Source organism: Protomyctophum parallelum, assembly GCF_964188405.1.
Source record: "Protomyctophum parallelum genome assembly, chromosome: 1".
Lineage (NCBI taxonomy): Eukaryota > Metazoa > Chordata > Actinopteri > Myctophiformes > Myctophidae > Protomyctophum > Protomyctophum parallelum.
In genome coordinates this window covers 27865934-27938022 of record NC_139697.1, presented here as the reverse complement: position 1 = coordinate 27938022, position 72089 = coordinate 27865934, and the positions used below count along the sequence as shown (strand labels likewise).

The 72089-nt window shown below is 42.4% G+C and overlaps 1 protein-coding gene across 1 annotated transcript; it reads left to right on the top strand.

The window, feature by feature from the left end:
* Nucleotides 1-17938: 17938 nt before the first annotated feature.
* dtnbp1b (dystrobrevin binding protein 1b) lies at nt 17939-68372 on the top strand (the record flags this gene model as incomplete). Its single annotated transcript, XM_083774504.1, has 4 exons — nt 17939-18010; nt 60942-61109; nt 66932-67075; nt 68062-68372. The coding sequence occupies exons 1-4, from the start codon at nt 17962-17964 to the stop codon at nt 68370-68372; spliced, it is 672 nt and encodes a 223-aa protein (XP_083630630.1). The 5' UTR covers nt 17939-17961.
* Nucleotides 68373-72089: the final 3717 nt, after the last annotated feature.

Sequence of the window (72089 nt, the reverse complement as noted above, 5' to 3'; positions counted from 1 at the left end):
AAAAAATAAAATAAATGAATAAATAAATAATATATAATAATAATAATAATAATAATGCATCCTGCATGGCCTTCCTAAAAACTATTCTCTCAGGCTGCCTGAAAAAGTTACTATGTTCTATAACAAAACCATTTGTATGCTTTCCAGTTTCCACCCATAGTCATGAGCTTAAACTATTAAATAAGAAATCTTCTTTGGCTATGATGAATTAACAAGGCTTGTAAACAAGTGTAATGCTTTCTTGAGTCGTCCACTCACAGTTGACAGTTGTTTTGTATTGAGTTGTGCTTGAAATGTACTGTAGTTCTGCAAACCGTTAATAAATACTTCAATCAGTCAATCAATCAATCAGCCAGATTTGGTGACTTTGGTGTCACACAACACAATGGAGTTGATGAGTGTCTGAAAATAGCACTTATGTTTATTTAATCATAGCCTAAATAAAGCCTACAGTGTTTCCAGTCCACAAAATCCCCACATTCCCACAAGGCAGAGGAAGAAATGCCACTTCTAATCAGCCTCATGGTGGCACTATAACAGGCCAATTCATGTTATCACTTGTAACTGCACCGATATGTGTACAACTTTGTGTATGCGCAATACTCAACATTATGAATACACCAGATTATGGCAAAAAAATATATATATAAGTCCTATACTACTTGTATTACTCCTACACATTTGTGACCAGATTTGACTGAGAGCCTGCCATTGCGCAAACTCCAGCTTTTCACCTTTTCACCTGAGAAAAACTATTTTTTTTTCCAAAATGAGTTAATAGCACAGGCAATCTCTTCACATACTAGAGCATGTCTGAAATAAGTGTCCGAGCTAAAATCGACATGTAAATATGAAATAAATGCTTGTAGCCTACATGTAGCTAGGTGTAATGTTAAGAGTCCACAGAAGTGAACCTTTCAAGCCTGTTTTCTCAACTCGCTGTTTTCTGCAAGACATTACTCTATAAGCCATCTCCAAAACTGGTGGGTCAAACTGAACAACCAATATGTCAATTTGAAGCTATGATTCCCTGCTTTCATATGACATGAAACGTCAAATTTGTCACATTTTGTCCAAACATCACAAACGCTATTATCCTGGTGGAGACCTGTGCCCCGATGGGCACTTTTTCTAGTTATTAATATTATTATTGATATTATTGATATTATTATTTGTGTAAACACAAACATTGAAGACAAAAGTGTGTAAACACAAACATAAAAGACAACATTGAGGATGCAAATTGTGATTGGCCAGAATGAGCATATGTTATGTATGATGACGTATGATGATAAGAGCGCCCCTCACTTCACACAGGTGGGATTTATTCATTCATTCATATTATTTCTATTGTGCTATATTATCATTATATATTATTGTGGAATAAAGTTTTGAACCAAGCAAAATGGCGCAATCCCCATATAGGATGTTATTGTGTACTGTACTCTACGATACTTATGCTGCTCATTATGCTCCCAGCTGTAGCAGGCATTCAAACTATCTTTAAATGCCAACTTTTCTATTAATAGATTCCCTTCTGAAAGCCCTTACAAGTGACCCCAAACACCCCCCCTCCCCGACACGTGCGCACACGCACGCACGCACGCACGCAGCCACGCACAAAATCTATCAAAGCTTTGTGAGCACATCAAAGACAGTTTTGTACATATCATCACTTGCAAGTTTAAAGGAACAATAGATGGGGTGTTCTCCATGGATGCTTGTGAAACAGCTTTGAAAGAGATAAATAGAATAGAGAGAAGATAAGTCCCGACCGTCATTGTGTTTAACAACCATCAGAGCAGGCCTGTTCTTGATGTGGCCAATATGTCTGTCTAACCAACAACGTGGTCGTGCAGCTGGATCTCTCTTTCTCTCTCTCTCTCTCTCTCTGAATGTCTCAACACGTGCATTGCCAAGTGTACATGATGCGCGGCGCCACTTATTTACCATACAGTACACTACAGCTGTTGGCCAAATTCTAGAATACAAGCAAAGAAGCAAGAAGCAGAACAGATTAGCTGGGGGGGAGGGAGTGTGATAATAAAGGGAATTGAGTTTTTAATGAGCCCAATGCTTTTCTGATTATGTTTCTGAGGGGGACTGATCACTTGTGCTCATAGAGAATGGCTCTAATCTAATGTATCCATCTCTCAGTCCTGCGGGCTTCCACATGAATATTTATCCATCTCACAGTCCTGCGGGCTTCCAGTCCTGCGGGCTTCCACATGAATATTTTGTGAATATTTCTGCGAAGAATCCCTTGAGTGAAGTTTCAAAACACAGCTGTTGTGATTGTCTAAAATGCGGTTTCAATGTAATTTGGTTTTCTCATCAATTCATTTTTTTTTTAGAAAGCAGAGAGGCAGAACTACGGGCAGAGAGATGGTGAAAGACGGTTCTGGTTCTCAATGAGGGGTTCGGGGACCCCCAAGGGTCCCCATGGGGGTTTTCAGGTGGTCCTCAGCTAAATAACTGATGGCTATAGGAACCAAATACACCCTTCCATAACTCAGAGAGTATACATGTACAAGGTGCACACGATACAATTTGTACTCCAAGGGATTAAACTGGGGGTCCTTGAATTAAAAAAGGTCAAGAAGAGTCACTGCAGTAAAAGTCAGATAGAGCCTGGCCAGATGCAGAGTGGAATAGTAAGAGAGTGGTGACACTAGCGTTGACTCCCACTGTAACAATGGAATGCGGAAGTGCTCATTCTATCTCAATGGGATAATTCCAATGTTTGGAACTATAGCCCATAGCACCCCGCTTTGCGGCGAGATCAAAGCGTGTCGCTACTCTCTTACTAGAGAGTACTCTGGCCAGATGTCAAGGTGACATGTTACTATGATGCTAATCGGCAGAGGATCGCTGAGTCGCAGATGACACACAGATGTTTCATAATACTACATGTCTCCCAGTGACAGAGGAGCTGTCAGAACAACAGTGGTGCTGAATGCAGTGTGCAAATTTTGATTTTAGTCGTGGTCTCTTGAATAATTTTCATTTAGTTTTAGTCACCTGGAATGTTTTAGTGTTTTTTAGTCTAGTGTTTGTCGACTAAATATCATAAGATTTTTGTCGACTAAATCTACAGTTGATTTAGTCGACTAAAATGTATTTTGGCGGGCCTTGCTGCCGTCGTAATGACTGTTTTCCACTTGCTGAAAATATCTACAAGCCCACAACGCATCTCAGTGCGACGCGTTGAGAGCTTGTAGATCGGCTATTTTCAGTATGCAACTAATTGTAAAATGACTTATACTGGATCTCTTGTCCACTAGTCCCTTCCTAAAAAAATTGTCTAGTTTTTATTTGTTGACGAAATTGTCAGTATATTTAGTCTTAGTTTTAGTCATCATAGCTTAGTTTGTATTTCGTCAAAAAAGGTAGACGACGAACATTTTTCGTCTTCGTTTTAGTCGACAAAATCAACAGTGTGTCACTGAAGATGAACCACTATTTTGGGCATGATGCCATTACTGTAGGCAGATGTGGGAAAAGTACTCAAATTATTTACTTACCGGTAAGTAAAAGTATCAATACTGAAATGTATAACTACTCCGTTACAAGTAGAAGTCCGGAATTCAAAATGTACTTAGGTAAAAGTACAAAAGTATCGGCATCAAAATGTACTTAAAGTACCAAAAGTAGAAAGAACTCACTATGCAGAATGTCTCTTTTCAAGTTTTCAAATGTATTAAAATAATTAAAGCAAAGCAAATTTACAAGCTCACAAAGCGTCGCATCGCGAGACATTGTGAGCTCATACTGTAGATCGGTTATTTTCAAATGGCCGAAATGTATATAGGGCTGAAGTGGTTAATGTATGTTTTGTAATAATGATCAAAATCTACAAAGAAACTAGTAACTAAAGTTGTCGAATAAATGTAGTGGAGTAAAAGTACAATATTTGCCGCTGAAATGTAGTAGAAGTAAAAGTATACTGAAAGTTTTGACATAGCCTAGGCCTAGGTCTATACTCAAGTACAAATTCCTCAACATTGTACTTAAGTAAATGTACTTACCGTAGTTACAGTACTTTCCACCACTGACTGGGTGATGAAATGATTCAGGATGTAAAATGTTTCTAAAATAGCTCAAATACAAGTTCACGTACAGTAGCGTACAGTAGACACATTGTGAGCTTGTAGATCGGCAGAGTTTGCATAGAGTCACCGTTCTATGACTACTGTATAAAAGCTAGTGCTTTTATATTGTACTAACACTATAAAAGCTAGTTCTAGTACACTTACAGTATTACACGCTTCTGGAAAGATGCTATAGGCCTACTGTTAATTGCTGTTTTGTTGGCTTTTTTTATTAGAACTCACTGGGCTTTTTTTTTAATTCCTTGATTTACTCCGTGCGAGGAAATACATTCATTTTTTATCAGCATATACAGACAATATTTTGGAATAAAGTCCATGCTTTATAATATTATGGAAAAGTTCATCAACATGAGGAAAGACGAAAAAGCAAAGTGAAGGAGATGGATTCGGGTTTCAGAACTCGTGTGTGTACATATTTCCTGCCACTAGATGTAGCTATATTCTGCATACATCTTTTCAGCAACTCAGTGGGTTTGGGATAATTTCCAGAGGAGAATAATCTGAACGAATCTCTCCCCCAAAACCTTTATTACTCCTTTCAGCTTCAGCTTCACCCACCTGATGATTGCTACTCAGAGGCTCAGAGGGAGCTGTTAGGGGTTAAGTAACCATGGAGGCGTTTTTAGGGGTTAAGTGAGCACATATGATGTGCAGCCTGTGTAGCTAGTTCAGGCAGACAACTCCAGAGCGTGCCTATCTGATCAGATGACGAGTCACATGCACTCTTTGCCTGATCAGAGCAATTTAAACTTCTCTGCCTACCTGCTCATTCCTTCCTGGTTTCCCTCTTCCTGTGCGGATAACCTGCTGCTTTTGCAAATCTAATTCCTCACTAGCATCCACCTGTCTTCTCTAATTCTCTGTAATTCCATTTGGCTTATAAATGAACTAAAATGTTCATACCACAGGGAATGAAAGAATAGAGACAGCCCTAACACCAAACTATGCTTCATATATCTATGCTCAATTATGCTCAATAAAAAAATAATTCTAAGAGTTGTCTAGTGTAACTAACCTCTGCACAAAGACGACTTGAAACCTATGTACACGGCTGCCATCTTGCCAGCAAGGTGCTAACTAGGTGCAACTTATTCCCACCCATCCAAACAGAAAAGTCCTATCTAATTGTATTAAATAACGTCAAACTCACCAACATTGCAGCTGTACGAAACACTTTAATTATCGTCTCACTATCTGCAAAGTGTTTGTTTCATAAAACTCCACCGTAGACTACTAGCTACTTCCTCAAGAAATCTATATTTAATTCAATCCAAGAGTTGTTTGACTGAAATTGCATTGTGTAAGAATGAGATCCGAATCAGATCATGGGTTGTTATTGATTGTCAAGGTCACCCTGCCTATGACCTTGTCTTTAGGCCTAAGAGATGAATGTGTTCTGCTAGCTGACTGTTAATACAATTGCTCAAAACTAATAATGTCCACTTTAATAACAACAATGATGACTCTAAATAGATACTGTACCCGAAGCCATGTGTTGTACATCCGACCCCATCTCTGGCCTCAGCTTACCCTCTTTCTCTATATCATTTAATAATATTAATAATTATTTAAGTAATAACTGACAAGACAAGACGAGGTCTAATAAGGGTGTGGCCTGTCTGTCACTGTTGGTCATCTGTGACGTATCTGTGATGAACGACTCCATTTGGGTAAAGGTTTCAGGCTGATCCGACCAGCACTGACTTTCTAAAATTCTAACATTAAAGTGAATTATATGTCAAAGGAATAATTTACTTGAATTTAAAACATAATAAACTTTAAGTGTCATGTCATGCTCTATACCTGCATGCTACTAACCTGACGCAGTAACAGCTGATTGATGTCTCGGTGGCGGGCGGTGACAACGACACTTTGTCACTAAGACATGAATCAGGCTTAAGAGCCAATGGTAAATGGAACGCCTGCACTCCGCTAGTCTCTCTCAGAGCCATCTAATAGAAGAGTTACGATATTGAGGGGGCGGAAACCGAGCACTCGAGCGCTGTTCATGCAGCCTGAACTGAGACAAGCTGGAGTTGGAAATACATTGTTTTCAACGAGGGCGGCACAAATAAGAGCTATTTTAAGCATGTGTGCAACATGACAACTGTTTTAAAGTATTGTACAGTAACAACCAAAGTCTCTTTAATGTTTATGTTGTACTGTCTATTACTACAAAACAATCTAAAATAAAGAGATGTAAGATCATTAAAGCTGGGCTGTTGCCTGAGTCCAATGCATTTCTGCCAACTTCCGGTCCAGTACTTGTCCCAGTTGGTTGTCCCCATCCTCAATAGGATGGGGACAACGCCATTGGACTGAAGTCCCATTAAGTGAACGCAGTTTGCGTAACTCTGTCTATATCTAAGGCTCTGGTCTCTCTGATTTCTCTCCTGCTGCATTTTGATAGTGTTTTGTAAAGCACTAGCCTATGTAACTCTACTTGGAAAAGCACTATACAAATGAAAAATAAACAAACTGAAAAACTTTTCATCTATAATAAATTATGAAATCGATGGAATTTTAGATTTGACTAAATTGATTAGTCAATTAACCACACAATATACATTGCCGTGCAACAGTGCAGCCAGAAAGAATCCCCACAAAAAGCTGATAATCTCAAAGCTCGCTAATTTAAAAAGATAAAATGTTCTCAGAACATTTTAACTTAAAAACGAATCTTTTTTAAATTTATTTGCTTCCCTAAAATTGACATGTTATATTAATTGATTATAGTTAAATTAACTGTTGAAGCCCTACAGTATATTGGTTACGTTCAGCATAAAGACAAAGGAAAGGATGCGGCACATTCATTATGCATGAGCAATTATGTCACCATCGCCCTACATGACAACAGTCACAGACCTTAGCATGTCACTATCGCCCTACGTAACAACAGTCACAGACCTTAGCATCCATTCCATTATGTCACCATCGCCCTACGTAACAACAGTCACAGACCTTAGCATCCATTCCAAACTTAACCCATTTTGGTGTTTTAAGCATTATGTTATACTTTAGCTATTGAAAAATAGCAGATCTACAAGCTCATAGAGCGGCAGTAATCGTGAAAATGTGCCTCAAATCTTTGAATATATCTATTCTATATTGGAGAAGTTGTACCCAACACATGGCAAGAAACCCAAAGCCACAACAGCTACGTCGCTATTGCAACATCCACAACACCATCTTACACACTACACCCACACACACTCACACGGCAGTGACGTCACACACTTACCTTCGCAGTGTTGCAACGCTATCTCCTCCTATCGCGCCCAACGCCAACACTCAACACCACCCGCCAAACACTGGTCATTGCAGTGCCACCAAAGATGCCTCCCGTCCACACTCACGGCGGCAATGCATTTGTTTACTACAAACATTATCGCCCCAAGCACCCACACCCCCGGAACACTGTTGCCCTTTCACCACGCTAAATTCGCCAGGTCTATGCAAGTGAGCACAAATTACATGTGAGAAAATGCATTCACAAGCCCACAAATGCCATTCAAATGCCATTCAACACACACTACGACTCGCTTACAATTGGCCAACCTGGCAACTACTACCCCGTCTTTTAAGCCACTCCCCTGTGCTGCTCTGATAGTCTCCCTGACAGTCCTGTCCGCAGGAGAATAAAACAAGGAAGGAGAGGAATCTTCGCCTCACGATTTTGCTTATTCCTTCTAAATCACTGTATATAAAATATCGCTTACTCAGCTAATCTCTTAGTTACGTCAACATTGTTCTTCCACAGAACTTGGTTTGTTCCAAACTATTACAATTACACCGTTCTAATTCGCCATTTCGCCTGCCGAGTACTTTTCATTGCGCACACACACACGCACACTCACACACACACACACACACACACAGGAATAGCCGTGCAGCCTATACACGGCGCCAGCGAGACAGGACGTTATAATCTTGAGTTTCATTAAATAACTGTCTTTCTCCGCACGCGCACGTGCGCACAAAACATTATTCAACTGAAATGCGTAACGCCAATATTGGGCTAATATAGGTAATATGCTACCAATATGTGGGTAGCCTACAGCCAGGGATTTACCCACGGAATGAATATATATATATATTTAATCATCTATACCAGGGCTGCCCACACTTTTTTTTACCTCAGAGCTACTTTCAAAACGACCAGCAAAATAAAACTATCATCCCATTGGTTTTTATTTTTGGTATTTGACTTTGCTACTGATGATTGTACGCAACAACAAGTATTGCATTGTGTTTGAGCTGACAGGCCCTTTTTGATGTCAATCAATCAAGTCATCTCAGGTCATCTCAAGCGGCAGATGCAAAAATCATTTTTTATATTAAAATTATATATATTTTTAGGGCCATGTCATGTGGTCTACCTGCAAAGCCTTTGTGATCTATACTGGTAGATCCTGATCTACCTTTTGGGCACCGCTTAACGTCAGATCAGCCGTTTTGTCGGTCAGCGCCAAAAATGCTCCCCGACAGCATAATCGGAGCAAATACCGGGCAGTGTGTATGAGCCATAAAGTGTTGACTACACTACACTAATAAGGACACATAATAATAACTAATAACCCATCCGTTACTACATGTGGAGTCAACTCCCGCAATTTCCTTCTTCCCATAGTGCGCGGCAAGGTCACTCTGGGATGAGCGGCCGCGAAATTCTAGTATAATATATACAGAGTTTCAGTTTTTAACTCAAATCTTTGCTTCTGCGGAGGGTCCCTGGAACAACATATTTTCAGAAGGGGGTCGGCGGCATATTACATATATTGTTTTGGGGTCCTTGACATGAAATATTGAGCACCACTGATATACAGTAGAAACATGAGGTTTTTCAGATTTCTTTTTAAAAATGTATTTATTTTTACATCAGGCCTAAATGGGTTAAGCGTAACCGTTAATCTCTGAATTTCCACATGTCAATCAGGTTTAATTGGCCCCTGTACCGCCCAGAGATCTCATTTTAAATAACAGCAGAAGCCAGACAGACGTGACATCTATTCTAACCTCACTCAGCCGATTAATTGTGCCTTCACAAACACTTCTCATCAATCTAAATAATAAACTTATACTGATATGTGAAGAGTAATAATGAGAAGAAGCGTAATACAACAATAACAGATCGTATGGATGGAAGTGTGATATTTTGGGTGTGTAAGCCAAGGGCTATAGGTGCCGGTGGTGATGTTAATTTGTAGTTAATGACTAGCAAGTCTTATGTTCATGCCCGATATGGTGAGTATGGGTTGTTTGAGTTGTAAAAAACAGCTATATTACAAATGTCAAGCTTGTACATATAGGCTACAGGGGTTACTCAGTACTTTTGCAAATAAGGCTTCAGTGGTTTTGAAACTAGACTATACATACTGTAGTAGCTATGTTATTCTTACGTTTTAAAAAACATCCTATAAACAGCTTGCGTACCGCAGACTTTTCCACCTTTTGAGACGCCCACCATCTCATTTCCATTGGAAATGATGAAGGTTTCTGCGACATGATGGAAGCCATGCTGCCATGTTTGTTAACGATTCCTCAGTTCGTGTGTTAATCTGAATCCGGTCAACACAGTAACAGATGGGCACCGCGGGTGGAATTGAAGACGCCCCGTTTGTGTGCTGCCTGTCGTGTGACTTGTGTCTGTGAGTGTGCATGAATCCATGGGTGTGCTGTCTGTGCACGTAGGTGTGAGTGTGTTAATACTTTACGCTCGCTAACGTAGGCTGTTGGTGTAAATAATATTGTTTCAGTTTTCCTGGTCACATAAAGGTTGAAAAAGTGTCTTTTCCTGACATTGTAGGACAGGTTCTCAACGTGAGGTTCTGGGACCATCAGGCATTCAAACCATGGACCCCTTAGTAATCTGTAATTTGTAGTGTACAAGTGGAACCGATTGGTCCTTTCCATTTGTACACTTTAGTCAAATGAACACTGAGGATTTTACAGTGTACAGTATATACTGGTTTCACAGAGAATGATAGAAGGAATGATTATCAAATAGGGGTCCGTGACCAAATGCATATCATAACAGGTTTCCTTGAAATGAAAAAGGTTGAGAATTACGTGACACTCATAGAAATGTCTGCTCACAGACATCACAGCTGATGGACAACACAAAGGTGCGTGCGTGCAGCGTGTGTGAATATTTAAAATATTATTAAAATATATTTTGGAATATTAGCAAGTCAGCTCGTGTGCACGTAATTTCTTAACATTCTCTCTTAAAAAGAACCTAAGATGAAAGTTCTCTGTACCCCAGGACTAACAGGACTAATGTTTCTACTCCCTCATCGTATTTCTCCATAGTCCCTTCCTTTCCCCTACGCCCTACATTCCACCCATCTTTACCAGGATGTCTAGACCTCAAACACTTGCCACCCCTCAAGACATTCTCCATTGAAAAGTTTATTTGATGACTGCGTTTGTTAGTAATAAGATACTGAGGGGTTCTTCTAAACCGCCACAGAGCAGCTCTGTGTTTGTGGTGATGTCAAAGAATGACGGAACACAATACAAAGGGGAAGTAAAGAGAGGACCGCCTGAAGCACAGAGTTGCCTGGCAACAGCCTCCCACTTTCCCTGTGAGTTGGCCTTCATCAGGTTGCATTGCAGAGAGTCAGCCACAAAAGTTGGCTTTCACACACTGTCGTCAGACAGGAGCCCCAAAAACAGACAGAGAGGGTAAGAAGAAAATTGATTGATTGATAGTAGATTGATACTTGAACCCTAATATCACAATTCATGGCATGTCAAAATAGGTGTAAAGAAGGAAAATGATATGCACAGCACATCCCAGTTTCAGAATACGGTGCTGGACCCTAAAAGTGACTAAATGAAGAAAAAAGTGGAATTTCCAGCACACAATATAATACCTCACCAGTCATAAAATAAACTTCTCGATGGAGAATGTCTTGAGGGGTGGCAAGTGTTTGAGGTCTAGACATCCTGGTAAAGATGGGTGTAACCACGTAGGGGAAAGGAAGGGACTATGGAGAAATACAATGAGGGAGTAGAAACATTAGCCTGCTCCCGGGGGACAGAGGAGCTTCATCTTAGACTCTGAAATCACACACACACACACACACACACACACACACACACACACACACACACACACACACACACACACACACACACACACACACACACACACACACACACACACACACACACACACACACACACACACACACACACACACACACACACACACACACACACACACACACACACACACACACACACACACACACACACCACACACACACACACACACGTGTGTATAATTAGTTGACTGACCCCCATGGGTCTATACTAGGCTATCTAATGCTATTTTCTCATTATATTTGTGAATAAAGAAGGCTATTAGTACTCTATATGTGTATGAGCAATTATCATGTGGTATTCATCCCTTGTATTATCCAACTGGCCTATCAGCTGCTGCTGAAGCAGCCGTGCAATGATGAATGAACGCCATGATGACCGACAACAGTCAAAGGACAAATTAAAGAAAAAGCAGAGGCATGATTGGTCCTGGTCTCCAGCATGTACAGTACATTACATACTGTATGTGTAGCTGTGGCTACATCAAGGGAGTCAGTTTCCAGTCAAAGTGTCCTTGAGCAAGACACTGAACCCCGAATTGCTCCTGATGTGCAGGTTGGTGCCTTGCATGGTTTCCGCTGCCATTGGTGTATGAATGTGTGAATGGGTGAATGTAATGCACAATCTATATGTAAAGCGCCTTGGATAAATATATAAATGCACCATTTACGATTTATTCTTCCCAAAAGGACTTTCAAACTAGATAGACCATGGCCTGGTCAGCCTGCAATGACATGTACTGTACAAGATCTGGTCATCCCAGCTTAGTATAGTATAGTAAATGTTCAAAGTAAAAATATTTAGGACGACCGTTGAGCCGATTCTAGTTCTACTCTATGGAAACGGTTGGATGGCACTTACAGTACACCCGCCTTCTAATGAGAATCTGTCTTGGAGGAGCCACCCATCGACTAATCTAATATACAGCAACCTTCCCCGTGTTTCTTCACTAGTCCGATACAGAAGAACACAGTTTGCCGGCCACTGCTACAGAGCTGACAATGAGGTTATATCTTCCCTTCTTCTCTGGAGTCCTGCCTCAAAGCAGACCAGAGGTAGAAAACCGTCGTTCCCTGATGTCATTGCTATAGGGACACATGCATCAGTAAGCAGGAACTGGGGATGGCAATGAAGGACCAGAAAGTCTGGCATGGCATTGTGAAATCCATGATCTCGACCGCGGCCGAAAAATGATGATGAGTGAGTGAGGCGGGTGCGTGAGGTGAATGGAGACCACCCAACTCTGGCATACAGAGTGACATGCATGCAAATCAGATCCCCATAGTACATTAATGGAAGGAAAATACTAGCTTCCACCCGTTTTTTCCTTAGCGGAAGCTGCTTTATCAATTATAAATTAGGTTTGTGCAGAGCTTGTAGACTAGAGTGCCATTTGATCAGAATGTTCAACAAATGTTCGCCCCCCAGACTAAACCAGGCATGGAGGATAGCAGAGTGGTGTAGAAGTTGCAGAGTGGGAGATTAGTTTCAGGGTAGCTTAGTACGTGATTTCATGCTTATGAAGCCGTTACAATGTCTTTGTATGAAATGTTTTGCCTTTGACTTTCTGAGACATCTACTCTACAGTACACTGGGTGAAACTTGTCTTCATTGTATTCACTATACTTGTGACCTGAAGTTGTCACATATCTAAAGTGAAACATTTTGACCTTCCATACGACAGCAGCTACAAAAGAAAACAGGAATGATATAACAAAAAATTGCAATGTAATTTTTGTATATCCCACTTGCACAACAGAATTCAATGTCAAAACTCAAAACCAAGACAAAAAGGCAAAAACTGACTTGGACTTTCCCCAAGATTAGTTATTTTAAGTGACTCAGCTAGTAGCATATGCCAATGAGAGAAGCATTACCACAAGGTCGCCCATGTGTCTAGGGTCCAATTCCCCATCATACGTATGGTAGCACAACAGTCTGGACTCACTGACGGAGATGGATGCTATCCATCTCGCATCAGTAAATGAGAAAATATGAAAAGTTAGCCCCCTGGGAAATTTGCTTGCCTCTCCCTCCCCATAATTTATTGTCAAGCACATCAGAGAGTGATTCTCTGTAAGCACTGCACATAATATCTACTGTCTACTCTATAAAACGCCTCATCCTGTCTCCTTTTTAAGATTCCCCTAGCAGTGAAGAAAAGTGATGCGGTTGCATTTCATTTTTTTAACTATTTAGACTGGTGGGGTGCTTTGAGGAACACTCCTGTCCCACTGCTGATGCACTTACTAGCAGTGTTGTTTTCGTCGACTAATACTAAGACGAAAAATGTTCGTCGACTACCTTTTTTCACTGGCGAAAACTAAATGGAAACTACATGAAAACTAAGCTATGATGAGTAAAACTGAGACTAAATGTATTGACAATTTTGTCAAAAAAAAAAACTAGACTTAAATGTTACTAAGGGACTAATGGACAAAAGATCCATTAATAAATAAAAGACAAGTCATTTTACACTTGGTTTCATGCTGAAAATATCAGATCTACAAGCTCACAACGCGTCGCAGCGCTAGGCGATTAACTTGTGACAAGAGGAGGACTGGAGACAGGGGTCGCATCGCACTGGCATTTCAGACTCAGAGGCCTCGTACACACATGTCAAACCACGTGACTTCCATTGGAAAAGCATTGAGCCTGAGGCCGCCATGAATCACAGACAGAACAGATCATGTCCGTCCGGCATGTGTGTACGAGTCCAGAGCAGCATGCAGCCTGCCCCGCAGTCCTGCACTGCGCGCAGGCAGTACAGTAGAGAGAACAGTGAACGGTGTGAGACTTGCTTGCTTGCCTTGCTACCGCTGGTTTCCCTCTGGTTTGCGCACCAATGAGCTACTAACCACCAGTTCACTTGCCAAGTTGCCATATGCTTAAATATTTTATAAAATCAATCGGACTATCACAGCTGAAGAAGCGTCAGGTTTTCATCATGTTGCACTGAGTCTCGTTAACCCAGCTGGCTGCGATGAATAAAACCAAATAATTAATCAACGTCACCAAACGATCCATGGTGATATATAACTTAAACTCTACACGTAAAGCAACTTCACTTCAGAGGAAACTAAGGGAGGGAGCTGCAGCAGCTATTCGTGTTTACTCACCAGTCACCACCACCACTGTATGGAATCCATTAGAATGATTGGAAATGGAAGTTATGGAACATTAATAGCCTATTCTAACGTGAGTTACATATTATTTTGATAAATCCGTTGATCTCCGTTCTCACTGAAACACGGCGCCGCTGCACCGCAATTTTTTTCTCTCTTATTTTTCTGTCAGGCTTTTGTCGGGCTTCAGGCTTAACATTATGGTCATTTTTAGGGTCGGGCCGAGCCTCGGGCCGACCCAGTTAGGGTAGGGTCGGGCCATAATTTTTGGGCCAGTTGAGAACTTGAATGTGTATCATGCAGTGTTTGCTCCCTCATCCCTGCAGCTAAAAGCTTTGAAATGCTCCTTTATTGTATTTGGAAGGGCATCCTTCAAGCCTCCAGAGAGCACCCAGCACCATCCATGCATCAACAACTCTCTGAGGTCATCGCCAATGTAAATAATGTATTCAGCTTTCAGCATTATATATATATATATATATATATATATATATATATATAGCTCACAGCCTCACACTAACATAATATGCACAGTAAAGCTGCCTGCCACACATACTGTACATCAATAGTCATGTGACTCCATTTAGAAATATGTATTCTTAGGTGATGCTTCATTGCCCCCCCTGTCACGGTCACAACAATTTGCAGACAATGTAAATCAGTGGTTCCCAAACTTTTTCATGTCAAGTAGTCCCAAATTGATACTAATTAGCCCGCTGACCCCCCCATTTGAAAAGACATACCATGCAGGGACCCCCATAAGAGAAGATGTTGACAGCTCTAGCAGTGATTCTCAACCAGTTTGATTTCTAGGACCCACAGTTTGACATGCATTAGTCTACGGACCTCCATTGAATGACATTTCTGTCTCTGGGACCCCTGATTTATATTGTATAATCAATGTTAATGTAACTCTGAGAGTGTACAAACCATTTTTACACTCTCAGAGTTACAGACCCATAAAGGTCCATTTGGTTACAAACTATGATTTAGCTGGGTACCCCCTGGAACTCCCTCAAGGACCCCACTTTGGGAACCACTGATGTAAACTAAGATATTCTGCTTTTGGAATGACAAAATAAAATGGTAGATAAATATATTCAAATAAATGGTACATTCATTTTGTAATTTATCCAAAGTGCTTCTACGCACTTTATCCAAAGTAATTTATCAAAAATTTACCTAGAAAAGTGCTATATAAATTACTATTATTATTATGTATTATTATTATTATTTCAGTAGATTCAATCATTCAAATGACAACGGCAACCATGAACGGCAACGGCAACCATGAACCAACCATGCACCAACCATAGACAAACCATACACCAACCATACACAAACCATACACCACCCATACACCACCCATGCACCACCCATGCACCACCCATGCACAAACCATACACCACCCATGCACCACCCATGCACCACCCATGCACCACCCATGCACCACCCATACACCACCCATACACCACCCATACACCAACCATGCACCACCCATGCACCAACCATGCACCACCCATGCACCACCCATGCACCAACCATGCACCACCCATGCACCAACCATGCACCACCCATGCACCACCCATGCACCAACCATGCACCACCCATACACCAACCATGCACCAACCATGCACCAACCATACACCACCCATGTACCAACCATGCACCAACATGCACCAACCATACACCACCCATACACCAACCATACACCACCCATACACCACCCATACACCACCCATACACCAACCATACACCAACCATACACCACCCATACACCAACCATACACCACCCATACACCAACCATACACCACCCATACACCACCCATACACCACCCATACACCAACCATACACCACCCATACACCAACCATACACCACCCATACACCAACCATACACCAACCATACACCAACCATACACCACCCATACACCAACCATACACCAACCATGCACCACCCATACACAAACCATACAACACCCATACACCACCCATACACCAACCATGCACCAACCATGCACCAACCATGCACCAACCTAACCATGCACCACATCAACTAGGCACCAATCAGGCCCCAACACGGGAGCGGTTAGAGGATCACTCAAGGACACTTCGACACACATACGGGAGGAGCCGGCGTGTTTGTGTACGTGCATGCATGCGTGTGCATTTAGCACTCTGCTCAGCCGTAGCAGTGCGTGCGTGCGTGCGTGTGTGCGTGCGTGCCTGCCTGCCTGCCTGCGTGTGTACATGCGTGCGTGTGTGTGTGTGTGTGTGTTACTCTAACTCTATCTGGCTTAGCCAAAGAAAACATATTGCCTATCCACCATATAGAGTTTATGGTGACTACAATTCTTGGAACAACAATCAGGCATTACGAACTTCATTTCTATTCACGAATGATAACATACATAGTATGGAATCATTATCGAAATACATTGCACACATTACACCAAACAAATAAAATACATTTACGATGCAAAGAATGCCACTGAGAGGAGCTGAAAAACGAAAGGAGAATGTGTATTTTGGTATTCAAGTGGATTGTCCGAGAGAACGTGGTGGAGCGAGGGATGACAGAATGAAAGGAGAGAACGTGGTGGAGCGAGGGATGAAAGAATGAAAGGATGTGAGTGAAGGAGACAGAGCTGCGACTGTGATGCTCTTCACAGCATTGTATTAATGAGGATTATTGTGTCCTACCCTGAGGCCCTGTGTGCGCGCGCGCATGTGTGCGTGTGTGTGTGCGGTGCGTGCGGTGCGTGCGTGCGTGCACATGTGTCTTTGAATGTTGAGTGCTTGTCTTTTTGACCGTGTTGATTTGATAAGTTAATCTTGAGTATGAGTGCGAGTGTGTCTCTTAATCTTGAGTGTGAGTGAGTGTATATTGTGTCCTTTTATGCGTACCTCATGCATACTGTACCTGTTCAACACGCACGCACGCACACACACACACACACTAACACAATCTTCCAGGCTCCTCACTTCCCTTCCCCCCATGGTCACCCCCCCATCCTCCTCCTTCTCCCTGCTTCATCCTCTCCTCTCGGGTACCCAGTCAAGCCCCCCCCCCCCCCCCCCCTCATCCTACAACAGCCAATGGTACGTTCCAACCCCCCCTCATCTCTCTCTCTCTCTCTCTCTCTCTCTCTCTCTCTCTCTCCCCCACATCCATCCACACTCGACCTGCGAGTGCGGCACAAGCATCCGCGTGTGGAGTGGATGATCTGACGATGCGTCGTGGGCGAACGTCGTCGTGTGCGGGGCATCTTCAATGCGAGCGCAGCATGTGTACAGAGTAGTGAGAGAGAGCGCAGCATGTGTACAGAGTAGTGAGAGAGAGCGCAGCATGTGTACAGAGTAGTGAGAGAGAGTCACAGACAGACAGACAGAGAAAGAGAGAGAGAGAGAGAGAGAGAGAGAGAGAGAGAGAGAGAGAGAGGAGAAGGGGAAAAGGGTGATGTGATGCGTGACAACCAGACATTGCTGTGATCGGACTATAGTGTTTTTAGTTTTTTTTTCTTCTTAATTAGGTATACTACTACGGTAGCTCGTCTCTGCGAGTCACGACCCACCTCGGTTAGCTTGTGAGGAGCTGCTGTTCGGGGTTTCAGATGTCCACCTCCCCACGAGCAACGCACGGAGGAAGCCAGAGGAACTCCGGTAAGTACAGCTGATACAGTCTGACTTTCAGAGAGAGAGAGAGAGAGTGAGAGAGAGAGAGAGAGAGAGAGAGAGAGAGAGAGAGAGAGAAGAGAGAGGGTGTTTAGTTTGTATAGTGTCTTTAGTTCATAATTTGACCTTAAACAGTCAAATCCTAAGCACTATGTAAAAAGTGACCCAAATGAACAGGTCCATGTGGATTCAATTCAGGAGAGGATGTACTGTATGCACTCTGAGATGTGTTAAAGGGGAATTCCACTCATTTTCAACATTTTACTAAGTCATTAATATACCTTAGAGCTGTTGTGTGGAAATAATAATAAAAAAGTTCCCCCATTCTGTGTTTCCTAGAACTGGAGGTCTGACAAAAATCATTAACATAGTGAAACACGTCTTGATGATGTCATCAAGATGTGATTCACCATGTTAATGATTTTTTCATACACATAGTTTAATGTTGTAATGACATAGCAAAATGTTGAAAATGAGTGGAATACCCCTTTAACCAGCCCATACACAGTACTAGAGATCTGTTAACCAGCCTCTACACAGTACTAGAGATGTGTTAACCAGCCCATACACACACATCTTCATATAATAGGTCCTCACTAATAATCATGATAAAATGGCACGTTTTCTTCTACTCGCTCTGTGTCACATAGGAGGGCTGTGGGCAGTTCAGAAACGCACCCAACAGTGATCAATGGAGAATCCAAGCTAATAGAAACTGCAGGCTTTCTAGTCCTGAAAAGTTGCAATGCGAAAATGGAAGCCATCATTCTCACGGTAATAAACCCTGTTAGGGTCCATTTGGTTCCATTTGTACACTCTCAGAGTTACAGACCCATAAGGGTCCATTTGGTTCCAAACAATCATTTCCCTGGGGACCCCCTGGAACTGCCTCAAGGACCCTGGGGGTCCCCGGACCCCGATCCCCACTTTGGGAATCACTGCTCTATGTAATCTGATCTTTATAGTCTGATAAACTATTCTCACGTAAATAAATCTTGTTTAAAAAACAATCTGCCTAACGATGATGTCACTGGTGGTCATGGACGGGTTTCTGAACTGCCCACAGCAGAGTGAGTGTGTGTGTGTGTGTGTGTGTGTGTGTGTGTGTGTGTGTGTGTGTGTCCGTCCAGCTGATGGTCGTTAATGTCAAAGCAATGCTGTTTATGCACTGTCAAATAGGTCTAGGCCTACATCTATTCTAAGGTATAGCACAGGGGTACTCAACTGGCGGACCGAGGTCCACGACCGGACCGCGGACCACCTCTCTGCGGACCCTAGGCAATTTTTTTTTTGCATCAGGTCAGGCCAGCAAAAACAAATCTCTCCTAAGCTCAGGCCAGGCCAGCCACAGTCAATTTCAATTCAATTCAGGCAGTGTTGCTGCAGCACAACTACATTGTGTGTCTTATGTTAATGGAGGGAAGAAGTTAATAATATAAATAACATCAGATGGTACATTTCTCATGTGAAATTGCTGCAAAGGCCCCCAAAATGTCCCCCAAAATTCTGGAGCGCGCTATGCGCGCGCGCAGTGTGATTTGGATTTGGAGTTCCACTCCGGGCCTGCACTCTGCACCCCATTATTGGTTGGTTGGAAGGGGATCTGATTTGTATAAGCTTGCCTTGACCATACTAAACGGGCATAGAGCCCCGCTCTCCGATGGACGCCGCGCATGGGACCGGACCTCGGTCTTATTCAATAAAATATTTGTGGACCTTCATCATTTCTAGTTGAGGACCCCTGGTATAGCATATACCTGTATAGACATATTATTCTGTTCATTACTGTGCGGAAATATACATAAATCTTCGTGTTTGAGCACAAAAAGCATTTTGAGAACCCACAAATTTCCGCGCTTCGCTCGCACACTGTGCGGCCCCCCCACACACAATCATTCTACAGTTGTGGCCCCCGGCCTAATCTAATTGAATACCCCTACTCTACACAGCACTAGAGATGTTAACCAGCCCATACACAGTACTAGAGATGTCATGTCTATACTTGGTCAGCTCCTTTAGGCTATAGTTAGCGAAATTTGTGACCAATCTGTAAAATTTGTTCTTACCATTGGCTCCACAAAATGTGTTCATGAAGGTACGGTACGTGTCTACTTTCACATCTCAATTTCTTCCAAGCCAACTCCCTTGGGAAACTTTGTGACAGCTGCTGAAAGCTGGGGTACCATTAATCTGAGTTCCCAGAAGTTTTATTTTAGGGTACCATTAACAACCTGTATGCAGGCAAAATGTACATGTCATTCTGCTTTAAGTAACATGTGAGGGGTCAAACTATAGGGCGTGTTCATGATTCTGAATCCATTGCAAGCATTTGTGTTGCACAAAAAACCTTGGGCAAAAAACATCCATAGCCACTTTTTCCAAATTGTTTAGCCCAAGAAACCCCCCCAGTTTGACTCTGGATTCTGCAGGCTCCACCGGCAGCTAGGCTCCACTTGTGGCTTGAATGGCCTAGCCTGGTTAATAAGCCAGACCGAATCAGTCTGGCTTATTAGCCAGGCTATGAATGGCCCTCCTAAAGGCCTCACGTGGGTTTTTGGGGCTTCCTCCTCATGGCGGACACAGGCTGGGGCGCTAACCCAAACTGCTCACGCGGGTGCCGTCTACATTCCGGCTGTCAACCATCTCTCAGGTGGTCACCAGACTATTCCCGGTTGTCACATAGTCTATTCCTATGAGTCACTATGAATAGAACAACTAAGAACTAAAAAACATCGCATGGAAAGACCAGGGACGTATCCTCAGTGATGTATCCCAATTAAGGTCATCGGGGTTTCGGGTCTTCCAACATCATACCCCTCACTCGGGTGACCCAGCCGGGGTGATTATGCAGTAGCTACCCTCGATTAAGGAAAACCAGGGAATGGTACCCCAACTTTCAGCAGCTGACAGAAAGTTTCCCAAGGGAGTTGCCTTGTTACAAATGTAGGTGACAGACACCTTTATGAACACATTTCTTGTGAAGAGAGCTAGTGGTAAGAATTTATTTTGCAGATTTTGTTTTCCTGAGCTTGTACAGATCTACTATTTTCACACAATGTTCTCTTATTATGACACACCACCAACACAACAAAATATTAAGGCAAATAGAACCATTAAAACAAACACAGTAAGTACCTTACACTAACAGTAAGGAATTCTGTGTTGAACCCATGACAGATATAGCGCATTATTAGTGATTAGAAAGTGTGTGTGTGTGTGTGTGTGTGTGTGTGTGTGTGTGTGTGTGTGTGTGTGTGTGTGTGTGTGTATGTGCGAGCATGATGAGTATGTGAGCCATGGCTGTCGCAGTAGTCCCATAAAATCCTGTTCATGACAAAACCGTTTAATGGAAAATATGTGTTTGATATATAATTGCACATTGTTATTCAACGTTTGTATCTGTGTGGGAGTAGTTATGTTTTTTCCTTCACTGTGCGTGCGTGCGTGCGTGCGTGCGTGCGTGCGAGAGAGAGATTGGATGATGTGACTCAGGGAAGTGAGCTCAGCACTCTTTCTTTCTACTTTGCCTCCTCTTCATCTACCTTTTATCTCCATCACACACACACACACACACACAGGGACTGATCATAGATCAGATCTGGGGAAATGGGTTCCCTTTTATTGCCTTCATCATTATTGCACCATCCCCCTCTCCTCTCCTCTCCTCTCCTCTCCCCCATCTCTTCTGGCGTGGCCTCCCTCCTATTCCTTCTCTTTCCCTCCTCTCTCCTCTCCTCTCCTCTCCTCTCCTCTCCTCTCCTCTCCTCTCCTCTCCTCTCCTCTCCTCTCCTCTCCTCTCCCCTCCTATTCCTTCTCTTTCCCTCCTCCTCTCCTCTCCTCTCCTCTCCTCTCCTCTCCTCTCCTCTCCTCTCCTCTCCTCTCCTCTCCTCTCCTCTCCTCTCCTCTTCCTTCTCTCTTTCCCTCCTCTCCTCTCCTCTCCTCTCCTCTCCTCTCCTCTCCTCTCCTCTCCTCTCCTCTCCTCTCCTCTCCTCTCCTCTCCTCTCCTCTCCTCTCCTCTCCTCTCCTCTCCTCTCCTCTCCTCTCCTCTCCTATTCCTTCTCTCTTTCCCTCCTCCTATCTCCTCTCCTCTCCTCTCCTCTCCTGGCCTCCTCTCCTCTCCTCTCCTCTCCTCTCCTCTCCTCTCCTCTCCTCTCCTCTCCTCTCCTCTCCTCTCCTCTCCTCTCCTCTCCTCTCCTCTCCTCTCCTCTCCTCTCCTCTCCTATTCCTTCTCTCTTTCCCTCCTCCTATCTCCTCTCCTCCTATCTCCTCTCCTCTCCATCTTCTCTCTGCTCTCCTCTCCCTGACCGCCTCGCATTATATTCATGTTATTTACTGTTCAGGCTGTAAATCGTGTGTGTGTGTGTGTGTGTGTGTGTGTGTGTGTGTGTGTGTGTGCACGTGCTCACACGTGTATGCACATTCAAATCCGAAAATGCTGTGCTGTAATAAATACAGTACATGCATTATACGTTCATGCATATCTGACTCACTGGTTCAGTGTTGCTGTGTGTGTTACTGGTTACTGCATTCCTAGTGGTGTGAGGTCATCATAAGCGCGCACACACACACACACACACACACACACACACACACACACACAGTGTGAGAGAAATTGAAAATGGTACAAATGGATCCTCAAGGGTATAAATGTGGGTCCATTTTTACATGCTCACAGTTAAAGAAAAGGACATGAATCCTGAGGCAAATGTTGTTGTTCATCTTCTATAGTTCTATAATTCTAGAATGGGTGTTATTACATTTAGAACAATTTAGGCATTTAGCAGACACTCTTAATCCAGAGCGATTTACATTAAGCAAGAACAAAAAGCATGGCAATACATCACACAAAGTAGTTATCATGAAACATGCGTAAGCTAAGAACGTAACAGTGGAATCTCCATATAATGAAACTATACATATAAACTATACATATACTATACTATACTATACTATACTATACTATACTATACTATACTATACTATACTATACTATACTATACTATACTATACACTATAAAGTGCATTCCATAGTTTTGGAGCCAGAAGGGAGAAGAGTTTGGGACGTGTGGAGCGAACCACACGAACCATTAGTTGTGCTTAAAGTGACAACAAAGACAGTATAACCAGTATTAATTGTAATAGCATGCAGCTGTGTTGTTGGTGACATCAATGTGTACTAAATGCAGCCTGCTAGAAAACAAACTACAAAATTATAGCCCTAGGCTTTCATCCCCTGTCAACACTGAGGATATCACTGTGAAATAGACATGCATGACATCCCCTTCTGTTATAGTACACAACAGTGGTGGAAAGTAACTAAGTACTTTTACTTAAGTACAATTTGGAGGTATTTGTACTTTACTTGAGTATTTCCAATTTCCAGTACTTTTACTTCTACTCCACTACATATCAGGGCCAAAATTTGTACTTTTACTTCACTACAATTATTTGAAAACTTTAGCCCACCCTATACATTTCGGCCATTTGAAAATAGCTTACAATGCGTCGCAAGGCAACACATTGGGAGCTTGTAGATCTACAATTTTCAATACATTTCGTACACATTTTGAACTTTTGAACAGAAATGAGAAGCATGCACTAATCACAGAGATGAGAAGCATGCACTAATCAGAAATGAGAAGCATGCACTAATCAGAAATGAGAAGCATGCACTAATCACAGAGATGAGAAGCATGCACTAATCACAGAGATGAGAAGCATGCACTAATCAGAAATGAGAAGCATGCACTAATCACAGAGATGAGAAGCATGCACTAATCACAGAGATGAGAAGCATGCACTAATCACATCACAGAAATGAGAAGCATGCACTAATCACAGAGATGAGAAGCATGCACTAATCACATCACAGAAATGAGAAGCATGCACTAATCAGAAATGAGAAGCATGCACTAATCAGAAATGAGAAGCATGCACTAATCACAGAGATGAGAAGCATACACTAATCACAGAGATGAGAAGCATGCACTAATCAGAGATGAGAAGCATGCACTAATCACAGAGATGAGAAGCATGCACTAATCACAGAGATGAGAAGCATGCACTAATCACAGAGATGAGAAGCATGCACTAATCAGAGATGAGAAGCATGCACTAATCACAGAGATGAGAAGCATGCACTAATCAGAGATGAGAAGCATGCACTAATCACAGAGATGAGAAGCATGCACTAATCAGAAATGAGAAGCATGCACTAATCAGAAATGAGAAGCATGCACTAATCACATCACAGAAATGAGAAGCATGCACTAATCAGAAATGAGAAGCATGCACTAATCACAGAGATGAGAAGCATGCACTAATCACAGAGATGAGAAGCATGCACTAATCAGAAATGAGAAGCATGCACTAATCAGAAATGAGAAGCATGCACTAATCAGAAATGAGAAGCATGCACTAATCAGAAATGAGAAGCATGCACTAATCAGAAATGAGAAGCATGCACTAATCAGAAATGAGAAGCATGCACTAATCACAGAGATGAGAAGCATGCACTAATCACAGAGATGAGAAGCATGCACTAATCACAGAGATGAGAAGCATGCACTAATCAGAAATGAGAAGCATGCACTAATCACAGGGATGAGAAGCATGCACTAATCAGAAATGAGAAGCATGCACTAATCACAGAGATGAGAAGCATGCACTAATCACAGAGATGAGAAGCATGCACTAATCAGAAATGAGAAGCATGCACTAATCAGAAATGAGAAGCATGCACTAATCAGAAATGAGAAGCATGCACTAATCAGAAATGAGAAGCATGCACTAATCACAGAGATGAGAAGCATGCACTAATCAGAAATGAGAAGCATGCACTAATCACAGAGATGAGAAGCATGCACTAATCAGAAATGAGAAGCATGCACTAATCACAGAGATGAGAAGCATGCACTAATCAGAAATGAGAAGCATGCACTAATCACAGAGATGAGAAGCATGCACTAATCACAGAGATGAGAAGCATGCACTAATCACAGAGATGAGAAGCATGCACTAATCACAGAGATGAGAAGCATGCACTAATCAGAGATGAGAAGCATGCACTAATCACAGAGATGAGAAGCATGCACTAATCAGAGATGAGAAGCATGCACTAATCAGAGATGAGAATCATGCACTGCACTAATCAGAGATGAGAAGCATGCACGAATCAGAGATGAGAAGCATGCACTAATCATTAATCAAAGACATATTTTGGTAGAAACACAGCGGCGGAGAGTACAGTAGATAATGATATCATTGATTACATCACATTGCATCATCCCATGGCTTTACCTTCTTATTTTCGTACATTTCGTTTGACTAAATCAACTGTACATTTAGTCGACTAAAATCTTATATTTAGTCGAGAAAAACTAGACTAACACTAAAACCTTCCAGGGGACTAAAATGTGACTAAAACTAAATTAAAACAATCCAAGAGACTATGACTAAAACTAAAATCAAAATGTGCTGTCAAAAAACTACAACACGTGCTGTACAGGAGGAAAAGCAGACGGACAGACGAACACAGGGGTGCAAGGAAAAATGTTGTGCTTGGATACACAAACATTTATCATGAACGTAAATACAGTAACAGCGTATACAGAGAAATGCTCTTCTAGACGGCTCACCTCTGCACTTACAGTACATGCCGATGGCTGTTTGAGTCACCAGGTTGAGTATTCTACCATTGTGTGTGCGCGAGTGGGCGCTTGTGCGTGTGCGTGTGTGTGTGTGCATGTGCATGTGCGTGTGTGTCCTCTGCACAGTGAGGAGTAGCAGCATGTACCTGCCACACAGATGGATGTGCTGTGTCATCACTTCCTGCCAAATGATGCATCTCCTCTCCTATAGTCCTCTCCTCTCCTCTCCTTTAATGAGGGTGGGTCTGTGATACAACCAGGGACGTGCACACATAGATATCAAAGGGGGCTTCAGCCCCTGCCCTTTCTGACCACGAATGCAGCGTTTACTATAGTAGCCATACCGGAAGGCAGCGTTCAAGAGAAGTCTCCTGAACGTATCATTTTGCGTTGAACAAATTTGTTTATAAATCCATGTCGTTACACCGCATCTCCACTAGCTAAAGAGTGCTGGGTTGCGGCCCGAAAATAGCTGAACTACAAGCTCTCCAAGTGCCCTCTGAGGGGATTTCAGCCCCTGCCTCTCTAACACTCTCTGCACGTGCCTACCGTCAGCTCCTATAATGTGGACACAGTGTATTTGGTATTAGGCTCCAAGGTTCCCAAAAAAAAGCAATGGTCTCATGAGCATCGTTTTGTTTTTGTGAGAGCAATCTGTAAAGAACGTAAAGAAGAAAGTAATGGGGGGGGGGGGGGGGGGGGGGGGGAATATGGACAATATGTTGGCCTTTTAAAGCAGCTATCTTGAACTTAATTTAAAAATATATATTTTAACCAATCTCTATGGTAGAGAGTAGATTCTGGATTTCAATTCAAATAGAGCAAAAATAGCCGATCTACAAGCTCAAAACTGGTCGCACTGTGACGTGTTTTGAGCTTGTAGATCTGCTAATTTTGCCACGACAGTAATATGCAATGTGGCCCTCTGGAGTGAGTGCATGTGGAAATATAGTGGCTCTCTCCATCGTCAAAGTTGCCCATGCAGGGTAGGTACCCTCACAAAAAACATGCAGTAATCCTGGTCACTAAACTGCCTCCCCTTGGCCAGCCGGGGCCTGATGGAGGGGAAAGGAACTGGTTGGAATAACCTGTTCCTTCCACGTGCTACGTCCAACCAGGGAAACTCCCCCCTGTCAGGTGTAAAGGAGCAACTTGGACACTCAGGCATGAAGGAAGCATGAGTTCAAGTCCGTTGCTCTCCCCTTATCCCCCATATATGGGGACTAGGTTGGTGGAGGGTGTGTAGAGCCCAGGATCACATTAGATGATTGACACAGGGGTGAAAAATGGGTTACAAAATCGTGGGATAAAATCTGCTCTTCTATTGACGGGTAGGACACCTACAGTACTGCTTGACAAGTAGTAGTACTGCCTCAAGCTCATACACATTCCGTCTTGGAAGAGAGATATAAGTTTGGTGTCCCAACCGTGCGAGAGGGCCAGGTCTATGCAGGTCTCGGGTTCTATTATGATAGTAGTTTATTGTCAGTTCACACTGAAATTTGTCTTGTGACCCAGCAGCCAAGTATGCAGAACACATACTGTATACCGGTACACACATGACACATAGCACAAAGAACAAAACAATATTACGTACATAAAGACATGAAGACAAGAGCAATGTCTACCATCTAGATTACGCCATGGCTACTACAACTCAATTTAAGCCTCAACGTCGACTGGTGGACAAAGGCTCTCTTTAGTCTGACCTTATTGTCTGCTGGTACACCATATCTCCTTCCTGAACGTAGCAGTAGCAGTTGTTGCAGCAGTTGTGACTTTAGGGCTATGGGGATATGAAAATGACAGAGTGCCACTTTAACACTGGCTCTCCTGGCGATAACTGAGAGGTTGTGAAAGTGAATGATGTGTCTGTTGCCCCCGAGCTACTCGTACTGAGTCTACGTGCATATTGCCACTGGCTGGAGGGTGGAAAACTTGTATGTCCAAAACTGATATATTATTGTTAATACTTTTCAGTGGTTCAATATGTATACAGAGTGACGCACATAATAATTTTCACTTCAAAATTATTATGCTACTGATTAATCGTGCATCACTAATCATGACGTGTTGCAATGCCACGCCTTGTGAGCTCGTAGAGCGGATGTTTTTTGCTATACTTTTGTGTGACGAAATATAGGGCATAATTAATTTACAGGGGAAAGAAAGTTGAAATAATGGAGGCTTCTGCCCGACCGCAACAACAATATCTCCCATGACTTCAGCCCCCAATTATCTCACTAATGAGGTTATTTAATCATGACCATACAATGTAAACACCAGGTCTCCTCAGACAATGTCTGTGGAGGAAGCGCGTCTTCATTTATTTGATGGTAATCAAACAGGGAGGTCACATTCTCTCCTGGGCCCACGAGGAAGGCTTTGATTGGAGGACAGTAGCAGTCATTATAGCTTTAATGTGGATGATGAAAGAGGCTGCGTTGTCAAAAGCCATTAGACCTGAAGTCTAATAGGCTCTTTACTGTAGATTATTATAGGACTCTGATGTATCTGTGCTCTTGTACACACTCTGCCAGAAGCATACAGTACAACTTCATAAATAAACGCACGCGCGTGCGTGTGTGCACACACCCACATAGACACAATAATGATGTTAATGAACCATCGTGTTCCCTCGACTTCTCATTGTCTCGTTCTCTCTCTTCCTCCTCTCTCCCTCTCTCCCTCTCCCCCCCTCTCTCTCTCTCTCTCTCTCTCTCTCGCTTCCTGTGTTGTTGGGGGGGGGGGGGGGGGGTGTCCACACAGGTGTTGCTGTGAGAGACCGTCTCCTCTGTTCACCTTCACACTGTCCATCGCCCATCTGGGACTCCCACATGACACCTTATAGACCTCCCGTTAGTTTACACTATAAACAGCTGTTCTGGGGAGAGATTGGACCCTTGAGGTTACAAAGACTCAGTGGAGGGAGGAGGATGGAGGAATGTCGCTAGGGAGGGAGGACGATGGAGGGAGTGTGTAAAAGCAAAGGGCAGTGAGAATGGGGAGTAGAAAGTGTTAAAAAAAATCACACCCGTGTGAACCGAGTGGTGCAACTCCCCCCTCTCTCTCCCCCCCCCCCCTCCTCTCTCTCTCTCTCTCTCTCTCTCTCTCTCATTAGCAGGCAACAGTGCAGCACTGCCTCTCTCTCTCTCTCTCTGTTTCTGCATGGCACAACAGCGCCCCTACTGGTACTCATACTGGTGCTCATGGACACCTACATACATAGGTGAACACATAGGTGAACACGGAAATTGCTGGATGTATGAGTGGTTACACCACTCAAAAACTAAATAAATGGTAAACGGTGCATTTATATAGTGCCTCTTATCCAAGGCGCTTTACATAGATGGACACTTCAACACTAACTCTGGGGGTGCCCACAGGAGACAATTACAAGATTGTCTATTTTAATGAAGTCTCAAGATTCAACATTCCATATTGTAACCCTGATCAACACTGCAAATCGTCTTGAGTTAATGTCAGTTGATGGTTTGGGTGAATCTGCACTTTTCTATCTGCAGTTTCTGCACCTGTAACATTTGTGGCCAAATTTGACTGAGGGGCTGTCATTGGATTTTTTGGATTTTTGATTTTCATGTCATATTTTCATATGAGAATCATAGCTTCAAATTGACATATTAGTTGTTCAGTTTGACCCACCAGGTCAATATGGCTTATAGAGTAATGTCTTACAGAGAAACAGCATTTATTTCATATTTACATGTCGATTTCAGCTCTGACACTTATTTCAGACATGCTCTAGTATGTGAAGAGTCTACCTGTGCCATTAACTCATTTTGGATTAAAAGAAATAACGTTTTTCTCGTCTGATGAAAAGCTGGAGGTTGCGCGATGGCAGGTTCTCAGTCAAACCAGGTGATTACACGTGAAGTTATACCACACACATCTTTATTTATTAACTTTCAAAGCAATATAGTTATTGTATACAAAGCGGCATGTTGCAAGCTACAATTCTTGAATTAGCCATTGCTATTATGTTCTGGTGCGCCGTGTAATGCTTTACAGTAGAAAGAAATTGGCCCACAGCTTATAGTATCTCAGTGAGAAATGTAGGTTGTCAGATGATTTTAGACGCCTTCTCAGCTGAGCCGGAGAGGAACGAAACAGGAAGACATTAAATGACAACAAGCCATCATGAATGATTTCACGCACACACAGATTATGCAAACAGGCTAAACGCACACACACACACACACACACACAGCTACTGTACACGTGCACTGCACACTGGCTTGTGCGCACAGCGTGCACAGTGACAGATTTGCACTGGTATTTATGCATCCACACAGACACAAAGTGGCTCGTCGCACGCACGCACACACAGCACACCCGCGCGCACGCACACACACACATACATGTAGAGAGTGAGTGACAGCAAATCTTCTGCTGGGCTCGGAATTGAACCCGGGACACACTGTTAGACATCAAAGCATGTGGTACTGTACTACACAGTGGCGGCCATATATACTGTATATACGTTTCAATTGAAACAGGCCTCGAGCCTCCAGGGGTCTCCCAAAAAAAATACAAAATAGTAGTAGTAGTAGTAGTAGTAATATTGCATTGCATCGCAGCCTTCCAAACAGCCTTGTCAATTATTCGGCCTCACCCTGTACATCCACTTACCACTAGTTGGCAGCAGCTAATAATCACTGCAAGTACTTGACCTGTCATGTCACGTTGACCTGTGTTTGTTTGTAAATGTTCCCACTTCCCAGTGTGTGCATCACTGCACTGGCAGCACTGAGAGTTTCGATTGCATCATTGTATAGCATAATATGCTATCGATTTATGAAAAAAAAATCAAAAACCTGGAAAATGGACTTAAGGTTTCCTCCCGACAGTGACGATATGCTGCCTCCCAGTTATACCTTACAGTAATTTCAAGACAAAGTTAAATTATTGTTTAATTTTCTCACTCTCGCAGCAACTGTTGTTTTAGTCGACTAAAACCAAGACGAAAAATGTTCGTCGACTAACTTTTGTCACTGACGAAAACTAAATGGAAACTAAATGAAACTAAGCTATGATGACTAAAACGAATACTAAATATACTGACAATTTCGTCAAAAAATAAAAACTAGACTAAAATGTTAGGAAGGGACTAATGGACAAGAGATCCAGTATAAGTCATTTTACAATTAGTTGCATGCTGAAAATAGCAGATCTATTGGCTATTTTCAGCAAGTGAAAAAAAACTAGACTAACACTAAAACAGTCCAGGTGACAAATGTGCTGCCAAAAACAACACCCATACTGTGAAACTCGGTATTATACTGTAGATTAGGAAAAATGATAGCAGTATCTGTTTGCTTATGTTTGCTCCATACGGCCATAGTCTTATGTATGTGTTGTTGTACCTTGCTGTTCCAGATAGAACAGAGTTCTAACAAGCTCACAACGCGTCGCGCTGCGACACGTTGAGAGCTTGTAGATCTGCTATTTGGGCCCTCTTATGGGATTTCAGTATGATATGATGAAGAATAAGACATGATGACGTATGTTATGCACGTGATGGAAGAACACCACATGAAGTTCCATGTAATGAAGGGGGTGGGGGTTAACATACAACCGCACTACGGACGCAATGTATTTAGATAAGATATGGTGATAAAGATGTGATGTGAGAGTTAGCATGATAAAGAAGGAGGCCAACATATGGCTTGGAGGTGTGTGTGTGTGTGTGTGTGTGTGTGTGTGTGTGTGTGTGTGTGTGTGTGTGTGTGTGTGTGTGTGTGTGTGTGTGTGTGTGTGTGCGTGCAATCGTGCGTGCGTGCGTGCGGAATCTGTTCTGCATTGTTCTCGTATAGTGATTCTTAGTGAATGCTCTTTGCGATACTCTGTCCTGCGGCAAAAGGTTAAAAGGATAGATTTAACAATTCATGCAGGAGCTAATATAATCTCTTACTGGTGCACCAGAGCAGGAGAGGGAGGGGAGAGAGATATGCACTTAACGAGAAAGTCTCCTCTTTTCAATATAAAATACAATTCTATAAAATCTGTCATACAGTCCATAGCAGGAATTGGAAGTAATGTTTAAGGTAAATAGTTATCATCGCCATGACACTTCCCCAGTGGATTACTTACACGAAGACAGTGATTTATTGTATTACACATTTTCTGAAATTGTACATTTAAATATGCAAATTATGCATTATGTATACTGCTGTGGAAGGTTTATCATAAATTAATTTACTTATATTAACAATTTAATATAGGTATGGTTTTACCCACTGTGTTCTCTCTCTCTCTCCCTCCCTCCCTCCCTCCCTCTCTCCCTCCCTCCCTCCCCCCTCTCTGGAGGACTTCAAAGGATCATATTTGTAGATTCATGGATCCTCCGTCCTGCCTGGCCTCCTGTTAACCTCAGACTACATCATAACACCTGCCATCCAGCTCACTGGGGGCTGTATTATGCCCTCCTGTTAGTTTGGTTACAAATGGGTACATTTACATGTGGGTAAAGGTTTGTTATGTAAAGGTACTCGTTGCTAAATAAAACATTGGCTAAGTTCATGTGCTTGACTCTCAGCTGAAAGGCCTGTTGTCACTCTGCAGACTATTATTATAATTATTATTAGTGTGGTTGCCCAAAGGGCCCCAAAGGGCAACCAGACTATAGTTATTGTCACACGTTTTTATTGTTCTTCTTCGAGTAACCTACCTAACTTGGTTACGTAACCAATATGTTTTACAATCGTTTATAAAGACAAATTCCCTTGCAGGGGCAGGAGACCAAACTATTCAAGCGTTATAGAAATTTTCAAATTATGGAGGGGCCTATGTAAGCGACTGCGGCAACCACACTTTACAACTTTTGTAAATTGCAACTTTTCTTGTTATTATTATTATTATTATAATTATAAACAGGAGTTTGTTATGAGCTGAACGACCAACAGAACAGCTTAAGTAGGCTAATAAAGCACAGCTGCTACACACATGTTTCTCCCAACACCTGCTTGAGTATTTTTTTTTAACTCCAGTTCAGGAAAAAAGGTGCCTAGTAGAGAAACTAATTCATCATTTATTAGTTTCCCCCAAATAAAAGCCCCTCTTGGTTGCACTCCTGTTCTGTTCCAGCTCCTGCCCTGACATGGGTTCAAATGAATGATTGATCAAAGACAGATCCAAACGCAGCATGTGGCAATAACGCTAGAGCTGTAAATCTACGTGGATACTGTAAAGCACATGTTCTTAGTGTACGCTGTACAGAATGTTCATACCCAGGGAGATCCAACAGCGGGTTGTTAACTTAACTTAAAGCTGCAATCCGTACACTCACATGGGACAACAAAGTTCTACCGCTTAAGTTCTACGAGATAGGGTGAGAAGTTCAGTGACACGAGAGAGACTCGGAGTGGAGTCGCTGCATCTTCGCCTGGAAAGGAGCCAGCTTAGGTAGTTTGGGGCATCTGGTTAGGATGCCTCTCGGGCGTCTCCCTAGGGAGGTCCTCGAGGCACGTCCCACTGGGAGGAGACCCCGGGGCAGACCGAGGCGCAGTTGTGAGGAAACACATCAACTCACTGGCCTTGGAACGTCTCGGGATCCCCCAGGAGGAAGTCACTAATGTTGCTCTGGAGAGGGAAGTCTGATACATACATACGCATCAAACGGGGCATACGCAAAGTAACCACATTATACCGCTAATCAATTTACAAATTAAATATACATACAGTATAGGCATTTCCTTTAATCCACCCGACACTGATCGACATATACGTCACCATCGAAAGCCGTCACTCATCCGTATTAATTACAACATTACGTTGCTACTTTTTTACCTCCAAAAACTAGGTACGTAGCAAATAGCTAAACCTAATAATATTTCAAACGTTCTTTCACAGAGAAGCTGAGATTTGACAGTTTGTAGCGGTCGACAGTACTTGCACACTCTGCTTGCGCACTAGTAGGCCATTTATGGCCTACTTGTGTGCAACAAGCAAGTAGGCACTCGACAGAGTGCAGTTCTAGTTATGTCTGTGTCCCTTTTATGCCCATATATGGCATGCCCGAATATGTCTATGCAGATGTCAGAACAGCATTGTGATGTCAGAACAGGCCAGCTGTTATAACTAGGGTTTTCCTTGCTCACTGTAAATTGCTCTGGATTAAGAGTCTGCTAAAATGCCTAAATTGTAAATTCTACATACCATACATATTATATAAATTAACGTTTTATTAATTAAAAGTTCCAGACTGTGGCTTTAAACTATCATGTAAAAATAATTGAGTTAACACTCCATATTTCTTCGTTTTTCTGGCATTAAATGTGCATTTCATATACTAACTATAGTATACGGATGCAGTCAATTAAGACCAGAAGTTACATGTACAGTAAGTATAGCCTACAGTACTGTACCTGGCATTACAATATGTATATATATATATATGACTTTGATATATACATATATTATACACACGGTCATGTCTCACATTCCCATGCAAAATGATTGCTGTACTTGTCAAGCCACCTCCGTCTTTTGAGATTATTTCTATGACTGCCGACTTCAAAAGGAGAAATCCATACAAAAAAAAGCTAAAGTAAAGAGGAATCTTATCCTACTGATGTGTGGGGCATGTTGTGTGTGGGCGTGCATGTGCACGCGTGACGCGTCTTGCAGAATACATCAAAGCACATCTGAATATTCTGAAGGACTGAAATATTTAGGCTTTTCATCCCTGAAAACAAATGCAGCATGAAGCCCCCCCAAAACGGCACATATTATATTGTGTTTCCTTACATTTCAGTCATTGGAGCCTAGCTGGCTTCCACCACACAGAACCAACAGGTTCTATTGTCATGCCCAGACACACTCGGTATTACCATCAGTAGGAAGAGGTACTCAGATCTTTTACGAATAGCAATACCACAACATATGTAGAAATGTTCCGTTACAAGTAAAAGGTCCGTATTCAAAGTGTGACTTGACTAAAAGTACAAAAGTATTGTTATCAAATACTTTTTGAAAATAGCCGATCTACAAGTTTTCACACATTGTGAACTTGGATCTCGGACAGTAAATACAGCTTATATTTTTTATAATAATCTATAACTTTAAAGTAACTTGTTGTAAGTAATGTAGAAGTTTAAAATATATACTGTATATATCTTCTAAATAATCAGGTAAAGTAGGCCTAAATGTACCTCAAAATAGCACAGTATAGCTGAGTAAATGTACTTGGTTCCCCCACTGGCTGCACGTTCCTCTGTCTAGCATTATTACCAGGCCAGCCTCTTCTTCATTAACGCATTTAGACCGGAGGACCATTCTACAAAAGTCTTCTAAATCCTGACAGTTTTCTAAAAAAGCCATGTTTCTATGTCAGTGGTTCTCAAACATTTCCATGTCAAGGACCCCCAGAAATATATGTTGTCCCAGGGACTTTCCAGAAGCAAAGATTTGAGTTAAAAAATGTTCACCCTGAAGGAATATATATGGTTTGCGCCACATTTTCACGATTAAAAAAAAATAGCAGATCTACAAGCTCGTAGCGCAACACTCGGTGCTGCTCTGTGAGCTTGTAGATCTGCTATTTTTCAATAGCTAAAGTATAACGTAATGCTTTAAAACACCAAAAGGGGTTCCCGTCCAGAATGGCTTAAACAAGACATCTCCATTCTATACTGGTAGCACAATGAAGCTCCCAATTAACCTGCTATAGAACACTTCTCCTTTTCCCCCTCCTCTCCTCTCCTCCCACCTTCCTCGCCCTTGTTCAATCTCTGTTAACAGCGCACTGAGGTTTTGACGATGCAAGCATTTTTGATAGTCTCAAGAGGGGTCTGGATATTTTTTATCTGTCTGCAGCAGTACAGCATGACGTCGCTATATGTGCCTACACAGTATTGATGAAGGATTTATCAAGGTAATGAATTGTATCCAGCTTTGCAATCGTTCACTTCCTCAGGTTGCTGAGACCACATTGGCTGTGCTCTGATTATATTAGTCCGCCTATACAGACTCCAATACTAGCAAATCTATCCCTTCCCGGCACACGGGCATAGGAAATGTAATTTTTCATAATTCATTGAGAAGTGTTTAATGCATGTGTAAAATGACTCCATTTAACACATTAGAATGGCAAATGAGGCAGGACTGCAGGCTGCAACGTTTTGATAAGTTAATTATAACGTTTCCATGCATTAGGTTATCATAATTATTATTTTCTTATTTTCTCACCCGCACAAAACTGGATACTCAATGTCTTGCCATTTTACAAACTTCAAATAACTATACAGAACATACATAATTTAACACGTTGAAATAGGTGGATTTGCTCTAAACCAGTTCAAATGAAGTGCATGCATGCTCATTTAAAACTACTTCAAAAAGAAAAGTATGTTTCACCGTCAAACAAGAACATATTTTTGAACCGATCTGAGACGATGGACAGTTTGACAGGATGTGATTGGAGACAAGAAATCCTAAGAAATCATACAACGCTCTACCTCTATCTTCCTCGTTGACAGATGTACTTTGTTTGACAGCCCGCTGTCACGTGACACGTCCTGTCTCTTTCTCAGTAGCCTGGGAAACCCAGACGTTTTCCAGGGATGAAAAAAAAAAGTCCACTTCAATTTGGCATAGAGTAGCGCAAACGTCGATCACTCTCTGCTGATTTCTGATCGTCTGCACCTTTGTTAAATTGACGCACACACCCACTCCTCTCTCTCTCGTGACCGGAACATCCCTAGTATCAATATTTTATCCATATCATGATATTAGACTGGATATTGTCTGTGATTTGGGATATTGTACTATTGTGATATGGTATAGACCAGTGGTAACCAACCTTTTCAAGCCCAAGAGCCCATTTTATTCCCAATTGTAAGCCAAGATCTACCACTAAAACGTGTTAGAAAAAACACTTGTTTTTTTGCTATTTCTGACAGGCTCAATGCATGTGCACACATCCACACAAAGACTAAAGCTTAAATAAGAATAAAAACTTATAGTAAGTTATATTATCAATGTCAAATAATATTAAAGAACCTATAACATAGAATTCAACTTTTTCCATTTCTTTTCTGTTTTTGGAGCTCCCATATGTGTTTTCTATCCCCACAAATAACCAATTTTGAACAATCAGGCTTTCATATCATAGCAGGTGCTTTAATAGAAATTGCTCTCAGGAACAGCTCAACTGATTTTGGCCTCATCGTGATGTCATCAATGTCACCCTACTTTGTATAATTCCTCCTCTTCTTAAGTATTCAGTTCCAAATTTGCATTTCCACTTTGTTTACAATGTCCACCATTGTCGATTTTCCAAGCTGGCATGGAATGGAAACAACCTGGTTTTATCTAGCATCAGTATTATAATGACTCAAATATTAAATAATCTGCATCTGCACCCCCACCACCTCAGGACATTGTGGTACTGCAGCTAAAACTGCTTTCAAAGTCCAGAAAGAAATGACAAGGTCTGGTTATATCAGAGTGGTGATTGAGGCTCAAACCATTAGAAATAACTTTGAGGGACATAGACAATATGATATTAAATATTAAAAGCCATTTTAGAAAGTATGTTATTTGCGCTTTAAGACAAATGTATTAGAAATAAAAAATATTAGGACAAAAATACAAATAAACTTCTTTGTTGAGTTTTGTTTTTAATAAAACAAAATGCAAAGGACATGAATTGCTTTTACAGCACAATATTTTGTTTCTCATTTCAATGAATATTCACATATTTGTAAAGTTTGAACGCCAACTTTTAACCAAACGTGGGAGAAACACTGTGCACGGCTGCACGCACAAATAAAGAGTGCACTCGCGCACGCACATGACGGATTATTATCGATCAAAACAATCCTTAGCGTCGCTTACAAAAGCATGCGTTACAAAATCACCGACCTGGATGGATAAATATCAGTGGTCCATCCATTGTGTGACCTGATTAACGAGCAACGGTAGGCAGCCGAGTAAGTTAACAGCTTAGTAAATTAATAGTCTACCGTAGCTGTGTGTCAGATGTTCTGTCTGAAGCAGTCAAAGCCAAGGAGAATGTTACAATTTAATTCACAATCGAGCATCTTGCCCTGCATCGAATATCACATGATGGAACAGCAGGATAAAAACGGATAGTCTGTCTATCATCCATGCATCCATGAGCTATACGTCAAGCCCTGTCTAGGACCCACTTCCTTAAAAACTGTGGCTTTCTTGTTCAATAGTTAGAATCTTCAACTCTCACTGTGTCATGTTTTGACAGCGGCACTAAACATTTTGACAATTTGTCATAGTGATATTTATCCAGCCAGGTCGGTGATTACTTATCATTCATGCTGTGCAACACGCTAAGGATTGTTTTGATCGATAATAATCCGTCATGTGCGAGTGCCGAGTGCACTCTTTATTTGTGCGTGCAGCCGTGCAGTGTTAAAAGTTGGCGTTCGAACTTTACAAATAATAATATTGAATAATATTCAACGTGTCGGGGACGCTGTCATGCTGCGTTCACTCTGATGCTCTCATTGCTCTGTGTGCTGCCTGCGAGGGGAACAACAGACACACAGCACATGAGCACAGAGTGCTAAAAGGGGGAGGGCCGAGGGCGGTGCGGTGGAAGCAAGGGGAACAGATCTTCAAGCTGAAATGCATCGAGCCTCTACACGTTGTTAGCTTGTAGATCTGCTCTTTTTTTTGCGAACGACATTCTGCTGTGTATTGCTGCCCCAGTCTGACACTTCGGGATCGACTTGAAAGGTTCCCGCGAGCTACTGGTAGCTCGCGAGCCCCTGGTTGGTTACCCCTGGTATAGACTATAGACGTGTTCTATTAAGTATAAATATCGGATCGGGAAAAAAACGGTATCGGCAGATGCTCAAAATCAAATCGGAATCGGATCGGGAGCAAAGAAACGTGATGATTGTAGAGGAAAAAACCTGTTTCACGATTATTACACATTACATATATGGATGTATAGAATTATACAATAATTCTATACATATACACACACACACACACACACACAAAATGTATTAGTTCACGCGCCCATTTACTTTCGCACGGGCGGTCGCGAAAACAAACAAATAATGGGTTTTCTAAATTGTCCTTCGGCTTCGTCAATCCTCAGTTGGACCCAAAATGTCTTCCATGGCTTCCAGCTAATGCTTCATGAGGAATTCAAAGTGGCATGTCTTGTCCCCCCAGCACATGCAGCACAGCATAGACCATGTTATCTAACCACAGCCTGGGTTTCATGCTCAGCTGGGTGGTGAATGCACGTCAGAGACTGTGAACATACAGTATATGTATGGGATGCGTGTGTGATTTCTATACGTTTCCACTTATTATTTCAACCAGCTGGCTCCCCACAGTGTCTGTGTTTCAATCTATATACCGTACCTTGTACTGTACATTGGACCCATTTAGACCTGAGGACGATTCTACAAATTAACACCCCCCCCCCCCCCCCCCCCCCCCGAAGCAAAGATTTGAGTAAAAAATGTTCGCTCTGAAAGAATATAATTCAAAGGTTTGCGCCACATTTTCACAATTTTTAAAAAATAGCAGATCTACAAGCTCGGTGTCGCACTATGAGCTTGTAGATCTGCTATTTTCCAATAGCTAAAGTATAACCGAACGCTTAAAACACCAAAAGGGGTTCCCGTTCTGAATGGGTTAAACCACTTGGACCAGCATCCATATTCTGGGGGGGGGACATTAGCCCAAAATAGCAGATCTACTGTACGTTGTGAGCTTGTGTAACAGCTATTAAGAGATTGGTGGTGATCGTAAGGGAAAAATAAACGTTTTTAATTTTTAACTTTTAACATTCAGTAGATCTTCAGTGGTCTGGCGTTTTCTGGCTCAAACAAGTGCTGTGATTTGCCTGTGGACTGTGATGTAAGAGTCCACAAATACAATATGTGACATTACAATTTACCAGCAGATGTCACTGTTGAGGCCTGTTCATTGCAGCTCAACCAGCCAGTGGCCTTGTGGTTTGAGTGTCCACCCTGAAACTGGGAGGTTGGGGTTTGATCCCCGGCCAGGTCATCCTAAAGACTGTAAAAATATAACCTCGCCTCACCAGGCTTTCCACCACCTCGGAGGAAAGCCTGGTCTCTGTTTCAAAAGTCTGTATGATCCGGTCGGGAGCGAATGATATCGTTACGTCATGTAAAGTCAGGAACAATCATTTTCCCTCAAACCGGAAGAATAACAATAAAAGCTCTCGTAGCCTGTAGCTTTAATTGAGAAAAATCGGTTTGAGGGAAAAGGAAGTTGCCGCCCCGTTGTTCCTGCCTGTCGACTACAAAACAATACTACAACATGACGTAACAATATCATCCGCTCCCGACAGGATCATATACCCTAAATGAAATGGTGCCCAGGGCAGGCTAGTAAAAATGGGAACCAATGCATCCCTGCTTGGCACTCAGCTTCAAAGGTTTAGATTGGGGGGGTCAGAATTATAGTATGATGATGATGATGATGATGATTATAGTATGATGATACACAACCCTCGTTTTTGCGAAATGAACAACTGCAATACGACCAAACAACGTATGGAAACCATAGTTACATGATGGAAAAAGCCAATAAAAACGTTGCCCCAGCTTGCTTTGCTGCCCCCCCCCCCCCCCCTCTCTCTCTCTCACACACACACACGCACACACGCAACTTGCCAGCCCAACTGGTGTGTTGCATCTTAAATTAATAAAGAATGAACACCTGCATGAATTAAATAACAGCTGTAGGCCTACCCTACAGGTCTGTTTCCCTCTTGCCTCGCTTGTCTGGCTGTCATGTCCACGCACACACACACCCACGCACCAAGGCAACAGTACCGTTTGTAGGATACTATATTAATTTTACCCATTCGTGCGTAGTGCACGCCATGTAGCCTAGGTGAAAACTGCTCACTGCTGTGAGTGCTGTGGTGGGTGAGTGATGCCTGCACCGCACGTACGTTAATGAGGCAGTCATCATGGAGAGGATTAATGATTCATAAACATATGGATGTCACTGAACCATTCTGGACGGGAACCCCTCTTGGTGTTCTAAGCATTGTGTTATACTTTAGCTATTGAAAAGATCTACAAGCTCATAGCGCGGCACCGAGTGCTGCGCTACGAGCTTGTAGGTCTGCTTTTTTTTATCCTGAAAATGTGGTGCAAATCTTTGAATATATATTCTTTCAGAGCGAACGTTTTTAACTCAAAACTTGGCTTCTGGGGAGTCCCTGGAACAACATATTTTTACATGGGGGTCGGCTGCCAATTTCATAAAATCTCTGGGGTCCTTGACATGAAATCATTTGAGAACCACTAATATAGAAACATAGGATTTTCAGAAAACTGATACGATACGATACAACTTTATTCTCAGCTTACACTGAAATTTGCTTTGCATCCATGACGTCACCGTTCAAGAAACAGACAAGACATAGACGTACATTACAAAATGGTAGACATTACAGGACCAAAATCACAGAAACAATCAGGAACGAGAACATATCCACTGGTTTAGCGATTTAGGTTTAGAAGCAAGACAGACTGATCTACAAATGAATTCTTTAGTCTGTTTTTCTTAAATGTAGGGACTCTAAACCGCCTCATGGAGGGCAACAGTTGATATTCATCATTTAAAACATGTAAGGGGTCAGAGGAGATGCTCTTCACCAGTCTAAGCATGCTCTTGGTCTGGGCTTCTTTAATCTCAACTGGCCTACCAACAATTTTAGCGCAGATCTTAATTTGGCTATACAGTTTGTTCTTATATACCGTTGATAGGCTGTGCTACAGTACAACATCACAGTTTGAACAACAGACGTATAGAAAAGAGACAAGATCTGACTGCTAGCACCAAACGATCTAATTCGGCGTAGGGAGTACATATGCTGCTGTATCCTCTTACAAATATTGTCAATATGAGATGACCATGATAAGGTGGCGTCTATCATCACCCACAGATATTTGTAAGATGGGACTTGTTCAATAGCTGAACCATGGATTGTCACCGGTGGTGTCTTATCACCGGGAGCAGGACCAAATATAATTTCCTCCGTTTTCTTAGTGTTGATAATCAGATTATATTTGTCACACCATTCTACAAGCCAGTAGAATCATCGGGTCTTCACTGTCAGTCATCAGAGCTATTTGCGTAGAATCATCTGAATATTTCAGAAGAAACTGATTTGGACCCGGTCTTGGCTTGGCAGACAATTGACACATTTTCACACAAGGGAGCTGATAACATCTCCAGATATTTTTTATGAAACCGTCACATTATATGTTTTAATGAAATTGGTACATGAGATTCTGGTAAGCAGAATTTAATTGAGTCCCCTGCCATGAAACATGTCAAATTGTAATTTTCCTGTAAGTCCCCCATTTTTGGGGGACTCCCCAAAATAATTTGGCGACCCCCGGGGGGTCGCGACCCACAGGTGGAAAACCCATATTTGCGCAGTTTTCTAACTTTGCTTCGGAAATCAGTTTGGACAGCTGTGTGTGTGTGTGTGTGTGTGTGTGTGTGTGTGTGTGTGTGTGTGTGTGTGTGTGTGTATGTGTGTGTGTGTGTGTGACTGTGTGTGTATGAGCGCACATGCGCGCGTGCGCTGCTGTCCTAAATAATAATAAATAATTATAATAATATTTTTTAGGGGTTAGGCGTTAGGTCATTGTAAAAGAAACGGCAAAATAATCTAATAAAGGTTAAAAAATAAAAACATTCTCCCCTCCTGGGGTCAAGTTCAAACTATTCCCATGTAGGTGGGTGCTTATCTAGCACAGAACCAGTACTAAAACGTAAGAAAGTTCCATTTTGGTGGAAAAGGGCCTCAGAGTCTAAGCAGACGTACTGCTCACTAAGCATTCAGCTACTGTATGGCTGCCTCTTATTGATCCCACGAGGGACATTCTGTCCCCGGCAGTTACAGCAGTCATAAAGAACAGATAAAAGAGGGGGAAAAAAGGTTTTTAAAAAGATAAAGAGAACATAAACTGAAAGTCATAGCGTGGGCAAGAGTCACATTAGTCAGTTAGTGTTTTACTGTATACGTAGACTGGTGGAGATAGAGTCACATTAGTCAGTTAGTGTTTTACTGTATACGTAGACTGGTGGAGATAGAGTCACATTAGTCAGTTAGTGTTTTACTGTATACATAGACTGGTGGAGATAGAGTCACATTAGTCAGTTAGTGTTTTTCTGTATACGTAGACTGGTGGAGATAGAGTCACATTAGTCAGTTAGTGTTTTTCTGTATACGTAGACTGGTGGAGATAGAGTCACATTAGTCAGTTAGTGTTTTTCTGTATACGTAGACTGGTGGAGATAGAGTCACATTAGTCAGTTAGTGTTTTTCTGTATACGTAGACTGGTGGAGATAGAGTCACATTAGTCAGTTAGTGTTTTTCTGTATACGTAGACTGGTGGAGATAGAGTCACATTAGTCAGTTAGTGTTTTTCTGTATACGTAGACTGGTGGAGATAGAGTCACATTAGTCAGTTAGTGTTTTTCTGTATACGTAGACTGGTGGAGATAGAGTCACATTAGTCAGTTAGTGTTTTACTGTATACGTAGACTGGTGGAGATAGAGTCACATTAGTCAGTTAGTGTTTTTCTGTATACGTAGACTGGTGGAGATAGAGTCACATTAGTCAGTGTAAAATGTAAGGAAGGGACTAGTGGACAAGAGATCCAGTATAAGTTATTTTACACTTGGTGGCATTCTGAAAATAGCAGATCTACTGACAACGCGTCGCAGTGCGACACATTGTGAGCTTGTAGATCTGCTATTTTCAGCAAGTGTAAAATCAGCCATTACGACGGCATCAAGGCACCTCCAAAATACATTTTAGTCGACTAAATCAACTGTAGACTAAAACTAGACTAAAATGTGACTAAAACCAGTTCCATTCCAAAGACTATGACTAAAATTAAAATAGAAATTTGCTGCCAAAAACAACACTGCACTGCAGAGCACAGGAGACATCACGTGACCTCATGTGTGACCCCTCCCCCGCCTCAGTGTGTTCCTCATCCCACTGTGCGTCCTGCCGTGATTGGCTCGGCTGTTTGCTGACACCTCCAAAAACAAGCCCAAAACAAGCCAACTCTTAGCGAGAGAAATAAGCCAAATCTTCCCTCGAAAAACAAGCCAAAACAAGCTCAATAATATGGCCATATAATACTAATAAATAAATATTTTATGCATTTATCATTAGAAATACTATCTCTGTCTATAATTATGAATGTTTTGGTCATTTATTATACTATTACACACATAGTTGAGACACCAGACCCATTCTGTCACTCAGAGTGATTCACACTCCCTCAAACCTATGGGTATATACATCAAAGAAATGTTGGCTTGTTTGATATTCAAAACAAGCCACTGAATTGTTTTAAACAAGCCCAAAAAACCGCAACTCGCCACCTGGGGAAAATAAAACGCAACTCTGGAAAAAAACAAGACAACTTGGCGGGAAACAAGCCAACATGGCAACCCCTATGAAACCCTGGTAAATGATGACGATGGGGCAAACCAAGATGTACTCCTAGTCTCCTACTGTACATGATGGAGTGAGATAGAGTCTAATGCTATTATAAGGACATTAGGATGTGTGTTTGGTTTTCCTGCAAATAAATTGAATCTGTCTGCTCATCTAACTTCTCTGTGCTTATTAAACTAAGAAGAGCATCACAGTCTGATGACACAGATGATTCAGATTAATACATCCTCCTGCATCCTACAGTAGATTATGTTTTATATGCATGTGATTAAAAACGACCTTCGTCTGTATGTACGGTTTATACTTGGGGCAATATCTTGCGCCACCCTCTTAACCCTTATCCCTAAACTTATTTGCCATTTTTACCATTAAAAAAACCCCTTTAAAATAGTTTTTGAACTATTTTCAAATGATTTTCAAAATAGTAAAAAATGGCAAAATAAGTTTAGGGATAAGGGAGGCGCAAGATGGAGCCAATCTAAGGGGTCATGATGCATTGTGTCAGCCGTGGTACGGCGGACTATGAATGGACTGAACATATACTACAGCTCCCTGCCTTGTTGTGTTCTCCAGTTGCCTGGTTACGTTCCTAGAATGAACTGGAGTGATTTGCACTGTCTGGTCACACACAAACTCATCTTAGAGAACGAGAGAGAGAGAGAGAGAGAGAGAGAGAGAGAGAGAGAGAGAGAGAGAGAGAGAGAGAGAGAGAGAGAGAGAGAAAATATATTTCGGACGGAGATCTACTCCTTCAATGACCTGCAGTGTTTACTGATCTCTCCTGTATATTTTCTTTCCTTGTCTGAAGGCATGCTCTCCCTGGGTGAAGGACAGTGAACTCAGTGCAGGCTGACTCACTGTTGAACACGATCAAGGCCACCTCTTAACAATGGAATCGCTTTGCACATTATCAGACAATAACAGGAATCAAGGTGTTCTTGTAATCAAAGCAGGCATAGTTTGTAAGCCTGCAGTAGTCCGTAGGACTGGCAATGTGCCACGTTGAGAGGAGTTGAGAGTTTTTTTTTTAATTCACTCTCTGCTGGTTATTATGATACAGTAGATGTTGAGTGTGTGGTTGTCATTTATCAGTGTTATACGAATATGTTACCAAACTATTAGAAATCAACAGATATAAGTTCTCTGTTCCAGTGACGTAGAGTCTGTGGGGGCCACGGGGCCATGGCCCCCATGAAGAATCCTAGGGCCCCTTTCGGCCCCCATGAAGATTTTCGTGGACATTTTACATTTACATTACATATTTTCTGGGAATTCCGAACATTTTGGACCTCTCCGCCGGCAATCTGAGAATCCCATCGTCAAATATTCGGGAAAACAGCGCCTCCCCTGTTGTTCCTCAGGCAACAGTCTGTCTTGAGAGACACCGGCCGTCCAAGAGGTGTTAAAAAGTGCTAATCGGGTTTCTTTTGTAGTTGATCTTGAGGCGTGACATAATAACACTGATCAAGAATTCACCAAAGAGACCTAACCACAGACTAGTGAGACTACACACTGACTCGAGAAAAGACCCATATCGTCCAAAATAGGCTGATCAGTCGCTGTCTGTGTATAGGCTAATTCATTGGTAAAAGTATGCTAAAGAACTCATTTTTAGACCATTTGGGAAATAAATAAATAAATCCGCGGCCTCGCGACAGTCCCCCCCCCCCAACCCAATTCTGTAGCCTACCCAAAGGTAAAACGCACCCGCCGCCTATGATCTCTCTCTCTCTCTCTCCCTCCGTATCTCTCTATATCTCCCTCTCTCTCTATATCTCCCTCTCTCTCTCTCCCTCTCTCCCTCTCTCCCTCTCTCCCTCTCTCCCTCTCTCCCTCTCTCTCTCTCTCTCTCTCTCTCTCTCTCTCTCTCTCTCTCTCTCTCTCTCTCTCTCTCTCTCTCTCTCTCTCTCATAATAATAATAATATAGTCCTGAAAGTCCTCACCTTGGCTTGGACATTGGCCTATAGAAGCTGCTTTAAAAGTACCAGCGAAAACAACTTATTTCTTTCCGCGCTGCGGCGGGGGGGGATTGATCAAACTCTTCGGCTCTGCTCTGTTCAGTTCTCAAACCTGGAGCTCGTTTTGTCAAAGATTTGCCACAGATTTGTTTATCGATCCCCATTACAGTAGGCTACAGTATAGCTTCCAATTCAACAGGTTCCCCATCTTCCTAGGATCCATACATACAGAAACAGACAAAAACAATACAATCTACAATTCAATTCAGCCCCCTTATCTCCAGCTCAGTGGGCTTGTGATTAGAGGCTGGTTCAGTCCCTTGCTGAGTCATACCAAAGACTATAAAAAATGCTACCCAAGGCCTGTTTGGCATACATAGCATCAAGGGTTGGCTTGGGGGTACAGTACAGTATACTGTAGTCCCTCCCTGTCATGTCCAGGGAGTGTACAGTATTTGTACATCAAGCTGCCTTATGCTATGTGTCATGAACGCTAGTCAACAAAAATGGTAAATCGTGGTTGGGTTTTTTCTGCACAGAGCGAGAGAACAACAACCGGTCAAGACACCACACACAGAATTACGTCATCCTAACACCCGGTTCAGAAATGAATAGTTATTAAGACATTTAGGCCTAATGTACTGTATTAATCCAATAGGTGTATAACGTTTTTAAGCACCCAATACTATTATGAGTGCTTTAACACAAGGATTTGGAACTGAATGCATTAAACTCCAACCCTTCCATTTACTGTTTCTATTGAGGGTCAAAGAGCATTATAGTGGATTATAACAATATTTCAGTTTCAATACAGTGGCTGACCTCGGCAGAGATATACTGTGGATAGGAGCTGTGAAAGATGAGAGGTTTTGGGGGTCAAGGGAGCGTCTGCATGCGTGCGTGCGTAGAGTGAGCGAGGTGCAGCAGTGTCGTGTCGTATGCAATGTGTCTCACCTGGCTGTTAGCCTTGCAAAGCCAGTCAATCACTGTTGTCTCGCTTTCTCTCGTGTTTTGTGTTGACGCCACACTGGAATGTTGGGGACCTTGAAAAAGACAATCATTTTGTTTAGTTTTACATTCTAAGCAGCTTGTTGTCATTATCAGTTCATCTGTAAATAAATATGCTCCGTTTGTCTCTCATTGGAGAGCTCAGCTATCCATGAGTCATCCACGCAGCCTCTGGCCAGTCCCTCCATCTTATTTATTTACCAGAGACAGTGCACATTAATCATAAGCAACATTTCAGTTTTCCACATCAAGGTAAGCGTGCTAGACTTGGCTAATGAGCTACTTTCCATCTGTAGTCCTGCTGGGACACATGGATAGAGAATTAAACGCCTTATTATTTCTAACAATTCCAAACAAATTTGCACACACACAGAGCATAATATACATGCAAATATGTACGACAAGTAGAAAACACTCAAATATATAATATGCTGATTAAAGATGCCTGTTGTGGAAAGGAAACTTAACCGAGTACATCTGATCAAGAGAAGGCGAGTATGTCTCTGTCCATTTAAAGCTCAATTTTATGTTTTTTATTTAATTATCTTGCCCTATATCTGTATGTCCTTGTGCGCGCACACATGCACGCGTACTTGCGTGCACGTGTGCAATGCTCGCAGACACACACAATTAAAACATGCAGACGTTTATAGCCATATTTAGAAACAGGGTTTACTTTGCTTAATCGTATCCATAAAAGTAAATGACATGTCAAACATTGATGGTGGGGGCGCACGCTCACACACACACGCACGCATGCACGCACGCATTAATTCTAATGGTTTGAGCCTCAATCACCACTCTGATATAACCAGACCTTGTCATTTCTTTCTGGACTTTGAAAGCAGTTTTAGCTGCAATACCACAATGTCCTGAGGTGGTGGGGGTGCTGATATGCAGATTATTTAATATTTGAGTCATTATAATACTGATGCTAGATCAGACAGATATTGTGTGAAGCCACTAAGGAAATCGGGACTTCCTGAAAGTTCATATAATGGCCTGTTGTGGCGCTGTCATTGGGCCCAAAAAACCCCATAGCTCCATAGAGTACCATGTATTTGGGCCCAACTTCACCTCCTAGACTGTATTACCTTAATAAACATGGTCATGAATACTTTCTGCTTCCAGTCACTAGTTTAAAGTCTAATTTCTCATGTCAACCATAAAGTCACGTATGTTCTGAAGGGCGTGGCTACCGTTACAGTCTATGATCGGGAGCCACCCCCCGTTCGAGTCAAAATAAAAACCAACAAAGAAGAAGGGGGAAGTCCCGCCTCGTTGTCTGGGCCAGCCAATGGCCAGCTGGGCCCAAACGGAGCCAGCCAATGGCCAGCTGGGCCCAAACGGATCTACAAAGATGGCGACTTACAGTTCAAGGACTGACAGGCTTCATTTTACATCCATATAAGACCCGGAGAACGCTTTGTCCATATTTTTTACAGTCTATGTGCTAGATAAAACCAGGCTTGTTTCCATTCCATGCCAGCTTGAAAAATCAACAATGGCGGACATTGTAAACAAAGTGGAAATGCAAATTTGGAACTGAAGACTGAAGAAGAGGAGGAATTATACAAAGTAGGGTGACATTGATGACATCACGATGAGGCCAAAATCAGTTGAGCTGTTCCTGAGAGCAATTTCCATTAAAGCATATGATATGGAAGCCTGATTGTTCAAAATTGGTTATTTGTGAGGATAGAAAACACATATGGGAGCCCCAAAAACACAAAATAAATTGAAAAAGTTGACTTTTATGTTATAGGTCCTTTAGAATAAGGTTTGAGTGGTGGTGAGTTATTTACAGCACTGGGGATTCCTTTGTTAGAATTCCCGAGCACTTGAGAGATAGCAAGACATCAGGAACCTATAAATACCACATCTGAGTGAGCAGGCGGCAGGCGCTTCTCTCCACTGTCACGTTGGCCTGGCAGACCTGAGGCTGCATGCTGCTGTCTCAGGATGGAATATCAGCCTTTTACACCAAAGGGAATAAAATCCATCTAAGGCCAGACAGTTAATTTAAACTGAGGCGGCAGAACAAGTGGGGGGGATTTAATTTCAAATGACAGAGGGCTTAATCTGTTTTGGTGAGTTAAGACGTCTAAAGTACATAAAAAGACAATAAATGAAGCGGCAATGATTGTTTGCATCTGTGTTGATTTAAGTTGAAAGCAGTCATTTATGAGACGATGGCTGGTCTGAATTTCATTTTAAAATGGGGATTTTCCACCATGTGAAATAAATTAAACTTGGCTACAGAAATAATGATTACTGCTGTAAAAGCATAGCTCACTATGGATAACTTGTGTCAATTAGGGGTGCAACGGTTCAGTTAGACCACGGTTCGGTTAGAACCTCGGTATTGGGCCAAGGTTTCGGTTCGGTTTCGGTACAGTAAAAAAAAATCACACCCGCGTGAAGTGACCCCCAGGAACGCGCCCAGGGGGCCGGGCCGGTTCCGGCGAGCCGCCCGTGTCCAAAACGGTTGAGAAATGACAGAGTTACTGTGTGCCGGTCCCTCTACTGTACCCTCTACTGTACTGTACTGTCACTGTACTGGCACACACAAAATCATCATATATACAGTTAATAATGTGCGTGTGTGTTTGTGTGTGTGTTAGGTTGCGCACAGGTGGTGAAAAACAACCATGCTGTTTTCATGCTCATACCCAGCCAGCCAGCCAGGCAGTGGCTTGCACCACTCAAAAAAGTTTATTTATAGCATTTTATTTTCTTCTCTCTTTTTTTAGCATACCGGTATATTATTTTATTAGGCATTTCTGCCTTTTCATTATTTTAAAGGGGAAAAAAACCTTATATTGCTATTTTAATGTGCCTCATCATTATTTTCAAGGGGAAAGAAATGCACCTATGCGCTCACACGGGGCAGTAAGCACATGCAGGGAAGAGGAGAGGAGAGTGGCTCCTGGGAGGGGAGGGATTCACACAGTGAATGCGTTGTGTCGCACAGAAAAATACAAACGTTTACAATAAGTCTACATGAGGATTTAAGGACATTATGCTTATATTATTAGAAGAAGGGCTTCTATCTACAGTCATGGATTGGACATGGAGTATTTTGTTGGGACTTTTCTGACGGAATGAATGTCCTGCTGCGGGTTGTTTTCCTCACTCTCCCTCTTAATTAGCACTCAAACAGCGAGTGCAGATGCAGAATCAGATCTGAACAAACTTGCAAAGTGCTTAGAAGCCTGTTGGCGCGAGGTTACTCCGCTGTGTGTGTCTCTGTGTATGACGATCAATAATTATTCCAAGAACGACGTTTAAAGACGAGGGCTGGATTCTCCTTATCATGCCGTCTCTCTCTGTGTGTGTGTGTGTGTGTGGGGGTGTAGGGGGTGGGCCGACAGAGTGCTACACTTCTGTGACCGAAAGAGTGCTAGACTTCTTAGTAGGACGGTGTGTGACCAATAAGAGTGCTAGACTTCTTAGTAGGACGGTGTGTGACCGATAAGCGCGCTAGACTTCTTAGTAGGACGGTGTGTGACCGAGAAATACATTCTTCGCAGCTGTAAGAAATTAATTAATGCAAACCGAAATAGCACGGTTCATTAGAGCGCATTGAACCGTGTATGGACTGTATGCTGTACCGAACGGTTCGGTTTTAAACCGAAAACCGTTGCACCCCTAGTGTCAATAGAAGGAATTGTTTAACCCATTTAGGCCTGACGTCGAAATTTACAGTTTTCTGTAATACCTCATGTTTCTGTATCAGTGGTGCTCAATATTTCATGTAAATTGGCCAATTCAATGTAATTGGCCACCGACCCCCATCTGAAAATATGTTGTTCCAGGAACCCCTCAGAAGCAAAGATTTGAGTTAAAAACGCTCTGAAAGAATATATATATATATATATATATATATAATATATATATATATATATATATATGAGCTTGTAGATCTGCTATTTTCCAATAGCCAAAAGTATAACACAATGCTTAAAACACCAAAAAGGGGTTCCCGCCAAAAATGGGTTTAATGCTAAATTCACAGCGCGCCACCCCGTGGCACATTTTGGGGGGCTTATACAGTAGCTTCCCCAGCGCAGTGGCATAGTGGTTCAGCCTTCACGCATGCACTGTTGCAGTTCAATCATTGCTGTCCTGAATTTGCCACCGAATGCCCACAGTGGCTTGCTTGGCCATGAGCATACAATGCATTGCATGCACACTCTTCCAGTTCAGTATGCAATTGTGATAAATCACCCATGCACATTTAACCCATTTTGACCTGAGATCAGATTTAAAAAAAAATCTTCTAGATCCTGACGATCCTTCGATTTTTCAAAAATAGCAGACCTACAAGCTGACCTATGAGCTTGTAGATCTGCTATTTTTCAATAGCTAAAGCATAACACAATGCTAACACCAAAAGAGGTTCCCGCCCAAAAGTGAATCATATAAAATGGTAAATGCTGAATGAATGGTGCCTTTATATACACTGTAGCACCTAATCTAAAGCACTTTATTACAATGTGCAAATTGTGCATTACATTCACCCATTCATACATTCATCTCATTCACACACTGACGGCAGAGGGAAAACCTGCAAGGCGCCATGCAGCCAACCAGCTTATCAGGAGCAGAACAATAGGTGTTCAGTGTCTTACTCAAGGACGGTTCAACGCCAACTCAAGAGGAGTGGAGCGATGGAACCCGGAACCCTTCGGTTCACTCTACCTCCTGAGCAGGGACGTGCAGAGTGTTAGAGGGGCAGGGGCTGAAATCCCGTTAAGAGCACACTTTTGGACAAAGATAGTGAAAATAGCAGATCTACAAGCTCACAACACGTCGCGCTGCGACAAGTGGAGAGCTTGTAGATCAGCTATTTTCGGGGCGCAACCCAGCACTCTTTAGCTAGTGGAGATGCGGTGTCTATATATGACATGGATTTCTAAACAAATTTGTTCAACGCAAAATACTGTGTTCAAGTTCAGGAGACTTCAGAAAAAAAGCAATTCTCCTGAATGCTGCCTTCCAGTATGGCATGGAAAGGAGTGGCATTTGCATTTCTTTCACCATGTAGTAAAAAGTAAACGCTGCATTGGTGGTCCAGTGGAAAGGGCAGTTGTTTTACAGTCACAGTACGTGCACAGTGCACACATTCAGACTCAAACAGACTACCCCCCCCGAATGCACACATACTGAACCAGGCAGAGATACAAGCCACGTCATGTGGTTTATTTTGTCTTGCAGGGGCATGTTTCCAGGGTCCTTACATCTGCAGCAACGTTGTGGAGATAGACCAGATAGGTCGGTATTTTTGAAAACACACAACTAATTACACAACAACTCCTATCCTATTCCTATTGAACTGTCCTCCCAAACAAGACAGCTCGGCAGGAAAGATAACATGTTATTATAGCCGTTTCTGAAAACGGGACAAACTAGGAGCTGTGTGGAGACAATCTATTAACCCATTTCGACCGAAACCGATTCTACAAAATGTCTTCTAAATCCTCAGTTTTCTGAAAAACCCATGTTTTTTCGTTCTCAAACATTTTCATGTCAAGGACCCCTAAAAATATATTGAATTGGCCGTCGACCCCCATCTGAAAATATGTTGTTCCAGGGACTTGAGTTAAAAACGTTTGCTCTGAAAGAATATATATATTCAAAGATTTTCACCACATTTTCACGACTTTTCAAAAATAGCAGACCTACAAGCTCGTAGCGCGCTATGATCTTGTAGATGTGCTATTTTTCAATAGCTAAAGTAGAACAGAATGCTTAAAACACCAAAAGGGGTTCCCGCCTCAAAATGGGTTAAAGCAACAAACAGCTATAGCTGGTGCTATAGTTTGCTTAAGTCTGCGTGAACATTTGTAGAAACAGATGTACCACGACGGCTAACAGCCCATTCCAATTCAGGTACTGTAGAAGTACACCTTGTTTGTTTTTGTTTTTTAACAACATGAAACATCCATAATCTGGGCATGACATAATAGACAAACATTGTGAGCATGTAGATCGGCTATTTCCGGCAAAGAGGGGGGAAAAAACAGAGGAGACCAATTATAGATCCCTGGGGGACGATGGGGTCTGTGAAGTATATATAGGGTTTAAGTTGTTAATCAAGGACCTTGATGTTGTTTAAAATGCTGCTATTTTGTAACTAAAAGGCTCAAAATAGCAACATGAATATGATGTGCAATACTGATTTATGAGCCAGAGGTCGTGGAGGGGAAATGTTTGTTCATCTCCTCCACTGCGAGAAGAAAAGGGGTTCAATTTGAGACAAGGACTAATGGTGTGTGTGTGTGTGTGTGTGTGTGTGTGTGTGTGTGTGTGTGTGTGTGTGTGTGTGTGTGTGTGTGTGTGTGTGTGTGTGTGTGTGTGTGTGTGTGTGTGTGCGTGCGTGCGTGTGTGTGTGTGTGTGTGACCAGTGTTATTAATCAGCAAGTGTGTTAATACCAATTATGAAGTTATTTAATTGTCATGTGTTGTCAGTTGTGACACAACACAATCACCTAACAGTGCGTTTTAACAGTGGGTGAGCATCGGCCCGACACATCACCCAATCGCCCGAAAAGATGAATTATTTTTATCTTTTCTGGCGACGTTCCTCCGGCCCCACTGTTCGACCATCGCCTGTTCGCCTGCTATCGCCGGTAGTCATCAGTAGGGTCCCATGGACAAATAATGCACTTCCAAAGAATTGGTCTGGCCGTCGCCCACTGTTAAAACGTACTGTAAGACATGTGGTATTTGGTTCTGTTATACGCACATGCACACACACAGACACACACACACACACACACGCACACACACACACGCACGCACACATGCCCGCTCATGGGTTTTATGAGTCACGTTCCTAAAGTCATCATCCCCGTGGAGTTAATCGTACAGTATGTGGAGTTAATCCTACAGTATATGTGGCCGAAGGAAAAAGAGTGCTAAAAATAGCCCACATGGGCTAATATGCCTGCTAGAAGATGCTGAGGGCAGGAGGAATGGATGGAGAGTTGAGTAGAAAAAGAGCACATAAAATGAGCACATAAAATGTCAAAAGTCATGAGAATGAATAGCTTTGATCTGTGCATATGGTAATAGACCATGCATTTCCAGGCACTTTTTTTTTGCTGAGATCATAACATGTGGTCTTTGGATGACAATAATATAATCTCCCATAGACTCCCACTGAAGCTTTAGTAGAACTGGCATCAGCACAAACCTTGGGACATTATTTCACTTAATGGAACGGAGCTGTCGGGAGTTATAAAGTGTCTCGACTAAAACTGAGACGAAAAATGTTCGTCGACTACCTTTTTCCATTGACAAAAACTAAATTGAAACTAAATGAAAACTAAGTCACGATGACTAAAACCAAGACTAAATATAATATCAATTTCGTCAACAAATAAAAACTAGACTAAAATGTTAGGGAGAGACTAGTGGACAAGAGATCCAGTATGAGTCATTTTACACTTGGTTGCATGCTGAGTAGGGGGCATAATGTGTTCTTAAGGTCAGTTCTGCATGGTGTCAGAACATGTCAAATGTTAAGGTTGACATGTTTCCTCTACATGTGTGTGGGAGGAGTCTTATGTAAGCGTTGGGTGTCACTTGAAGACGAGAACTAAAGAGACAGCTTGTCTGAGAATGTGGACGGTAGCTGTTTGACTTAAGTTATACATAAGGGATTCTCATCCTTTTTCTTTTTTCGATCTCTGGAAGCCCTCAGAAAAATAATTTCTTGCAGAATGACATGTAAGGGGGTTTATCAACTTTTATGTGGACGCTTACAGGTCCACTGGTTCCATTTATACACTTTGCAGTTACATTCATAAAAGGAACACTTCCCCTGCTTACATGGCCGAAGACAAATGAAGTGGAGGGACGTTGTTGCTGCCCCATCATGCGCCAGCTGACGTACTGTAATAGTCACCTATTTTCAACCGTATCTTCATATAATTGGTCCTCATTAATGCTCATTATAAGATGGCACTATTTCTGTAAACTCACTCAGCATCTCAGAGGTCGGCCGTGGATAGATCAGAACTGTGGGGATTCCAAGCTAACGGAAACTACAGCCTCGATCTCTCTTCCTGGAAATTACCAAGGAAGCTTTGAGAAGGAAAGGAAATGGTCACGCTGCGCCATGACACTTTCATGGACACTTTCATGGGAGCCAAAACTCACACCGGAAGTTCAATGAATACATGGCAGTGAATGGAGCCGGCTGGACCAACTCATAAACACTATGTATGAACAATTGAGACCTTTGTCATATAATCGGTTCAGGAATATAAAAGAAGACATATCACAGGTTGTTTTCTAATCACTTGCTTTTCGATTTGAGGATGTAAACGGCAGCAGGTACCATTTCTGGCTCGGAGGTATCGCAAGATTTGACTGACAGACAGGAAACGGTGGGAAGTCTCGTGATACTTGGTACGTTCAGAAAGGTGCTTTGAGCTCTTTAGATACCATACCTCTGTAAAATGACAGTGTACACATCGAAAAGCAACACAGCAGACAATAATGTGTTACATGTCTTTTCCAGAAGCGATTACTTCACAAAAGGTCTCAGTCATTCAGAAACAGTGTTTGTTCATGAGCTGGTCACTGAGCTCTCATTGACTCCAGTGTATTATATATATAAATAGAGCTGGTCACTGAGCTCTCATTGACTCCAGTGTATTATATATATATATATATATATATATATATATATATATATATATTAGGGCCGGGACTAATTGCGATTAATTTAGATTAATTAACTACAGAAAAATTAATCGCGATTAACTACAGATAAATTAATCGCACCTTTTTTTTCACTGCGGAACGTTTCTCACTGGGCGCTTTTCTATAGTACTGAAAACTGGAAATAAGAAAAAGTCACCCCATTTTGTGTTGCCTAGAACTGGAGGTCTGACAAAAAACAGTAACAATATGAAGTAAGTACAGCTTTGTGATGTCACTGAGATGTACTTGTTACTGTTACTAAAAAAATGTCAGACCTCCAGTTCTAGGCAACACAGAATGGGGTGACTTTCTATTATTATTTCCACAACAGGTATATTAATGACTGCAGTAAAATGTTGAAAATGAGTGGTATCCTGTAGTCACTATTCGTTGATTCACTGGGATACCAAAAAACATTTAAAAAAAAGGTTTCTCGCTGTTCTCGGGTTGAATATTGATATGCGATTAAAATGCGATTAATCTAGATTAATTAATCGCAAAGCCTCTGATTAATTAGATTAATTTTTTTAATCGAGTCCCAGCTCTAATATATATATATATATATATATATATATATATATATATATATATATATATAAATAGAGCTGGTCACTGAGCTCTCATTGACTCCAGTGTATTATATATACTAGCCCTTACCCGTTGTGAGATATTTGCCCCCCCTTGTGGCCTTGGGGGGTACTGCGCCCGGGTGCGTTTGTAATTGACTAATAAATTCATTAATAATCATTAATGTGTGAAATCGAAAAAAGGGCTTCGTTAAGCCCTCCATATTCATATGGTCAATGCCTGTGTGAAAAGTGGGAGTGATTGGTGCAGGCTGTAAAGAGCTAAGGCAGTGTTTCTGACACACAGACACACACTCAGACATTGTTAGAATTATAGTATGATGATGATGATGATAGTATGATATATATATATAAATAGAGCTGGTCACTGAGCTCTCATTGACTCCAGTGTATTCTATATATAAATAGAGCTGGTCACTGAGCTCTCATTGACTCCAGTGTATTATATATATAAATAGAGCTGGTCACTGAGCTCTCATTGACTCCAGTGTATTATATATATAAATAGAGCTGCTCACTGAGCTCTCATTGACTCCAGAGCATTCTGCAACTTCCGGGTGTAGTTTGGCTTCCATTAAAGCATCCATGAAAGTGTCATGGCGCAGCCCAGTCACGTGACCATTGCCTTTCCTTCTCAAAGCTTCCTTTGAAACTACCACAGACAGTGTGATCACTAAGCAAGGTTTCTAACGACTAGCCACGGTTCAACTCTGAGACAGGGCGTGTAGAAGATAAATGGTACCGACACATCATTTAAAGCACATTAGTGAGTGAGTGCATATATGTGGAGTGGAGATGATGCTGAAAAAAGGTGAAGAAAGAAAAATGTTCCTTTGCCAGCGAGGATTTCCCAGTGCATGGTTAAGTGGAGCGTACAGCCGTACATGCAGCAGTGGGTTGTTGGGGGTTGGTAAGGGAGGAAGCCTGAGCCTTCAGTGAGTGTTTTCTATCCTGTGCAGCGTACTGGAGAGAGCGGGCTTTGACTTAATGAGGGCTGCGTGATTCACGCTGTGCTATGCACGGTTCTGGTTCAGCAGTGATTGACCCCCCGGACCCTCCAGAGGACGAGCTACTACTTGGCCCCTCGTCATCTACCCATCATGCATTTATTACTTTTACATCATAGAGCTTTTCTCTGACGCTCTGCATGGCCACGTGAACATCAAGTACAACACTACCAGAGTGGTTTAGCCCATGTTTCTATGTCAGTGGTGATCAAACATTTTAATGTCAAATATATATGACATTGGCCGTCAACCCCCATCTGACAATATGTTGTTCCAGGGACCCCCCCAGTAGCAAAGATTTGAGTTAGAAACTCGCTCTGTAACAATATATATGTAGCCCAGTCCAGCCCAGTGTATAAGGTAATTATATTCTCTAACTTTATTTAGAGGCACCGTCAACTGGATTAAAATTACATAAGTACAGAGTAAAAAAGGTAATAAGTTAGACTACAGGTAGTCGCGCCAGTTCATTAAAACGAACTCAGGCCCCACCCAGAGTACTACTACACAAGAAACCTCATAGCTACCTGGGAAGGGTGTTATATATATATTCAAAGATTTCAGGCACATTTGCACGATTAAAAAAAAATAGCAGACCTACAAGTTCATAGCGTGGCACTCGGTGCCGCGCTATGAACTTGTAGGAATGATGGAGTTGCAAACCAAATGGACTCTTATAGGTTTTTAACTCTTGAGAGAGCGTACAATGAAACCAAATGGACCCGTATGGGTCCATTTGGCTCTCTCAAGAGTTAAAAAGTTTCATTTTACGCTCTCAAGAGTTACATTATTGTTACACATCTGCATTACTTCTTTTACAAGAAGTATACACAATTAGAGAATGTAGAAGAATTGTTATTTTGAAAAACGTTGCCAAAAGCATGGAATTGTAGACAAAATCTTATCCAACGACAACATTTCCATGCAGCCAGAAGGGAGAGTCTGGGCTCTCTCGGGCAGAGACGATGTACTCCGAACCAGTTTTGTTCGGAGTGATATGCGGACGCTAGAGGCGGGATCAACGCGAGACTGGTGACATATTGAAGCATTGCCACCACAGCGCAAATATAAGCACAACCGAACAGGACTACAACTCAAACACTCAGGCATGAAGGAAGCATGAGTTCAAGTCCGTTGCTCTCCCCTTGTCCCCCATATATGGGGACTAGGTTGGCGGAGGGTGTGTAGAGCCCAGAATCACATTAGATGATTGACACAGGGGTGAAACATGGGTTACAAAATCGTGGGATAAAAAATATATTTATAAGGACTACAACTCAAAATTATTATGGAGATATCAGATTCAGAAATCAGATAGCAGAGAGAGAAAGAGAGGGAGACATACAGAGAGAGAGAGAGAGAGAAAGAGAGAGAGAGAGGTGACGACTCTGTTTACTCCAATGGACCAATTCTTTTACAGGTTTGGTCGTCGATCATGGAGCCTCTCAATAGTTTCTGGAAGTTAGCAGCAATGCAAAGCAGTTTTTTTTTTCACCCCTCACCTGATGCAGAGAGAGCGAGAGAGAGATGGGTGAGGTTTGTGAGTGAGGTACAATAAGTCTCAAGAGTCTCACACACACACAACCCCCCCCCCCCCCCCCCCCCCCCCCCCCCCCTCCCGCAAGACTGCAGGTACTGTAGGAACACTTCCGCTCAGGCACTTCCTCTCCTTTTAGGCTAGATTATGGCAGTGGGTGTGTGCGTGTGGTGCGTACGCGTGCGTGCGTGCAGGTGTGTGTGTGTGTGCGTGTGTCCACAGTGAATAACATTCCCCTCTCTCTCTCTTTACTCTCTACTGCTCTCCTACCCTGTGCTGCCCTCTTCTGCTCTCCTCATATCCGTGAGGTATGGTAGCCCAACGGTGTCCCCTCCCCCTGCTGTGTGCCAGCCAATCATCTCCTTCCTTGCTCATGTGTTGGCCCCCCCGCACTCTGCCTGGCTGTGTTTGACGCATGCAGCGCCAGCCTCAATGTAGAGGTGGTGACTCAAGACTGGAGACTTGTACACTATAGTGTACACTGGAGGAGCCTAGTACACTATAGTGTACACTGGAGCCTAGTACACTATAGTGTACACTGGAGCCTAGTACACTATAGTGTACACTGGAGCCTAGTACACTATAGTGTACACTGGAGCCTAGTACACTATAGTGTACACTGGAGGAGCCTAGTACACTATAGTGTACACTGGAGGAGCCTAGTACACTATAGTGTACACTGGAGGAGCCTAGTACACTATAGTGTACACTGGAGGAGCCTAGTACACTATAGTGTACACTGGAGGAGCCTAGTACACTATAGTGTACACTGGAGGAGCCTAGTACACTATAGTGTACACTGGAGGAGCCTAGTACACTATAGTGTACACTGGAGGAGCCTAGTACACTATAGTGTACACTGGAGCCTAGTACACTATAGTGTACACTGGAGCCTAGTACACTATAGTGTACACTGGAGGAGCCTAGTACACTATAGTGTACACTGGAGGAGCCTAGTACACTATAGTGTACACTGGAGGAGCCTAGTACACTATAGTGTACACTGGAGGAGCCTAGTACACTATAGTGTACACTGGAGCCTAGTACACTATAGTGTACACTGGAGCCTAGTTTTTTTTTAGATTTGCAGCTTAACAGACTTAACAGTGTGATGCACTTTAAAACGGTATAACGTAACGTTTAAAACACTTGAACCCTATAGTAGCGCGCCTATTCTGGGACGGACATTCAGCGAAAATAGTCACAACGAGACAGCTTGTGTAGATTGGGCCAGTTTCATCAAAGAGATCTGGTGGTGTATAGTGAAATGCTAGCATAGAGCCCTGGGGGACCCCAGTCAACTACTGTACATACAGTTGATACTGTATACTGCCGGGTTTAAGTGGTTAAAGAATCAGATATCATCACATCTGAATCAATTTAATGTGTAACAGGAACTCTCTCTCTAAACTGTAAAGCACCATGTGCTACAGCCCATGTATTAACCCAGTCAGGGCGGGAACCACTTTTTGGGGTTCTTGTTGCAATGCAGTGTTGTTTTAGTCGACTAAATCTACAGTTGATTTAGTCGACAACATTTTATTTTCGCGGGCCTTGATGCCGTCGTAATGACTGATTTTACACTTGCTGAAAATAGCAGATCGTGAGCTTGTAGATCTGCTATTTACAGCATGCAACCAAGTGTACTGGATCTCTTGTCCACTAGTCCCTTCCTAGCATTTCTAGTTTTAATCTGTTGACTTAATTGTCAATACATTTAGTCTTAGTTTTAGTCATCATAGCCTAGTTTTCATTTAGTTTCCATTTAGTTTGTCAGTGAAAAAAGGTAGTCGACGAACATTTTTCGTCTTGGTTTTAGTCGACAAAATCAACACTGTTGCCATGTACATGCCATTGTATCTATCGGCCTCAGTCCTAATATAAATGGATGCTATACAATTCCAGTTCATTGTTATTAGCATCATTTTGTATAACTCGTTCTGTGTCTTCCATTGCCAGTGGAGTTGGAGTTGGAGCATGTTCAGAGGGTCCCGGGGGCGGAGCCGCCTGGGGTCCCGCCCCCTCAGGTCAAGCTGAAGGAGAGACAGAAGTTCTTTGAGGAGGCGTTCCAGCAGGACATGGAGCAGTACCTGTCTACGGGCTACCTGCAGATCGCCGAGAGGAGAGGTGAGAGCTACAGCTAGTAGAGGTTAAGAAGAACCCCGCGTTTGTTGCCGCGCAAAACACTACAAGAGCTTGAAATGGAATGTTTCTTGCAGCCTGTGATGTGTCTCCAACAACCCCTTATACAAGCGGTGCCCAGAAGGTAGATCTACCAGTAGATCACATGACATGCCCCAAAATATATATCATTAAAAAAAAACTAGTCAGTAGCATTACAAAGTCATATACAAATAACTACGAATTCCATTTTCCTCTCTCTATTTCCCATTCCAAGTGTGTTCGTCTTATAGCAATGGGATAATACTTTTTTGGGTGAGATCATCTTGTTGAGCTGGTCATTGTGAAAGTAGCTCTCAAGTCAAACAAAGTGTGGGCCCCCCTGCCTTATACCAAGCATTACGCTGAAATACTCAAAGCTGGGACTCCATATCAGACGATTGAGCTGCGATAGCTTTCTCAAGCAGGGCTCCACCGCACTCTCCCGAGTGCCCTGTCACTAAAACACACCAAGTAGAGCCATTACTTTGAAAAATGCCACTAGGCCATATAAATGTAGACTTCCAGTGGGATTGTAATAGAATTGCACAGCAGTTTACCTCGTGCATTACTGCCAAAAACCCAGTGCTGAAATACCCGTAGGACACAGTGAAACGAGGGAGGGAATGAGATATGCGGCGGCGGCCTGCTCTGAAAGATCTATGAGACTCCATTGGCCCAGCTGTTTGTAATGTGATTTCCCCCCCCCCCCCCCCCACCCCTGACGTCTGTTACTTGTCTGTCCCTTAATCCAGTGGAAACAGCTTGTTAGAGTGGATACAGAGAGGAAGAATGGCTTTGGGTCTATGTTGACAACCAATGGGTCACACTAGCTTTAAAGCAGTGGTTCATAAACGTTTTCATGTCAAGGACCCCCAAACTGACACTAATGAGCCCGCAAACCCCCATTTGAAGAGATACACCAGGGACCCCCCATGAGAGAAGATTTTTTTTAACGGCTCTAGCAGTGATTCTCAACCCGTATAATTTCAAGGACCCCCACAGTGTGACATGAATTAGTCTACGAAAAGATGTGTTTTAAGCAAAGACTTAAAAGCCTCTAAGGAGCGGGCAGACTTAATGTGTAGGGGCAAACAGTTTCAGTGTTTGGGGCCGGCCACTGAAAAAGCATGGTCGCCTCTGGACCTGTAATTAGAATTTGGCACGGTCAGGAGCCGCAGGTCAGCTGAAGGCTTATTCATAGTCTGGATTTTCGGTGGTGAGGTGACCACCGGAGCTGTAATAACGTGGAGCGGTGGGGAGTAAAAACAGAGAGAAGGGCTGGGGAGAGCGATGGTTTGCTCTTCACCGCGGCTCAGTGACGTCATGTTGAAGCGGTGGTGGTCACCTCACCACCGAAAATTCAGACTATGAATAACGCTTCAGTCATGCACAGTACACACCTGTTCTGACATTGTTCTTATTTTAGGAATTCGATGTGTGAATTCTACCTCTTCACCCTAATGTTTAAAAGCTGTGAATTGTAGTTCATGAATATTATTTAAGTTTAGTGTTTCTTGATGTGTAGCAAACACACTTGGAATGTGTAGGCTGCTGTGCAATTACAATTAGGTACAAAAACATCATTAACAGCAACATTACTACCAGTGGTGAGACTTTACGACATCTTACTATAGCAGAGAAAAGCACATCTGGACATGAGGCTATTATGTGAGACACCCCGAGTCTGATTTGACTTCACAACACAAATCTGCATACAAGATCACTGCTAAAACCAATGAAGCACCAGTATGAGAGATTTAGAGATGGAAAGAGAGACAGGCAAGGAGGAGAGAAGAGGTCCCTTAAAAGGGATTGTGACATAAAAGAAAGGTTTTTGTAATTTTTCATATTTCTTTTAGGTTTTCTGAGCTCAATTGCACCCAAAAAACCTGAACTTTTAACATTCAGTAGATTTTCTGTGGTCTAGGGTTTTCTGGATCAAACAAGTGCTCTGATTTTCCTGCTGTTTGTTTGTCAAATGTTAATAATCATAACTTGCTGAATTTTCTTTTTTTGGGGTGGGGGACTTCCTCATTTGGTCCTGCATTGCCTTGTCTCTCAATCTCTCTCTCTTTTGGTCGTCTGTCCATCTTACCCAAATCACCCCTCCCCTGATGCAGAGAGAGCGAGAGAGAGATGGGTGAGGTTTGTGAGTGAGGTACAATAAGTCTCAAGAGTCTCACGAGTCTCAAGAGTCTCACCCCCCCCCCCCCCCCCCCCCCGCAAGACTGCAGGTACTGTAGGAACACTTCCGCTCAGGCACTTCCTCTCCTTTTAGGCTAGATTATGGCTATGGGTGTGTGCGTGTGGTGCGTACGTGTGCGTGCGTGCAGGTGTGTGTGTGTGTGTGTGTGTGCGTGTGTCCACAGTGAATAACATTCCCCTCTCTCTCTCTTTACTCTCTACTGCTCTCCTACCCTGTGCTGCCCTCTTCTGCTCTCCTCATATCCGTGAGGTATGGTAGCCCAACGGTGTCCCCTCCCCCTGCTGTGTGCCAACCAATCATCTCCTTCCTTGCTCATGTGTTGGCCCCCCCGCACTCTGCCTGGCTGTGTTTGACGCATGCAGCGCCAGCCTCAATGTAGAGGTGGTGACTCAAGACTGGAGACTTGTACACTATAGTGTACACTGGAGGAGCCTAGTACACTATAGTGTACACTGGAGGAGCCTAGTACACTATAGTGTACACTGGAGGAGCCTAGTACACTATAGTGTACACTGGAGGAGCCTAGTACACTATAGTGTACACTGGAGGAGCCTAGTACACTATAGTGTACACTGGAGCCTAGTACACTATAGTGTACACTGGAGCCTAGTACACTATAGTGTACACTGGAGCCTAGTACACTATAGTGTACACTGGAGGAGCCTAGTACACTATAGTGTACACTGGAGGAGCCTAGTACACTATAGTGTACACTGGAGGAGCCTAGTACACTATAGTGTACACTGGAGCCTAGTACACTTTAGTGTACACTGGAGCCTAGTACACTTTAGTGTACACTGGAGGAGCCTAGTACACTATAGTGTACACTGGAGGAGCCTAGTACACTATAGTGTACACTGGAGGAGCCTAGTACACTATAGTGTACACTGGAGCCTAGTACACTATAGTGTACACTGGAGCCTAGTACACTATAGTGTACACTGGAGCCTAGTACACTATAGTGTACACTGGAGGAGCCTAGTACACTATAGTGTACACTGGAGGAGCCTAGTACACTATAGTGTACACTGGAGGAGCCTAGTACACTATAGTGTACACTGGAGCCTAGTACACTTTAGTGTACACTGGAGCCTAGTACACTTTAGTGTACACTGGAGCCTCTGGAGCCTAGTACACTATAGTGTACACTGGAGCCTAGTACACTATAGTGTACACTGGAGCCTAGTACACTATAGTGTACACTGGAGGAGCCTAGTACACTATAGTGTACACTGGAGGAGCCTAGTACACTATAGTGTACACTGGAGGAGCCTAGTACACTATAGTGTACACTGGAGGAGCCTAGTACACTATAGTGTACACTGGAGCCTAGTACACTTTAGTGTACACTGGAGCCTAGTACACTTTAGTGTACACTGGAGCCTCTGGAGCCTAGTACACTAGTGTACACTGGAGCCTAGTACACTATAGTGTACACTGGAGTAAAGCATAGTATCTACTGGAGCAGTGTACTTCTATACACTATAGCCTAGTGCACCGTTTATACTTTGTCACATGCTGATAATAGCCAGTCTATAAGCTCACAGTCACAACAGCTTACACCGCTTGTAGATCTGCTATTTTGGCACACAACAGAGTATATGTATGAGCTTTATTGATGTTGAGTGTATGTGTGCTAGACAGTGTTGTTTTTGTCGACTAAAACTAAGACGAAAAATGTTCCATTGGCGAAAACTAAATTGAAACTAAATGAAAACTAAGCTATGGTGACTAAAACTAAGTTAAAGGTATTGACAATTTCGTTAACAGACAGAAACAACTAAAATGTTAGGAAGGGACTAGTGGACAAGAGATCCAGTATAAGTAATTACACTTGGTTGCATGCTGAAAAGTGTAAAATTAGCCATTACGCCATTATTATCAAGGCCCGCCAAAATACATTTTATTCGACTAAATGAACTGCAGATTTAGTCGACTAAAATCTTATGACATTTAGACGACTAAAACTAGACTAACACTATGGCATTCCAGGTGACTAAAACTAAATGTTTCATTCCAAAGACTATGACTGAACTAAAATAGAAATTTGCCAAAAACAACACTGGTGCTAGATTATTTGCAAATACACATGCTTGTAACTAGCGGACACTTTGTTTTCTTTGCATGGTGCAGCGTGCTACATCTACACTAACGCTTTGTATTGGGCAGTGAGAGATTTAGCCGTGTGATAAAACGCATGTTAAATGACAACCGTGACAACTTTTAAAACATAAAAATAATGTTGTTCACACTGTATCATGCTAACATGGATGTTTCAAGCATCTAATTTAACTATTCCTCAGATGCTGCAAACAACTTTTGTGCTATAATAAATAATCCATGGCAGCATGATCCAGTGTGCCGACTATTTTGTTCTTATGTCCTTTGGATTTGCATGCCTTTTAAACACTTTTTAACCAAGATACTTTAACTCACCTGCCTGTTGTGTTTGTTTGTTTTGGGGGGTTTTTTTTAGCTTTTTTTTTACTAGTAGAGTACCCCTGTTTAACTCAATAAAAGGTTTTGAGAACCACTCATACAGCTGCGTACGTTTTTCAGAAAACTGTTCCACCTCAGGTGTTAATGGGTTAAGCCGGGATAGGCAATTCAACCTTTGTCAGTCTTCTGATTGGTCCCTGACTGACTAACAAGCAGGCTCTTTTTGCCTTGTTCCACCCTGGTTCCGCCGCTTTTTTGGAAAAACTAAAAACAAACATATGCCCAGTCACCATGCTGCATCTGTGATGTTCCTTTTTACTGACGCCAAGTTTAAAATAAGAATTGAGTGACAAAATATCAATACGAAGCAACTGAATAACATGTTTATGGTAGTGGATGGAGAGAGAGGATTTTTGTCCACCACGAAACGGCAACCAATGGGTGCAAAGAGGGGCACAACCCACGGGCGGGACTTAACAAATGGTGAATTAAAACAGTTGTTACTGTCTAATTTTGATGGCCAAGCACAGGTTTTCTCGGGAGGGAAAAACAATACAATAAAATAAAATAAAAAGCTCTAGACTAAGGTTAGTCTTCACAACATTGTACACTAATGTAGGAAATTATGAAACCTGTCTAAACTGCGCCCTGTCATAGAAACATGGTTTGGGCCATTCTGCAGGTAAATATGAACCCATGTGTTTGTGGTTCACAAATAGGAAACCAAATGAATGCTATCATGGTATAAAATGCAATAATAAACTCAAAACCAAGAGCCAGCCATTTTACAAGATTTGTAAGACAAATGTCTTTTCTATGTTATAATAGCAATACTGTAGATTAGAAGCAGATATCAGCGGTATAGTATCTTACACACTCGTTAACATGTTAATTCTTGTAAATTGCGACAACCCAATGAACACTTCCTGGAAAAACAAGCCAAAATAAAACTGCTTTCCCATCTAACATTTCTCACTCCATTTGCTTTTTTTGCTTGGTGTTTGTTGGAAGTGTGGGAAACCAAACCAAACCAAATCACTTCCTGTACTCAGCCATGCACCTACCAGTGAACTCTGGGTCCTGTAGTCGTATCGTATGAACCAATCATCTTTGTCCTCCTGTGTGTCGTGGTGGTGTCCAGAGCCAATAGGCAGCATGTCCTCCATGGAGGTGAACGTGGACATGCTGGAGCAGATGGACCTGATGGACATGTCTGACCACGAGGCCCTGGACGTCTTCCTGCTCTCTGGAGGAGAGGATAACAGCGCCGCCTCGCCTGTACTGGGTAGGATGCACACACACACACACGCATGATTAAATCTAACGCGACTAGCGACTGGACAGCGGGGGGCCGTCTAGCACATGATCTTTTCTTAGAATTGGGGAACATGTTCGATGACGTCCCACTGTTGTGCAACATCGAGGATTGCGCAACAGGCGCTCCTAGGCTGTGGAGCGATGCGATCGGTTTTCATATCAATAAACTTCGTCTTTTGGATAAAACTTCTGCTGCGACGCGTTGCGAGCTTGTAAATCTGTGTAAAAAGTTAAAACAGTCATTACGACGGCATCAAGGCCCACCAAAATGCATTTTAGTCGACTGAATAAACTGTAGATTTAGTCGACTAAAGTCTTATGATATTTAGTCGACTGAAACTAGACTAACACTATAACATTCCAGGTTTTGCTATTGTTTTCTTTGGATTTCGTAAGTGACAAAAAAAAAACATTCCAGTTGACTAAAATTATTCAAGAGACTAATGACTAAACTAAAATCTAAATTTTCTGCCTAAAACAACACTGCTTCCTACACTCTCTCATCGGTTTGTGAACCAACTGAGGGCATATCTATTTATGTACTACATTTCACAGAGTCACACAAAATTTGTCCCTGGCATAGAAGAAGGGCACCGTTCTGGTCTTTTTGACGCACTTATTTTTAATAAAAAAATTTTATCCCACGATTTTGCCGTTTTCTAATGTTATCTAATGTGATCCTGGGTGCTACACTTACTCTGCCAACCTGGGGGGGGGCAGCGGACTGACCTCATGCTTCCTTCTATGCATGAGGAGTCCAAGCTGCTTCTTTTCACCTGACAGGGGAGAGTTTCCCTGGCCGGACGTAGCGCGTGGAAGGAACACGTTATTCCGACCAGTTCATTGGTCGTGCCCCCCCCTATATTATTATGTGAAGTGTATGAATAAACCAAAAACTGCCTAAAACAAAAGAAAATGACCTGTGCGACGGTGTCTCTTCCTCTCCGTTTCCAGGTCCAGACGTGGAGTCGTTCACCACAGAGATCAGCCTGCAGGTCCCCACGCAGGCCGAGTGGCGACACAAGCTGTCGTCCCTGTCCTCGACCTGCACCGACTCGGCCAGCCAGGACACAGACGCCGGGGAGGAAGAGGAGGAGGAAGAGGAGGAGGACGAGGCGAAGAGGGAGGAGGGAGCGAAGATGAGCAGGGCGACGACCCCCGTGGTGGTGACCCTGGACGACGAGGAGGTGCACCCCGACACGGCGCTGGTGGACGGAGCGGAGCGGCAGACCAACAAAGACTGCAGTGAGGAGAGTGGGTCATAGGTTAGGTTACAACTGAGACCGCCTAGCTGGACTCACTGGACTAAAGGATGTGCACAAACCCCACCAAATGCACATACATGCTTACTGTACGCTCACAAACATACAGTACAAAATAAACTACCAACTAAACAAATTCAAGGTCAAAATCTCTGCATAATCCAGTCAATTTGCCATAATGGAGGGTGTGCGCATGCATAAAATAAGTGGCAAATCGAGTGGAAAAGTGAGTTGTTTAATGCTATCAGATAGGACTTTTCTGTTTGGATGTATGGGCTGTCAAGGCCCGAAAGTTGGGTTCTTTTGCTACTCAGTAGGTGTTCCCACATAAATTCCGGGTATGATGATGATGATGCCACTCACGCATACCCTCTATAAATCAAACGTGGATTGCCGATCTGTCGTTGGGAGGAATATACAGTACTGTACGAAAGGGAATGGTCTGAAAATGGATTGACTAAGTAACCACTGCCAAATGTGTTTATATGCAGAATTGCACATAATATTTCAGTAGTATTCAGAATAATTCAGTATTCCATTTTATGAATTTGTGTACCGGTATAATCCTGTTTACAAGCCAGGTTAAGACTTTTAGAAATTCAAATAAGATCATACATTTTGAGGTTTGTGTACTGTACTGTACATCCAGGATATTTAACTAGTGGTCTTTGCAATCAGTTCAAATCCCATTTTTATAGAAGAGTATTCAGTTTAATATTAAAAAAATCTTTACGATAACAAAATATGCTTATATGATACAGTGTATCCGCAAAAACGTGCGTGTGTCTCTATGTGCAGTTCAACACTAAAAGGGTTCAGTTTTGCTTGGCATGCCATGTTCACATGACAAATTATTGCATACAGGACCAAGATATTACAATGCAACAAATGTCACACTATCTCAGAGACTCAGACAGATATAATCACATGACACTGACTCTGACATACTAGGCTAATCAAAGGATTTACCTTGCCACGGCTTAATTGGTCCAGTCCCTGGACAATAATGGACATTCAGGTGAACTTCATCCTCTGGACTGGACTGGAATGAGGACCAAATCCATGTTTTGTTCCGTCTGTCCGAGTGTGTGCTGCACTGGAAAATACCCAGGAGGATATAGACAAAACGGTTTCAAACTGACTGAAACAGTAACATTTGTTCCAACATCCAACCGAATCAACTTATTAGGTTTATGGTTTCTTAATATAGCATATGGTTCATAGGGGGACGTTATTATATGGACCAAAGCTAGGTTTCTTCTAATTAGCTTTAGCTTACGATATTTATAGAAAATAGTTTGTGATGGGCAGCTTCTCCTTCTCCCGACCACTCTCTATCGTTAGCTAACAAAATGACGCTAGTTAGTTAGCCTGCTGTGTCAGATAGGCTATAAGCTTACACAAGATAGGCTCCATTCTTGAACCGTCTGAGACTTCATTTCGTACAAAAAAAGAGAAGCTAAAAGGTGGATATTGTGGTCTGTAACAGCATTACGCCATAGGCTAATATATATCTTTCCCCAAACCAACCTCAAATTTCTCCTGAAATGTTGGTTGCCTTTAATGTTAATAAATAATAAACGTCTCCCTCTGAGTGAGCCTGCAGGGACAGAGGCCACCCCGCCTCCCCTATGTGCGTATTTCTTTATTTTCTTATTTTTAACCTACCTTGAAAACGGAATAAAACTTGTCAACTGAGTTATTGGGCAGAATAGTTATGGCGCTATATATGGTTTAAAAAGCCTGTGCTGCGTCTGTGCGCTTTACTTACCTTTTTTATGTCAAAATGCACCACCACCCATGCAGGTGTTGCACGCAAAGTAATCAGTTCGCCAGAGCTGACCAGAGCCTGGCACTGAGCCAGGAGGCGCTTTCGGGGCCTCACAATTTTCAAATGCTTCCTTCCATATGGCTTCCATTTCGTCTTTGCAGTTGCGTAAAAATGTGTCCTACTGTAAATCAAATTAGTCGAAGCATATATATTAACTTTGTGTGAAATGGAATATAAAATACAGCCCCCCCCGCCCCCCCTCCAAAAAAAATAATAATCAAAAAATATATTTTTAAATATATTTTCTTGAATGGCAAACGGATGACATTGGCATTCAGTGGGCATAGTTCCAGTGGGTGTGGTTTTCTGGCATCACTGAAAAATCTCCCATTCTTTTTTTTCCCATATATCGAGATTAAAAAATATCAATTATTTTAAGCCTATAGAATGAAGCCATCCAGGATCCTGGTGAATCATGACGATAAAACCTTTATCCTCGCGTGGATATGCTGGGTCAATAGAGGTCAAGATTCATTGCAAAGGCAGATGATGAAGGCTGGCTATATGCAAGGCTAATACAAAAATAAAATAAAAACTCTAAACAAAGCAATGTATTAAATGTAGTAGGCTATATCATAATTAAATATTCAAAAACTAATTAAAAAAATCACACCCGTGTGAACTGAGTGGTGCAACTCCCTGTAAATCTGGGGGGAAAAATGAATAGCAGATTTTTCAGTGGTGCCGGAAAACCCACGTCCATTACTATGCGTTATACAGAGATTAGGGAACAGATAGTTGTCTGGCCATGATGTGAGAATAGTCTTCCAGTGGTGTTCTAGTCTCACGTTACCATATTGTTCCTCATGTGTACTTCCTGCTCAGTAAAGAGTTTCCGCTAGACCGCTACCTGTGTCCACGAGTCTGCATTTGTACCTTATCCTTGCCTTGTGACGAGAAGGGAGAGCCTAGGGAGGCTTAATGTACAGATGATAACCAGTGGTTCCCAAACCTTTTCACGTCAAGGACCCCCAAATTGACACTAATTAGCACCGCAGACCCCCCCATTTGAAAAGATATGCCAGGGATCCCCATAAGAGAAGATTTTTACAATTCTAGCAGAGATTCTCAAGGACCCCTGGGTCCCCGGTCCCCACTTTGGGAACCACTGTTCTAGACCAGAGTAGTGGAGCCCTGGCATAATGTTAAACATTGGGGTTTAACAACACACTCAAGACTAGAATACAGAGCAGCAGTTAAGCAGTGATATGATTCTGAGGGACACTGTACGTGGTACATAGAGTTGTACCGATACTGGTATCGGTTACTCGGGCCGATACCACCCTCAAGTACTCGTACTCTGTACTGGCCCCAATACTCTAACCCGAGTACCAAAACATTCAATTGATACTAGGCTGAATGAATGCAACGGGAGCAAGGTCTGACCCAGCACTTCAGCAAATCGCCCAAAACAGCCGATCTACAAGCATAAATGACAACTGACAAGTGTAGATCGGAGATCCATCTGCATCTATGAGAAAAAGGAGGGAAAATAAGTGGTTACTCAACAAAAATAAAGTACTCGTATCAGAACTCGGTATCGGCGAGTACTAAAAACGAAGTACTTGTACTCGTACTTGGTTTGAAAAAAATGGTATCGGGACAACTCTAGTGGTAAAGGCTCAGAAAACATGTGCTGCATTTGAAGCAGAAAATGCCGAATGAGGATTCCTCCACGACATTGTTGTTCTCGGAAAAAGCATCATTGCCTTCTGTAAGTCAAAAGGTTTGTACACATGAACATGTTCATCAGATAATCCTCCTTCAGGACATCGATTGGCTCAGCTGCTGCGACAATAAATAAAAATGACACAACAAGAGTCCATCCTAGCCTACAACAGCATTGCATTGGCTTATCAACCAGTTTTCAGAATGAACACAAGCAATAG